The following is a 60948-nucleotide window of genomic DNA, read 5'->3' on the forward strand; positions in this document are numbered from 1 at the left end:
TTCGAACAAAACCAACGCACATGAAAACATATACAGACAGCGCTGTGTAGGCAAAATCGTTCAACGGAAACTAGCGAGCCTGGAAGAAGTTTCACAAAAATGAAGAATTGTCATCCAACCCCGAGTATATAGCTTTAAAGCGATACTGAACAAAACTTTTGCCGCCGAGATTTTTAGCCCAAATGAAAGCTTGGGTGCTGAAATCAGATGACACAACCTTGCTTTCAGGCCGAAACTAGCGGGAAATACTAAATATCGTGGATTTTTGCGAAAAATCCCGCGTCTAGGGGCCGCGCCGTTAACTACAGGAAGTGACGTTTCCATGACCTTCTCTGTACCGGATACAGGCGTGCCAGCCATCGCCCGCGTCTCTCCACGCGCATGCACGGCAGCGAACGACGTCTCAACAGCGCAGTTGCTCTCGTCCACATACCTGTTATTCGCAAGCGCAGCTGGTGCCCAAGTCTTCAAAATCGCCATTTGTGTTGTGCGCTGCATTGTAATCTGATCAATGAACTGCGAAGGCTTAGGAGTAAAGATCGACGGCGAAAATCTCAGCGACCTTGGGTTATCCGATGACATTGTTGCATTCAACAACAATGCAGACGAGTTACAACAAATTATTGAAGACCTTAACAGAGAGAGAGAGTAAGGGTGGGGTTGAATATTAATATGGAGAAGACAAAGATAATGATAAGTTGCCGGGCAAAGGAACAAGAGTTCAGGATCACCAGTCGGCCTCTAGAGTCTATGAAGGAGTACGTTTACCTACGACAATTAATCACAGGGGACCCTGGTCATGAGAAGGAAATTCACAGAAGAGTAAAGATGGGTTGGATCGCATACGGCAGGCATAGCCAGCTCCTGACTGGAAGCTTACCTTTATCATTGAAAGGAAGGTATACAGTCAGTGCATTTTACCACTGCTGACATATTGGGCAGAGACGTGGAGAATTACAAAGAAGCTGGAGAACAAGCAAAGGACCGCGCAACGAGCGATGGAACAATGATTCCTAGGCATAACGTTAAAAGACAGAAAAATAGCGGTTTGGATAAGAGAGGAAACGGGTATAGACGATATTCTCAATGACATCAAGAGGAAAAAGTGGAGCTGGGAAGTCATGCAATGCGCCGGTTAGATAACCATTGGACCATTATGGTTACAGGATGCGTACCAAGAGAAGGAAAACGCAATGTAGGACGACAAAAAATTAGTTGGAGCGATGAAATTAGGAAATTCGCGGGCGCTAGTTGGAATCGGTTGGCACAGGACAGGGGTAATTGGAGACCACAGGGAGAGGCCTTCGCCCTGCAGTGGACATAAAACATGATGATGATGATGATGATGATGATGATGATGATGATGATGATGATTAAGATTTCCAGAGAGCAGAATTCAAACATAGGAACTCTGGGGCTCAAACGCGATAGTGAAATCCTTAAATGCCAGGTACGCAAACACCTACAAACGGCATAGAGAGCACGCGTTTTTGAGGGCAAGCCGGTGCGTTCCCATCAGCTGTTGCACTAGAACACACACGTCAGAAACACCAAGAGCGCAAGGGGGCACTACGGGTCTCCACTGAAAACTTAAACAAAATAATATATATATATATATTAACGAGAAGCAAGGGGGTTAACCGAGGGGCCCGATATTTATTAGTCATATCATAAGAAACCAACAAACAATGGCACCAAGGACAACATAGGGGTAATTACTTGTGCTTAATAAATGAAATGAAGAAACGATAAATTAATGGAAATTAAAGTGGATGAAAAACAACTTGCCGCAGGTAGGAACCGAACCCACAACCTTCGCATTTCGCGTGCGATGCTCTACCAATTTCCCCTATGTTGTCCTTGGTGTCAGTGTTTGATGGCTTATTATGATATCACTATATATCACTATATATATATATATATATATATATATATATATATATATATATATATATATGCACGATCTGTCGTATAATGTAAATACGTGCATATATTCTCCACGTATATATATATTATGAGTATACAGTGTAATGTAAATATGTGCATGTAATCTGCGCGTGTATATGTCCATATAAAACGCTGTCTGAAATTTACAGCAAGCAAAATCTTTGCTTCGTATAACGTGCTGCTCCTTAACTAATATTTATGCCTCGAAAAGCACACCTCATATACACAACACACATGGTCCTTCAGCAAGCCACACCCAGAGTGCTCGTACCCGTAATTCACGCAAAGTGCTTCGGGCGCAAATTTTGCGTGTATTACAAAAAATTGCGGAATTAAAAAAAATTAATATCTTCAAGCGACGGCAAACAATATTACCTTGGTTCTGTCCAGCTACGTGGCATTTGCATATTCTTTAATCTTGTTGCATGATAAATAGTGAAGCACTGTAAATATTTCTTTTTCTGCATTTTCACTGCTTTCCTAAACAGATCCATGTACTACAGATAATTTGTGCTGTTATTTCAATAATGTTGTACTACGGCACGTGCGTGAATTTCTGCTAACGAATGTAAAAGTGTTGCGAAGTTAATTAACGCCCATGAGTCGAATGAAAGGCGAAACCAATTAGAAAGCTGCACAAGAAAACCGATCGGTGACTATAGCATGCGTAAGATTTCTATTCTGCGAGGTACACTTAAAGTGGAAATCAAAACGGCGAAGGACTGCCCCCGTAATGTCATAATGAAACATTATTTTGCCTTAGTTCGCGGCAATGTTCTCTTTCTACAGGCATTTTTCCTGAAAAAATGCAGCACGCGAGAGTAACAGTTCAAATACAAGAGCGGGGACAAAAACGATTTATCAAATTATCGACCCGTTTCTGTTCTCCCAGTCTTTTCTAAGGGCTTGGAAAAAGTAATTGGTAAAAGAATCGCCTCGTTCTGCGAAAAACAATCTCTTATATCACCGCAACACTTCGGCTTCCGCCAGCGCATGTCCACAGAACTCGCTTTGCTAACGCAGAAAGAAGTAATGTAACAGGGTTTTGAAGAAAAAAAAATTAACGCCAAGCATTTTTGTGGACTTCTCCAAGGCTTCGATAGAATAAGTCATCGAACCTTGTTTGCTAGATTAGAATACTATGGGTTTCGCGGTCTACCTCTTTCTCTTTTACAATCATACTTAAAGCATAGGAAACAAGCAGTAGCAATCACGAATCACCTTGCCTCTTTAGAAGATATTGTTGCAGGGGTACCCCATAGGAGCACATTAGGGCCGATCTTATTTAACCTATATATAAATGATATCGTAAAGTTAGTAACAATGCGCAGTTCATTATTTCTGGCCGATGACTCAAGCGTATTAGTCCAAGCATACGATGTTCAGGAGCTCTCTTCCTTAGTAAAAGTCAACACTTCAAAAAATGCACACCTGGAGTATGGAAAATTCACTTGAAATAATACCAAAAAAACAAAATAAGTTTTATTCACACCTTGTCAAAAAACATTTAACCATTCGCTTGATCTGTACCTAGGGAGTGAAAAAATAGCGGTTGTGAGTGAGGTTAAAACACTAGCAGTTATCCTCACCGAACACTTAAGCTGGAATGCTCATGTACAGCGTGTATGTGCAAGTCTGTCACGAGCGTGCGGTGTGCTTTCTAGGCTTTGTCATGTACTGACGGACAAGATTAAATTATTGCTTTATAACGCTCTCTTTGCAACTCACATTAACTACTGTACTCTTATATGGGGAACTACTTCATGTAGGAACATTCAGAAAATGTGTACTCTACAGAAAAGGGCACTGCGTCATATAGCGAATGTAGTACACGATGCGCATACAAAGGATTTGTTTCTAAACTATGGCATACTTCCATTTCAACTATTGTATGACTGTACTCTACTATTAAAATACAAGAACACTCTTAGGCAAACCGAAACGACCTTTCTTGCTTTATGCACCTTAACAAAACCATCCGACATACCCTATACGCTCAGAAATAGAAGCACTTGGCTCACTCCCTTTTCAAGAACATGTCATGGAAGAAACAGGTTAAAATCGCGCGTAGCTACCCTTTTAGGTGATCTGGAAAAAGACAATATCGACATAGATAACTTAACCCACAAAAAATGGAAAACTTCTCTACTAAATCGCTGGTGCTCTTAAATACATATAGACTGTTCGTTGGCTGTATGATTAGACTACTAGATCGAATTGAAATATTTATGTTGTACTTCTGTTCAATTTTCTTGTAGAGACGTTTCTAATTATTTTACGTCATGTGTTTAGCGTGTTTTGTAGACTGCTGTTCTGTGGGCTACTGTTCATTATATATTTTTCAGTGACATACTATAACAGAGCAGTCGCTACAGATTTTTGAGTATTTTATATGATGTGCTTTGTGTTTTTTCCCATACTTTTACATGACCATTTGAAATCTCTAAATATCTTATTTTCACTCAGATGTATTTTCTGTCTCTTGTTTCTGCCAAGTAATGGGGCAAGCACCCAGTCAAGCTGCAGCTTAGCAGCTTTTTGTGCTTGTCCTAACATTCTTCTGTTTGTACAAAAGAAATGGTGAAATAAAATAAAAATTGACTTGAACGTTCTCTCGTTGGCAACATTCTGCCCATTGTAAGAAGTGTGTTGCACAGCCACCTTGCCATCCCTTGATCGATAACACGGTCAACCGCCACTGCAAAGACCTGACAAGAGAATTCAAGGAAGCGTCTGAGATTGCACGGGCAGGTGATCTATGCGTCAGCAGGCCGCCTGAGGCATTATCAACTGCAGAGCTTCAATTCATGGCATGAAGGCACGTGGCATTTTTGTTAAGCTTATATGTCCTTCGTTCCCTTAGCAGAATCAGTTCCGTATATATGCTCCTCTTCCACAATAAACGTTGCGTTGAAAGTTAGCGCTTGTCCTGTCTAGTCTTTGTCGATCGTCCTTGCCCCGTTGTGCTTCCGGTGTAACTATGTATTACCAACCAAAAACCACTGGGGAAGATTTATGTAGACGCCAATATGATATATGAGAAATGCCTGATCGCGAAGTCATTCGACGAATTTGAATGCTCTTCCGCAGATTCCTCCCATAGGATGAAATCCAGATATCATAAGGACACATTTTTTCGCTACTTTTTACCCTCGACTAAAAGAAATAGTCATACTGCGAATGGTGTTCCAAGTTATTGAGAATTATCGTCGTCAAGTCACTGTCACTAGGCAAACTTCCACGTGATTGGAATTCGCTAGGACCGTTCCAGTACCAAAAACGAGCAACTAATTTAACGCTTCTTCACAAGGTCTCATTTCATTGCTGTGTACATGCACGCTGTAGAACAAATTACATTCTACCACTTATCACCTTTTTTTTTTTTTTACAAAACCACCTGCTACACATTCGACAACGCGAGTTATGCAAGCTGGTGTCAACTACAAAACAACTGCTATAAGCCGCTCACGGCACTGCAGCGGTTTTAGACAAGCAAGGACAAATCGACGTTATCTCTTTTGACTTCCACAAAGCGTTTCTCACTCAGTGCTTTTAGCATACTCCCTATACTGAAAATATCGACACTCTGCACAGACGGATTCCAGGTCACCTTCTTCTATCGATAAACGGAAAGTTACTGCTGATAATGCTGCTGTGCACAATCAGTGAAGTCTGGAATCCCGCAGAGATCACTGCTAGGGTCACTTCCTTCTTAATTTCCATTGACATCTTTGCATAATATATTCCAGTAGACGTAAGAATAATTGCAGACTGCATCCTTTATCATGAACTTCGTAGTCACCGTCACAACGACCACGTAAATTTGGCATTATTTAATATGCACACTTGGTGCGCAAGATCACAAATGAAAGTAAATTTTACGAAAAAAATGGTAGCTATGACCGTAAATCGTAAGCGGCTTTCGCTATCAATGGAACGAACGTATGTCCCGCACTTAAAGGAAACCCGTACAGCAGTTGGGCTTCTTAAGGAGCTCCCTGAGAAGCTCCACACCGGAAATAAAGGTACTTGCCTCCAAACATTTACTTGTTTCATCCTCGAATGTTATTCAGCACTCTAGGACCTCCACAGTCAAGTGGACATTAAAAAAACTCGAAGGCATCCAAAGAAAGGCAATTGCGTTCGTATATAATTCTCACAGCTGCCTCATGTCTACGGGCACTCCTTCAAAACTGCCAAATCTCAAGACCTCGAGGTAGCGGGCGGGATTCCGGTCGTGGCGGCTGCGCTTCCGTGGAGGTGCACGATGCCCGACGCTCGCGTGCACAGGGTGCACCTTAGACAACCCCGGCTGGTCGAAATTGATCCGTGGTCTCCAAACCACGGCGCCTCTCCCAGCCGGATCGCCGTTCTAACCCACAAAACCCCACTGTTCTTTTTTTTTTACATCTCGAGTTATTACAAGACGCGACGACGCAATGACATATACTGAAACGCATATTTTTCAAAATTGTTCATGGAGAGCTTTAGGGCATTGACGAATACAGGCACATCAAGTCAAGCGCGCAGCGCGCCACGTACGCCGGCATTCAAAGCAACTGAAGGAATAACTTATTTAAACCAATGGGACCTTAAAACCTCGTTATTTCCGCACACACTCGCCGAATAAAATCTGTTATCGGCAGAAACAGTGCAATGTACCGACGTTTAGTCATTCCCATCCGCACTGGGTAGACAATCTGAACAGCTTCCTATGTTTCTTTTTTTTTTTCAACTACTATGCATCTCGCCTCAAACAGCGGCTGGAGTTTGCCGTCGATGGCGATTTCTCTTGTAGACCACCGTTGTTCAAACAAGTGTCATATTCTCAATTTATGTTATTATCTCTATTGCTCAAGGGCTTTTCCGCAATTATTATTATGTTTCCTATTTCTTTCGCAAGCCTTGTGTTTTGAAGTCGTTTCAGGTGTATCGCATCCACGGTTCTTTTGCGCGCTTGCTACATTGTATGTTGCCTCGCTTCAGATAAAATTTATTGATTTCGCTGGACTTTTTTGTTCTCCACTGCATTATCCAATCGTGCCAATGGTCGCATCGGGGATGGCAGTACTTCTCAAATGAAACAAATAAATAAATAAATAAATCCCATTAATAACCTTGTGTACTCAACAACGAGGTAAGCCATAACCACTCTGCGACCATGGCGGTAAATGAATTAAGATTTTAAACAGAGCACAAAATTTCGAGAGTCACGCATGTATTTCGGCGAAGCAATTAGAAAGGCAAAAGCGCCTGCACTCATCGCATTAGATATTTGATACAGCAGGTTTGATTAAATCACACTGGGTATCGGAGTCATTCTTCGGCTGCAAGTGTATCTATAACATTTCTTTTTAATACCACCGTTATTAAAGAAAAGCGCCTACTCTGGCACTAATATCTGCGTACGTAAATACTGCTTCGTGTATCGATGAACCTCCACCATTAAAGATAAGAGTAAAGAAATGAGTGGGGCTAGTTGGTGGACGTTCGTTAATGTATTTCGCTTAGTATCACACTGATAGAAGAACGAAAGAACAAACATAAAAGAACGGGCGCAGACTTTTTGTTCCTTTACGTTCGCTCTTTATTTCTTGTGTGAGTAAGATTAAGCGCAATACAGAAGATATACAATCAACAATACAATCAACAGATAAAAGCTTATTGAAGGATAAAAGAGCATGTGCTATTGTTTGATTTTATCTGTTTTCCGGAACGTAGAAGGACTCCTCTTGCTTCCAAGAATAAAAAGCCATAGCACGTTCAGCACATCACACAGTTGCCTTGAAGGCAGAAACGCAAACCGTATCAAGCCTGCTGTCTTCGTCGCCCGTTAGCGTGGCACATACCGAAAGGTGAGATGAAGTTCCAGTAAACTTTTTTTTTTGTAACACCGCGACTAAGCAGCACAAAGTTCTGTTGCAAACACTTAGATTGAAAAATTGCTTCGTGAATCGGGGGAGAGGGAATGTTAGGCATTTAAATTGATGACTTTGTATCAGGTGCTTGCACTTACCGCACAATATCAATGATATTTTTCGCTGAATTTTTAATGACGCATTTATTATAGACGAGTTGTAATGACTGCCCTAAGATCGTGAACTGTATAGGCTATGTAGAGCAATGAATTTTTTAATCAGAAATATTGGTGCTGTACAGGGATAAATGCAAATTTAATATACCTAATCACAAAACAGCATGCAAAAGTGGGGCCCACGTGGCTCATGCATAAAATAAAGTCACACTGATTGAATGAGCGCTACAACTTTCAGCACAAACACTACGACAAGGGCGCTGCACTTGACAAAGTTACATTTCGCCGGGAACATTTACTTTTGCTCAGTACTCCAAGGCATTGCCGAGGAGCCCTTTGGGTTGCAGTCTGTTACTAAAACGCATCTTCACTTGAAAACGAAGTATTATCTAGAAATATCGAGAGATATCAGCATACCTCGAGTCTTGCATTCTACAGAATTCTTTTTAAAGCAGTCAATTATGTTTGATCTGCTTCCGTGGACTTACCGTACCGGCACTTCTACATTTTACAAATATCCCATTCAACTGCGTTATAGTTTGATTTTCATAAAAATAGGTGGAACCGGCGACCATGCAGGTATTTGAAAGCTTATTTAACGTAATTAACGTATACAATGGCAAAGTACACACTTCTGGGACCCAACAAATTTGTTAAAGTGTCCCTACCGATTGTTATTAGGAAAAACACATTTCTATGGCAGCTGTTTTTTTATACTGTAAAATCACATAAAACTGAAATAGCTGAGTAAGCATAACAAGAAAATACAGTAGTATGCAAAATTTTACATATAAGATACATTTTTCTAACAATACTTATTTTTGCGTCATCGAAAACATCGGCACAGGAAAAGAAAAGAAACAAAAGAAAAGTGAGGACATGTGCAAGCATGTGCAGTGTTACGCATTTTTAATAAGTGAGTGCCTTAATTGTTTAAGAAATGTATGCGATATTCTTAGAGTAGTCGGGTCACTATCAAGCTTATTCCAAACTGAGGTGCCTGTAAACTGCAGTGTAGAGCAACCGTAATTAGCATTTACCTTACATAGGCAATAAAAAACGACTGCGAGATGCGTTCCCAACTTTGCGAAATGAGGGATGGAGCGAGACTGTTCTCAAGACTAGTTGTTCATTAACTATTTGATGCATGACGGAGGCGATGTTGTATGTTGTCAAATCGCAAATGTTGAAGATGTTCAGGGTTTTAAATACATTTTCATTCTTATTATGCATATTGTTGGGTGCTATAATGCGAAGAGCTCTTTTTTGAAGTGTAAACACCGGTGACAGATGAGTTTTGTGCGTGCAACCCCAGATCTCTAAGCAGTAATTAATGTGAGAGTGAACAAATGCGTAGTATATATTGATAAGTATGTGGGAAGGGAAATAGTTTCGACGTTTCGACAGCACATGCAAGTCATATGAAGCCCTATGAACTACAGAACGCACATGAAGGCGGAATGTTAAATAGCTATCGATAATAACAACAAGAAATTTTGTCTCACTAAACTGTTTTATCGGATGGTTATTGTAAACGACATCTGAATGAAAAGTCGTTTTCCTTTTTTCAGAATAAAATAAAATAAAAACTGCCTTCGTTGGTTTAAAGTGAAGGGCATTCAGTGTACGCCAACGGTGCGAAATTTGTAATTCATGGTTAAGCTTATTAATTAGGTTGCATTCTTCACGATCAGCTATTATAAGGTTAGTATCGTCTGTATAGAGTACAGAGGTAGCACACACAAGCTGCGAAGGCAAGTCATTTATACAGAGTAAAAAAAATAAAGGTCCAAGTATGGATTCCTGGGGAATGCCAAGGTTAATAACAATGCTGTTGGACTGAAAATCACCTAGTTGAACAATTTGTTGCCAATTTTCTAAGTAACTGCGAATTAACGTCAAAGATATTCCATTAATTCCGTAAGGCAGCAATTTATCGCTGAATATAAAATGTTTGAGAGAATCGAAAGCTTTCCCAAAAATCTATTAACAATCCAGCGACTAGATAACCACTGTCTATTTATTTTCTAATTAAGTCTGTAAATTCTGAGACTGCAGTTTGTGTGGAAAGGCCGTTTCTAAAACCAAATTGGTGCCGGGAAAGAATGTTCTGCTTGTGCAGGTAGTCATTAAGGCGCCTCGCGAATATTTTTTTCGGGTATTTTGCTGAAGAACGGTAGCACTGAAATTGGATGGTAGTTTTCTATTCTACGCTTGTCCTTTGACTTATACAGTGGCAGCGCCTTGGCAATTTTCATCCGTTCTGGAAACACACCCGTGAAAGATATAGTATTGACGTTATTTAAAAATTCCGCAATCACGAAATGGTTCACGTCTTACCTTCATTGCAGAGAACAGTATGTTCAAATTGGTAACTGCCAGTCTGCACCCTCACTTATAGAGGGTGCAGAATCCATTGTAAGACAACCTATGTGAGTCAAAGCTTTTAACTCGGTTGCATTCTATAATTCTTTTTGTTGTTTTTATTCTCCACTCCTGTAATAGGTCTAATAGGGCTTACAGTATGAATGAATGAATGAACGAATGAATGAATATGCGCGAGAACTGGTGACATGATGTCAATTACAAGTTTAACGACATGCGCCGGAACGTTGTCAATTTCAGAGGCAGTGTTTCGCAAATTAGAAATAACTGAAGCCACCTCAAGCTCATCTGTAGGGTAAAGGTGAAAAGAAGAATTTGTACATGGAATGTACGTTGTATCAAAATCCTTACCAGTTTACTTAATGTGGGACAAAAAATAGGTACTCAAAGCATTACAGATAGTTTCGGGTCTAGTCTACACAACGTATTGTATATTATTTTTCTGGGGGATGTTGTTTTACGTCTCGCCCAAAAACTGGTTGAGAAGGCACCAGCTTTCTTTTTTTTTTCGCATCCCTCGCGTTCTGTGCAATGCAATTGCTAAAATAAGCCTTATTTGCTGCATGAGGTGTTCTATTAAGAGTTTGCGAATACGTAGACTATCTTTCCTTGAAGGAAGTGTTATAAGGTTCCCTTTTTAATTTCTTGTACATATTACAGTTAGGTTTAATAGAGCGCAACAGCGCGCCCGTTACGCAAGGATCTCGCGGGATTGCATGTCTACTGCGCACACAGTACGTGGTGGAGGCGGTGGCGATCGCCTCAGTAAACATGTCTACAAACACGTCGTAACTATTGTTAGAACATTTCGACGAGTGTACACGTGACGAATCAATTACGCGTACATTATTTGCAGATACGCAGAGTTAAATAATGCCCGGGTAATACACTTCTTGCTTGAGTTCAGGCACTTTTACATTACAAAAAGCACAGGGTAGTGATCAGTAATATTAACATCTAAAACTTGCGCATATTTGCAAACATGTTAGACAACAGGTGTTAGACAACCACGTGTCAGACAACTTTGACAACCACGTGTGAGACAAGAAAGTAATGCTTTCTTCCATGCCAATGACCTAGTGTGGTAATTGCGCAAGACGGCCCAGACGTATAGTTATGTCACCCAGTACGGAGGTAAGTGCATTCACACTCTGATTATATGAGCTACCTGTCTGTGCTGTAGGACCCTGATTTTCGTTTTTGTCTGTAGTGGTGTTCGCAGCAGCTGTGCTACACCTTAACTTTGCTGAGCAGCACGTCGGGCACGTCCAAGTCCTTCGAGCAGCTTCATTCTTTCCTTTAAAGAATGTTTCATTTGTACCAGAACATTTTCCTGCGCGATAAATGTAATCGCATTCGGAGCAAGTAATCCTATCGCAGTCATTGTTGATTGTCTTCTTGCAAGAAAGGCAAACTTTACGTGTCATGGTAATTTTTCTCTGCAAATGGAAAACACTAACATTGTCTGGCAGCAGCGGTGGCAGGAAGAACTTGTTTAAAATTTGCTAGCTTAAAAATTGATGCAGATACAATGATCATGTTGGAATATATGTAAATTGAAGCCCAAGTTAAGTGGCTTATTAAATATTTTACAACTCACCCGATGCGTACAACTGTGTTTGTTTTCACCCCCGGTAACATGTAATCTTATTTCTATGTTAATCATTGTCCACAACGAAGTCCAGAGCTCTATTCTCTAGAAGCAGTAATGCTTATGCACTTCACAACTCCTAACCTAAGCCGAAATGCAAAAACAAAATTAAGGTGTTAGATAGCAGCAGCCGTCTACGAAGCAATGTCAAGAGGGCGAAAGATACATATGATGCTTGTCGAGGGAATTCAATGGCGATGACAGGTGTCTGCACAGAGTAATACCACACATACCTTTCTACATATAAGCATTCTGTACCTGTTATGTGCCAGTGCCAAATACCTTAATAAACGGATATCTATTTGGGGGATATATATAAAATACACTCCCTCCCCAGAACAGAAATAGGCCTCCGTGGTGTAGTATTCGGCCACTCCCTCCCAAATGACTCATTCGATCAACCAATGGCCCTCAGTCCCCAGCAGCTGCGGAGCACCTGACCAAGGCGGCGGTCAAACCTGTAACGCAGCAGAAGGTGCAAAGAAGCTCTGGACCAGGATAGGCCGTCCGTGGAACCTGACCCTGGCAACCTTTAACATCCGAACTCTGTCGAGCGAGGCTAGCTTAGCAGGACTCTTTGAGGAACTATCAGCATTTTTTGGGATGTCATCGTCCTTAGTGAGGTTAGTAGAGCTGGTGAGGCTTATACATTGCTGAATAATGGACCTGTCCTCTGCTATAGAGGTCTCCTAGATAAGAAGTAATACGGGGTAGGATTCCTAATCCATAAGGACATAGCGGGCAACATTGACGAATTCTACAGCATTGATGAGAGGTTAGCTGTAGTCGTAATCAAACATAATAAGAAGTATAGATTAAAGGTAGTAAAAGCCTATGCTCCCACATACAGTCACGATCATGAGGAAGTAGACCAGTTCTATGAAGATGTTGAATTATGGATTAGAAAAGTGCGAACTAAGTATACTGTAGTCATGGGTGACTTTAACACAAAGTGGAGAAAAAGCAGGCAGATGAACAAGCAATTGGCAACTATGGCATTGGTTCTAGGAACACGCAAAAAGAGATGTTGGTAGAATTTGGAGAAAGGAATAAGCTCCGAATAATGAATGTCTTATTCAGGAAGCGTAGCCACAGAAAGTGGACCTGCAAAAGCTCTAATGGTGAAACAAGAAATGAAATTGATTTCATACTTTCTGCCGATCCCAGAGTAGTGCCGGATAAAGAAGTGATAGGTAGGGTAAAGTGCAGTGATCCTAGGTTAGTGGGTTCTGGGATTCACCCCAAGTTGAATACAGAAATAGTAAAATTGGTCAAGAAGAAACAGGTCCACCCAAACGCAGTAAGGCTAAAAGCAGAACAATTCCGTCTAGTACTTGCAAACAAATATGCAGCCTTAGAACGCAGAGATTAAGATGACATAGAGGTAATTAATGAAACCGTAACTTGGTTGGCTTCAGAAGCAGCAATTGAGGTAGGAGGTAAGGCCCCAAGGCAACCAGTAGGTAAGCTCTCTCAAGTAACAAAGCACCTAATACAGAAACGACAAAGAATAAAAGTGTCCAACTCAATAGATCAGATAGAAGTCGCAGAACTGCCAAAACTGATCAAGAAGGAGAAAATAAGGTATATTGAAAACTGTATCGTGAGAAAGACTGACGAAGAAGTAAAAAATGAATGCAGCATGAAAATAGTGAGAAGAAAACTTGGCATAGGACAAACAAATATGTAATTAATTATATTATATTAAGGGGTTTTACGTGCCAAAACCACAACCTGATTATGAAGCACGCCGCAAGGGAGGGGGGGGGAGGGGTGACTAAAAAATAATTTCGACCACCTGGTGTTCTTTAATGTGCACCTATATCTAAGTACACGTATGTTTCTCGCATTTAGCCGAAAGATAAGCAGGGTAAAATCATCAGCGAGATCGAAGACATAGTAAAAGCACTGGAAGTATTCTATACTGACCTGCAGACCCGCTGCTATACCTCCATATGAAGTTGTGATGAACGGGTTGCAGAGGCTTCTTCTATAACTTGCGATGAAGTTAGAAGGGCCTTGCAAGACATGAAACGGAGAAAAGCGGCAGTATAACATGTAATAGCAGTTGATTTAATCAAAGATGGAGGAGACATAATGCTTGAAATATTGGCTGCTCTCTATACGAAGTGTCTATCAACTTCAAGGGTCCCACGAACTGGAAGAATGCCAACATTATACCAATCCACAAAAACAGAGACGTAAAAGAACTGAAAAATTATAGGCCCATTAGCTTACCTCCAGTATTATATAAGATACTCACAAAGAGAATCTCCAAAAGAATAAAGAAACACTGGACTTCAGTCAACTAAGGGCTGGCTTCGGTATGGGATACTCTACAATGGATCACATCCATGCCATCAATCAGGTAATCGAGAAATCGGCAAAGCACAGTCAGCCTCTCCACGTGGCTTTCATAGATTACCAAAAGACATTTCATTCACTCGAGATACCAGCAGTCATAGAGGCCTTACGTAATCAAGGAGTACAGGCCAGTTACGTAAATATCTTCGAAAATATCTACAGAGACTCCACAGCTGCCTTAAATCTGCACAAGAAAAGTAGCAAGATACGTATAATGAAAGGGGTCAGACAAGGAGACACAACCTCTCCAATACTATTCACTGCGTGCTTGGAAGAAGTATTCAAGCTGTCAAACTGAGAAGGCTTAGGAGTGAGGATCAGCAGTGAATATCTCAGCAACCTTCGATTTGCAAGTGACATTCACCTGTTCAGCCACACCGAGGTCGAGTTTCACCAACTTATTGAAGACTTTAACACAGAGAGTGTAAGAGTGGGGTTGGAGAATATTATGCAGAAGACAAACATAATGCCCAATACCCCGGCAAGGGAACAAGAATTCAGGATCGCCAGTCAGCCTCTAGAGTCTGTGACGGAGTATGTTAACCTAGGCCAACTAATTACAGGGAATTCTGACCATGAGAAGGAAATTCACAGAAGAATAAAACTGGGTTGGATCGCATACGGCACACATCGTGACCTCCTGACTGAGAGCTTACCGTTATCATTGAAAAGGATGGTGTACAATCAGTGCATTTTACCAGTGCTTACATATCGGGCAGAAACTTGGAGATTGACAAAGAAGCTTGAGAACAAGTTAAGGACTGCGCAAAGAACGATGGAACGAAGAATGCTAGGCATAACAGAGATAGGAAAAGCGCGGTTTGGATCAGAGAGCAATCGGGTATAGACGATACTCTGTTGACATTAAGGAAGAGAAATGGAGCTGGGCAGGCCATCTAATACGTAGGTTAGATTAGCGGTGGACCACTAGGGTAACAGAACGGGTTCTAAGAGAAGTGAATCGCAGTCGAGGACGGCAGAAGGCTAGGCGTGGCGATGAAATAAGAAAATTCGCAAACGCTGGATGGAATCGGTTGGCGCAGGACGGGGGCAATTGGAGATCGCAGGGAGAGGCCTTCGCTCTACAGTAGACATAAAAGGTGGTGATGATGATGACGATTATTATTATTATTATTATTATTATTATTATTATTATTATTATTATTATTATTATTATTATTATTATTATTATTATTATTATTATTATTATTATTATTATTTGGGGAATTGGCCAAGGAGGAGCACACAACCATTGGCACGTACCAAATGGCTAAAAAAGAAAAAGTAAATCAAAGAACTATCTCAATATAAGGTGCTCTTCAATTCAGAATTCGGTGTGCTTTCGAGATATCTACGAACTGACATTATCTGGTCAAATTTCATGATGGAATTATTTTTCTATTATTACGGCAGAATTGAAGCGCACGCACGGCCAGTATTTTGTCGGCAACCCAATTCATATTACATGATATATCCAATCGAAGTTATATACGCCCGTGTGGTGGCAGCGCCATTCGGTACACATAATTTACTTCCGCACGTGTTTATCTATATATATATATATATATATATATATATATATATATATATATATATATATATATATATATATATATATATATATATATATATATATATATATATATATATATATAAACACAAAAGGATATACGCTGAGATGCCAACCGACCCAGAATCAAACAGCAGCAGCAGTCGAAGCACCATCCTCATTCACGCCAAATCCGGGACTGTAGGCACTAAAATATTCACTTCGAAATACCTACGAGTGTTCCAAAACATATTCTGACCCCTTGCAGAAAAATATGGTTATGTCGTCACAAGAAAAGGAACTGTGTCCTGATAATAGGGCGTCCACCTACCGGGAAATTTGTTTTCTAGAGAAAAAATTCTCACGAGTGCCAACGGCACGTCAGAAATTTGCGTAAAAGGTACTGATGGGCTATTTGTTTAATCATGATATTGAAACAGCGCACCTACATCTGCCACGTACACGTACACATAGAAAGGACATACACAGGCAGCGGACTGCAACTTCTGGACTGCAAGGTAGGACTGCAACTAGCAGTTGCAGTCCAGCGCCTGTGTGTGTCGTTTCTATGTGTCCGTGTACGTGGCAGATACAAGTGCGCTGCTTCAATATGAATATCACTGCGTCAGAAAACACGATTAAACCAAATTCGTCATCTGCCTTTCGACCGCGGTTAGCACATGTCTTGTGGACCTCAGAAGCTACAACGAAAACCTTCACTAAAGTAATTTCTGCAATTCCCCACAGCGATTTACGGCCTAGGGAATGTCGATCAAAACTTGCGTGTTGTTCTTTACCGCAGACCATTCGACATGAAGTCCTACGCTATCTTGGCACTCGTCATCCTGGGGAACCTGTGCCGTAAGTACCAAACTGTCCAAATCGCACACATGTGTGCTCTCTTCTTCGTTTGCCCGAATACATTCAGTGTTCGCTCTAGCTTCAGCTGAGACGTTATTTTCTCCTCCTGAAGACAGATGACATCTTGACTTGAAATCATTGCTTTGTGTTCACAAGCACTAATGATATTCCGATTTCTCAGCCGGTGAGATTCCAGAAGTGATGCTTCTCATTTTGTACAAACGTCATTGTACCTTTGGCTGTTTCTTTCTTTATAGTGTTTATCTTATTATTACTTTTACATAAACAGCAATAGACGTACATTTAGGATGATTAAATCTCTTTCCTTTATATTCATCTTAACAAAGAAAAGACAGCTCCTAGTAACAACAACCTTACTAGAAAGGCGACAATGGCTTTCTAATTAAGTAAGTTGTCATTATTCGAAGGGAACAAACATTTACATACCTCGATACATAAGTATGTACGTTCGTCCCTTCAACTCCCGAAGTTAACCTTTCGTGCGCCATTTCGGTTGATTTTACTACACGCTGCGTACGACTCCGCAGGGCGACCGTGACGAATAAGCGAAAATCATGCGTATCCGCTATTTGACTTCCCCTCGATTCCGCGCGAAGCACACTGGATGGTTGCGACGCCAAGGCAATATTTTACCATCACAGGCGATTACGTCCAATGCACTTCATCCGGCTTTCAAGTGCCGTAAAAAGGCCATTGTTTTACAGCATTATTGCTGTGGTGTTGTGCATTCCTTCTGTTTGTGTACTGTCGTTACCGTTCCATACAGCTTGAAACACGTATCTATCGCGATACAGTTTTTGCGAACTCTTCCCTCATTCATTATTCTTTTCGCCGTCCTCACTGTATGTATTTGAATGCCAGCTTACGTGGCATGCTTCATATATTTCACTCGCTCGACGTTACAGAAATTCGCGCAGCCACGCTGAGCAAGCCGGCAAGGAACGTAGACGAGGCAACAAAAGAACTCACGGAAAGGATTTCCCGTTCCCTCGTGGAGCACCATGAGGACATCATCGGTGCCTTCAAGACACTCGAAAAGTCTGTCGACAGCTTCGGCGACGAAACTGATGAGCACGCCCTTCCGGCCGTAGCTGCTGCTGTAGCAGGGGCCGTCGCAAGCGGCGCCATATCCGCGGCTGTCGGGGCTCTTATTCAGAAGTTAATCAGCGAATGCTGAATGCTTCCGCAGAGAGGTCTGACACTGTTTTCTAATACAATAAATTGCATCTTCCCTTGCATCAAGAAATACGCCTGTTTCTTTAAACAGCAAACTTCAAACAGCGGGAGAAACGCATTCTTCAAGAGCAATTCAACTGTTTCGTAATTTAAGTAATTATCATTTATATCAACATACCGGCTACGCAACATATGAAGAGCAGACGAAGAGAGCTCGTCCTTTCTTCTGCCGGCTCCCTAGGTTCCGGTCTACTAGTGGACAGCAGAGACGACCGGAGCCATTGGCAATGAGGACGGTCATCGCTGCCTCGTGGAACTACGTATTCCAACAGAGAACCAGTCTTGAAATGTAGGTTTGTTCAAATCATTCTAGAATAGCACAAATCATTTAGGAAGGAATTACTAATCTGTGTCCTGGGGCCTACGTATAACGTAAAACTATTCCAATGTGTTTTTATTCCAATCTCCTGATGTCAAACTTACGTAACCCCCGACGCAAGTATCGGTTGATAAACCGCAGCGTTGTTTGAAAAGCCCAATCAAACGCTCTCCTCGTTCATAGGAGGTAACTTTTTTTTCTTTCGAAGCGAATAGTTTTGCCTACATTGAGCAGATTTTCTTATCTAATTGGCTGCAACAAGGCGAGGGGCAGGCTCAAGTGGAGGGGGGGTTCGACAGGGCCGAGGCAGCTCAGTGGGAGTAGAGAACCGGCGTCTGCTATTCGCCCGCTTCCCCTCACTTAGCTTGCGGTGGCTGATAGAAAATCGCGGTGGCGTGCAACGGAACGTTAAAAATGCCGTTAGACTGGATCCTCAGCAAAAAGGAGTTGGCGCAGCAATGTTGCATACCTGCCGAAACTGCACGATTGCGTTATACTGCCACGGGAAAATGTTTATAAGGAAATAAGTCCATGCTCCCCGGCCGCTCCGAGTAGCCAGTGCCATATCCATCGACGGGCAGCCATCTTCTATTCATTTCGGAACGGGATAGTCTCCGCCTATTCAGAAAAAATTTGTTTTGTTCGGCATATTAATGCATTTTTAACGCTCACGCAGGCGTCACTTTGACGCGGTGAGTTCACTGTTTTGTGACGTCGCGTGACAGACAGGTGAGGTGGGCGCAGCCTGAAAACATTTGATCACTGGCACAGTATTATGGCGAAAGAGGCGTCGAATCAGAAATAATTATTTTTTTCTTTTGTTCTCTCTAATCATGCATAAGCAGTGTGCACGCATCATATCAGATGGGGCGTTTTCGCCGTTTTCGTGACGTCGCGTGGGCGATATGCGAAGTGGGAGTGGCCCGAAAATTTTTGGCCAGTCACATAAGACTGATTTCAGAATCGGAATAGAAAAGTTTTGAATCGCTTTACGTTATAGCGGCCCAGGGGCGCCATCGGAGATCGGTTGCAAGCGCGCGTTAAGATCGCGTTAAGCGATATTCAGCACTCGCTGAATTCTCACGGGCAAAGTCGGGCCGCTTCGCACCAAGCACGCGCATAGCAAGCTCTGTATGCGGCTCTCGGGCACAGCCAGACAGGCACCGCGTACTGGCTAAATGATGTTGTGGCGTTTCCAGATCCCAATGCTGGCGTTGCCGACGCCACCCGCTCGGAATACGACAGAAATGAGACGATGCTCCGAAAAGCTACCTACATGCGCCAGCTTCCCTGCTTGCTTGAACTTCATTAACAAGTTCTTGCCCGATGCGCGACCGCGTTAGAAAGCTGAATTATCGGCCCTTCGCCACAATTTCATGCATAGCATAGCATGCAGCGTTGTAATAGCATTGCAGAACGGGAGAACTCTAGTTATAGTAACACGTGTACTCCAATCAAGTATCTTTCTCGATGTGCGCCCCCCATAAGACGTCATGCCGACGTGTTGCATTGAGGGAGCTCGCCTTCTCTGTTGCCATTCCAGATACAATACACACACACACACACACACACACACACACACACACACACACACACACACACACACACACACACACACACACACACACACACACACACACACACACACACACACACACGCACGCACGCACGCACGCACACACACACACACACACACACACACACACACGCACGCACGCACGCACGCACGCACACACACACACACACACACACACACACACACACACACACACACACACACACACACACACACACACACACACACACACACACACACACACACACACACACACACACACGCGCGCGCGCACGCAGGCATGCACGCGTACATGCAACACGCAAACAGTCACACTTGTTCATCGTCATCACCTTCTTTCGTCATTTTTTTTTGGTATTGAGCCGAATCCCTCGCCCAAAATAAAGCTTGACATTCACTTTCGTTAGCTGGCATTCTCGGAAGCTCAGGCAGCGCTTCCCATTAGTTGCATTGCGGCGCACCCCTTCCTGCAGGCATTTCCTTTCTTCCAAGTTGGCCGCTGACGTTCACAGCGTTGAGGACGACCGACATCATGACGAGGTCAATTATTTTAGTTTAACCACTTCTACGTCTGGCAGCCGTGCCATAACACCGCTTATCCGCGCCATGCTCATAGCACTGCCGACAGCTTCTTACGACCAACTTCACAGTTCATTGCTGAAACTTCCGCCTAGTATCATATATGTTTCTTGAAGAGTCGTTCCTCCATTGTATTCCGCTGCGAGGAATTCTTTTTCGTCCCGTGATAGGCGCTCTTACCATGAACCTCTACCACTAGCACAAATGAACACGCTGAGAAGCTGGTTGCTAAATAGAGTTACCGCTAAAATCAAGTAATGCGCAGTATGTCATGAGGTTGAGCTGATCAAAAATTTTCAGGACGAAAGATAGACTTATACGACCAATGACAGCACGCAATGATCAAAGGGGCAACTTTCTGTACCACATCCGTCTTTAATATGACCAGAGCCATATAAGCGTTTCGATAGGCGCGTTGTTTTCCGGTCGGCCATAAAAACTGTGGCGCCTGCTATCACGACTTAGATAACGGTGCGCTCTCAAGAAAATGGAACATGCGATTGTTTCATTCCTGATACCATGGCCGCATATCCGAAGCCTGTGTTCAACCCTCGAGCCAGCATTGACGAAGCCTGTTCTCAGCCTTCCTCGCAACACATAGGCTCGGACAAATCGAAAGGTGGGATTTCGAACCCGTTCAGATTTTTATGTGAACATCCCTTCACGTCGCACGTGTAATGCTCTAATGTGAAATTTTTGCCTGAAGTACCATTTCTTTTTCCCATATTTCACAGAATTATACTAAATCACAAAGCATAAAGCACTAGATTAGGGTTCACATTTTAATAGGCCGTATTCCCCGAGAGTACTCGTAGAGAATACGGCGCCTAGAAGTTCTAGTCTTGGCATATCTCTAAACCCACTTCCACACCGATGATGTGTCTGTATGTTCACCAAAAAAGTTTGAAATAGTTGAGAAAATACATATATTAGTAAATATTCTTGGTGAAAAAATAACATAAAACTCAGTCTGAGGAACTAAGTGTTTCGCCCAGTTTTTTGCTCGGAAGAAAGAAGAAAGTGAGGCGGCGATGATTACGAGAAATGCAGAGACGCGATCCGGTTATGGCAAACGATGCCATTACCTAGAGTCAGTGTCACTCTCACACAAGAAATGCAGCAGGTCAGTGCACATGGTTGCTCTAGTGGTCTGATATCTCTACGCAGGCTTAAAGGAGACCGAATTAGCAGGTTTGCTTTATGTGACAAAGGGCTCACCTTGACCAGCTCCTCTGTTCCGGACTACAGCGCTACCACCATGGACGCCTACCCAATCTTGGTCATCCTGATCCTGGGACATCTGTGCCGTAAGCAATCTCGCTGTACAGATCGTATATAGGATGACTTCATCGTTCAACAAGCGTGAAGCCTCACATAAGAAAGCGGCAGATTCTAAAATATTGTAAAATAGTGTAATCCACGCCAGAGGAGCCATCTACTAAATTCCCTAACAAATAGGTTTATATTTAGTGGTTCGACGGCGGCCATGTGTCATGGCTCAAGCTCTCCCTCCCACACACTTTTGCAGTATACCATGCGTTCACTCCTTCCTGCTAAAGATTAGCCATTCGTAGATAGATCATTTAATTGAAAGAAGGCAGAGAGGTCGGCCTGAGCTAAGGTGCTCTAGCCTGCTACTCTGCACAGGGGGAGGGGGAACGGGGACATAAAGATGTGATGAGGGATGATGATGACATAGCAAGAAGGATGCGCAAAAGTGAAACCAAGTTCAGCACTCTGATGATAAACATTCACAAATGTCATCCATGAAGCCACAATCAGGCTTCGCATCAAGTCCGTAGTCACCAATTCGAGTCAACTTAAAAATAGAGGCACTAGGACGAAGCTAGTGCGTGGGCCTCCCCTGCGGGAACAGCACAAGCCATTCGAATGTTTAAAATAACCTAAGCTTGTTCTAATATATATATATATATATATATATATATATATATATATATATATATACATTAAGTCCAGTAAGATACTACAGTTGTTCTGACGCATTCCTTTCTCTTTGTATCTCAGAAATTCAAGCTGCAACGTTGCACAAGCCCGAGAAAATATCTCGTGGAAAAGATTTCCCAGCATCTCATGGATGAACACGAAGACCATGGCGAAGCTCTAGAAGCACCGAGGGCGTCGCTTAGCGCAGTGGTCGACGAAACGCACGAGCAGTCCGTCACTCTCGTAGCTGTTCTCATTGCTGCGGGAATCGCGGGCGGCATCATAGGTGGTGCCGCAGGTGGCGCTGCTTCATCTGCTCTGTCGAAGGCAATCGGTAAATAGCTTCGCTGTACCTCTGTTATTCGGATCACGACAAATATCCTGAACTGGTTGTTACGACATCTAAAACTTTGAAGGTCGGTTTTACATGCGACATATATGTCGAAATAATAAAACCTGTTTCCAGAACACGAAGTCGTGTTTTTATTCATGTGCGGTGCAACTTCACACACTTTCTTATGCCAATACCTTGCCTCAGTGCATATTTTATTCCTGGTGTTGTGTTCGCGTTCGCTTGAGCTGTGCTCGCAATGTGGCACTTAAGATTGACCTCACTTCATTTACCCAGGAAGATTTATATTTTGTGAACTTCCGGAGAATTTCGTTTCGTGCGTGGACTTCAGATATGACGTCACTGTGCTTCTGGGGATTATTCATTTTATTAATCATCATCGTTTGAACAGAATTATTATGTCGGAGAAGAATGGTAGCGGGTGCAACCTGCAGGCACATGCATCTCTTTGAGTACAGTTAGGAGTACTTTAATAGTAGTTACATGTTACTACATACCATCATCTTATGATCCTTCTGACTCGTGTTTTCTTTCTGTACTTAATTTCCTTGATGTGGCCACTATATCGTCATGTCTATGCTTCTGCACATGCGAAGACGTTATGTGCATGCGCAAGATGTCGAATAGCGCTGCCAAAGGTGAGGAAGAAAGGGACATTCGCCGCCGCGAGTGCCGCATACCTCTATCATCATTAATGATGATGATGATTTAATGGCATCCCCTTCGAAACCGGGCGGTGAAAAATAGTCACCTAGCGAGCTTGACTTAATCAAGTATGCTACACATGTTTTTTTTTTTCTTTCATCCAGCAGTTTGGTGTACATCTCCTTAATCTTTTCTTTTTCCCAAGTGTACCTTGTAAAGCTAGCCATGGCTGTAAGAGATCCGGTCGTATCAATCTCTTTCCTCCTTCTTTTCGACCAATACTATAAATGTCTCTTGCTTACCTCGACTGCTGACCAGTTGATGCTTTCGTCCACTCTAAACCCAAGCGCCTCTGGACGGTGTGTGTTAGCTACGGTTCTCTCAGGGTGAATCTTTTCGCATTCCATTAGGATGTGCTCAGTGGTCTCCGGATTTTTGCTGCAGCGTACACATGCCTTATATATTTCCAAATCATTGCTCCAGCATTTTTGACCTTAAGCAACCGGCTCGAGCCTCAAACAGCAAGGCACTGCCCTTTGTGTTATCGTACAGATTTTCCCTTCTAATTTCTTTCTCCTCACTCTTGTAAATCTTCGTGGTTCTTTTTTTTTCTTTCATTCTTTGCATCCACTTAACTGTCTGTATCTCTCACTTTCTGTCTGATGACTCCTGGTTGTTTATTTACAGCTTCAATTACCTTGCACTTGGTTGCCAACTTTCTTGACCACTCCTTTCATTGTGTCCACGCGTTTCAAGTACAGATACTTGTACACTTTAGCTGCCCATTTATTTTCATTCATATCCCTGAGTATTTCTTCAAAACTTATTTTGCTCTGTGCTTCTTTGACTTCAAGCGCCAATCCATGGCACCATGCACTGCCCCATTTGTGCTTTTACCGTGGGCTCCTAGAGCTAACCGGCCTACTGCTAACTACTTTTCCCCTTTCCTCTGTCTCTCTCTTCCAACCCGGACACTATATCCGATTTTGAGCAGAGAATGGCATTTGCGAACGTGAGCGCTGGCACCCTTACTCCTTTCCAGTTTCCTCGCACCACCTCGTACCATTGTGGCCCCACAATGCTCTGTGTTTCATTATTGCAGCATTCCGCTTCCCCTTTATTTTCAGATTCTTTTGGTGGTGGGGGGGGGGAGGGGGGTTTAAGTATTTTCTTCTTTTTTGTATAAGCCGAGGTATTCTACCGATCTATCTGCACACAGCGCCCCCGGGTAGCGTCCCTCCTAAGCATCGACTAGTGTTCCCGTATATGACTCCCAGTACAGGGACACTAGTAGCGACTATAGAATTGACCCAGTGCAATGCTGCAACTGGCGTGTACAGCTTTACAGCCTTATAACATATTTCAGGTGTTGATTAAATTTATTACTATGTAACAGGTTTTTCCAGAAGCATAAGTATGTAGACCAACACGCGAAATGCCGAACTGGCCATCCACCTTGTATCGAGACGGCATAGAGCCCGTGGTAAAAACCAAAGGTAGAACGAATTTGCCTAGCGCATTGTTGTATCCTGCGTATCAGCCCTTTTTAGTGCTCTATGCCGCCAAGCAGCATGATAATACACATCGGCAATGTTGGGCTCGAACGATGTCATGTGTCTTCCGACGATCGCTCGTCCGAGATGTTACAGAAAGAAAGCATGAGTACCCGATAAATGGTCCGACGATAAGCTGACAGCGCCAAGTAAATGATTGTTTAACAAACTGAGCCGTCTAGGGCTCTTATGCTCGCATATCATGTCATGCTCGCATATCACGAGAAGAACCCTTTCTGTATATTTAGATTTACGCAGAATGATGCACAACTAATGTATTGTCGAGGCCGAGCTATGAGAAATTGATACTTGTAGCTCTCATTTCCTTCTATTGTATTGAAGATTAGTATTTTGGGAACAAGACGTCAGTATGCGAAGTTAATGAAAGACCAAGTTCACAAATCTGTTCTTGGTTTCTCTGTAGCTACAGCACCCCACTTTCGTATTTGTGTGGTTTGACATGTTTTGTTGTGCGTTCTTTTTCTCTCGTTGTTATACCTCCTCTTCAAGTGGGTAACCGTGGTGTTCCTTACAGGAGACATTCGATAGCCCACGTACTTCTCTTTCAGTGGCAGTTATATGTTTTCATCGAAAGTAGTTAGTCATCGAAATATTATTTTACCATCGTATTCTTCTTTCACACAGTGGTGCCTGAACAAACCCTCATCATGATACAAAAAAAGAATCTGAGCACTCATTACGACTTAGTAGATTTATAGACACGTTAAGCTACCACTGCGTTACTATGGGTGGCATCGGGCGTTGTAAGAGGATATTTCCATCGGCAGTTCCTACACACATAGAAACTGAAATCATGTTGCTGAAAGGCAGTCATGCAGATGCGGACACGCAAGGAACGAAGAGGACAACAGACAACACAAACGATGACAATCAACTGAAAGGTCTCACTGCGCATTATCGCACTGCGCATGTTCGAGGGAAAGCAGCGCTGATTCGTCAATCACGGGCACACACGGGCACCCGCGACAGATAACTGTTTAGGCATGACAATTCCTCTGCGTGCACGACAATAGAGGGCTGCTTTGCGCACGTGCTACCGACTATTAACGATTTGCAAGCCTGGAATATAGGTCGTGCTTCATTGTTATGTCTGTACAAAGCCATACTGTCCTTAAATTTAGGAGTAATCCACAATCGCGACAGTGTAACGAAGGGTTGGACTGTCAACAAAGGTTTATGCTCGGTTAACGTATGACTAATGCAACTCCCTGTCTGCCCGACATAAAAGCGACCACAGCTAAAACTAACTTTATAAACTAAGCTCTTGCGGTAGTCTGCAAACTTTTTGGCATTATTTACATATAACACATGCATGTCTGATGCTTTTTGCAGGTCACTTGGTGTTTTTTCCTCTATATGGTGGCGCATATCTTTCCTATCTTATTGTCAGCTGTGAACACAACGTTGACCCCGTATTCATTCAAATCAAGAACAAATAGACTGCATTTATTATTTACAAAGGTGGTACATATTGGGTTGAATATACACAAGGAGGTCCCATAGCTCAAGGCCCAGAACTCTCTTCTCACTATCAATGCTTTTTGCAACCATTTCCGAACTGGAAGAGCTGAGGTACCTTTCAAGCGTTCTGAAACAGTGGCTACGGTAATGTGATAGGAACTTGCTTTTAATAAACATGTAACCCACCTACTGAATGATGCTCATCTTGTCCACACATAATTTAGTGAGCGTGGACGTAAAGCACGACATGAATATTTTGCTTCTTGCAATGTTAAAATGCTTGGAGGCAAAGTTCAGCAAATAAACCTATAAACTCGTAATCAGAACATGAATTGGCCTCCCTGGTGCAGTATTCGGCCACTCTCTCCCAAATTACTCATTAGATCAACCAATTGCCCTCAGTCCCCTGCAGATGCGGAGCACTTGATCAAGCTGGCGGTCAGACCTGTAACGCAGCAGAGGGTGCTAAGAATCTCTGGACCCGGACAGGCCGCCAATGGACACTGACCCTTGCAACGTTTAATACCCGAACTATTTCGGGTGAAGCTAGCCTAGCATGACTCTTTGAGGAACTATCAGGCATTATATGGGATATCATTGGCGTTAGAGATGTTAGAAGAACTGGTGAGGCTTACACATGTGCTGACAAATGGCCACATCCTCTGCTATATAGGACTTCCAGATAAGAATCAGTACGCAGTAGGATTCCTAATCCATAAGGATATAGCGGGCAACATTGACGAACTCAAGAGCATTAATAAGAGGATGGTACTAGTCGTAATATAATGTAATACGAAGTATAGATTAAAAGTAGTACAAGCTCTTACGCTCTAAAATCCAGTCATAATGATGATGATGACGACTACGGCGTTAATTCTAGAAACACTCGAGGAGAGCTGCGAATAATGAACACCTTCTTCAGAAAGCGTAGGAAGAAAAAGTGGACCTGGAAATGCCCTAATAGAGAAACAAGAAATGAAATTTATTTCATACTTTCCGCCGATCTCAGCGTAGTGCAGGATGTACAAGTTAAAGATAGGATAAAGTGCAGTGGTCCTAGGCTAGGGAGGGCTAGGATTTACCTTAATTTGAAGAGAGAAAGAGTAAAATTGGTCAAGAAGAAAAAGGTCAACCTATAGGCAGTAAGGGTGGTACTTCAGTAAGTGGAACTTCAGGCTGGTACTTGAAAACAAATATGCAGCTTTAGAACTTCAGGCTGGTACTTGAAAACAAATATGCAGCTTTAGAACAGAGAGATTAGATGACATACAGGTAATGAATGAAACCATAACTAGGCTGGCTTCAGAAATAGAAATTGAAGTGGGAGGCAAGGCACCAGGGCAACCAGTAGCCAAGCTTTCCCCAGTAACAAAGAACCTAATAAAGAAACGACAAAGAATGAAAGTGTCCAACACCTACTCAAGAGATTACATAGAATTTGCGGAACTGTCAAAACTGATCAACAAAGAGAACAACGGGATATTCGAAATTATAACGCGAGAAAGACTGGGTAATCACTAAAATATGGACGCAGCATGAAATCAGTGAGAAAGAAACTTGGCATAGGACAAAACCAAAGTGTATGCACTGCAAGATAAGCAGCGTAATATCATCAGCAATCTCGAAGATATATTAAAAGCAGCAAAATAATTCCATACTGACCTGTACAGTACCCAGAGCAGCTGCGATACCTCCATTTGAAGTAGTAATGAACGGTTTACAGAGGCTCCTTCTATAACTAGCGATGAAGTTAGAAGGGCCTTGCAAGACATGAAACAGAGACAATCGGTAGGATATGATGGAATAACGTTCGATTTAATCAAAGATGGAAGAGGCATATTGCTTGAAAAACTGGCAGCCCTTTGTACGAACTGTCTAACAAGTTCAAGGGTCCCAGAGAGCTGGAAGAATGCCAACATTATACTAATGCGCAAATAGGGAGACGTTTCAAGAATTGAAAAATTATAGACCCATTAGCTTACTTCCAGTATTACATTAAATATTCGCAAAGATACTATCTAATAGAATAAGGGCAACACTGGACTTAAGTCAACCAAGGGAAGAGGCAGGTTTCAGGAAGGGACACTCTAGAATGGATGACATCTATGTCATTAATCAGGTAATCGGGAAATCCACAGAGTACAACCAGCCTCTCTACATGGCTTTCCTAGATTACTAAAAGGCGTTTGATTCAGTCGAGATACCAGCAGTCATATAAGCATTACATAATCAAGAAGTACAGGACGCTTACGTAAATATCGTGGAAAGTATATACAGATATTCCACAGCTACCTCAATTCTCCACAAGAAAAGTAGGAAGATACCTACAAAGAAAGGGGTCAGACAAGGAGACACAATCTCTCCAGTGCTATTCACTGAGTGCTTGGAAAACGTATTCAAACTATTAAACTGAGAAGGCTTAGGAGTGAGAATCAGCGGCGAATATCTCGGCAGCCTTCGATTTGCGGATGACATTGTCCTGTTAAGCAACACTGGGGTCGAGTTACAACAAATGATTGAGATCCTTAACAGAAGCCCCGTTTACATGAATACGACAGAAGCGTATCGTATTAACTTTCAAGCGTATCGCATCTCATGTAAACGATGTAATTCGCTAGGAAGACGTATCGCATTCAATACGCCAAACAGGGGTAGTTTGAGATGGAGAATGCGCATTTCAGCGGCGCATGTAAACAGAAGCGTATCGCATCAGGAATTATGGGAAAGCATTCGCTGTGGGATTACAACCGGCCAACCAACCAGCGCCGCGGCCGCTGCCGCACTGCGAGACATCAAAGCAAAATGGCGGCTGAAGGAGCAGGTGCGTCGCACGGTCTTGTTGCTCGCGAGGAAGCGTCAACTCGCGTTTCCTTTACACGCGAGGAAACATCATCCTTTTTAGCTATAGTTAGTGAGATGAATATAAGTGAATTGTTGGATTCCCGGCGTCAGCGAAATCAGGCACACTTTCAAAAAATACAAGCCGAGATGGCCGCGCTCGGCTACCATTGGTCTTGGCAGCAACTGCGGACTCACTGGAAGAACCTGAAGTCCAGATACAATAAGGTATGTTTCCAATTTTAGTTGTTCCCCTTCTCGGCCTGTGCCATAGTGTTGGTTGCTTAGAACACCTTTCTCTTTCTTTTGACATGCCCTAGGAGCTGCTAGAGCAAAGCAAGAGCGGCGCGGGAAAATCCACTTGGCAGTGGTTTTCTGAAATGAATGCTCTACTCGCACATCGTCCTATGAGCCAAGCGCTGCATTACGGTATCGACAGTAACGAGCCGGATGAAAGTGAAGACTCCCGAGCCGGTAAGCGAATACAGCATAACACTCGCGTACTTTGCGGACTGCGCAAAAGCAACGACGTATATGGGTACGAAGCGAGTAAAACTTCGCGTGAACGTTGCGTACAAACGGCAGCTCGCAGCTGTGAAGAGGCGCGGCCAGAAGGTGCGAGAACACAAACCGCAGGGGGCAAGCGTTATGTAGACAAGCTTCCCGCGAATAAGATTAAGAACTGCGATTGCAACCGAAGATATCGATATCCCTATGTGTACCGCTCGATGCTGCCCGCTGCAGATCCCACTGCGGTGGGCATCTGGTGAATTCACGAACTTCTTTTCCTATCGTTGTAGGCTCGCGTTTAGGAGTATGGTCTTTACAAAAGAATATGTGGTCATTTGCATGCCTGGCGTTTGTCACTTTGTTGGAAAACCCTAGCTCTGTTTGCGCCAGTGAAATAAAATGTGCCACTGCGGACATGTTCACCATAACTGGAGACGCAAGCACATTGAATGTAATGGTGCCTTTGCAGGTAATACCTAATATGTATTTGTTCCGCCTTCTTTTTGTAATTAAACGTGAAAACTAGCAGAAGACTCTGCGCAATGTGCACTTACTTATAAGGCTGTTCGTATTTATTTTATTCGCAGACACGTGTGCAAGTGAAGCTGATGACGTCGAAACGCTCCGAAGTACACAGTCCTGTAAGTCACTGGTTCCTTTCTGTCTAATCACATACGCCCGTTAAGAAACCTTTGAAATTATGGGGTTTTACGTGCCAAAGCACTTTCTGATTATGAGGCACACCGTAGTGGCGGACACCGAAAATTTCGACGTGGGGTTCTTAACGAGGACCTAAATCTAAGTACACAGGTGTTCTTGCATTTTGCCCCCATCGAAATGCGGCCGCCATGGCCGGGATACGATCCCGCGACCTTGTGCTTAGCAGCCCAACACCATAGCCACTAAGCAACCACGGCGGGTTTTAAGAAACCTTTTTCGTGCTCACCTGGCCAAGAAATGAAGAACGCTGGAAACATTCTGTGAACGTTAACTTGGGCAATGCGACTGTGCTGTGCATAAAAAACGTTTGCTAAGAAATATATACAATTTTGGGTAAATTAGCACTACAATCCGAGGTCACAAGATCTGCGATGCTGAAATTGCAGAATATTAGGGAAAACCAAAGTGCTCCTTTTCTTCGCAAGCAAGTCTTAAAATTTGCATGACGTGACAAAGCGAAAAGAACAAAAGGTTCTGTACTGGAATAGGTTTCTTATGACAAAGTTAAACTATTCAACTGCTTGTGTTTGCGTGCAGCTCCAGAAGCCAGCTGTTCACAGCCACCAAGGAAGCGCTCCAGATACAGCAAGCACTCGGAGCTGCGTGAACTGTTCGCTGATCAGCAAAGCAGAAGTGCTGAGCTCTTAAGACAGCACACAGACATGATATTTCAACAGCAGCGGCAGCTTTTACAGGAGGAGCGGAATAACATGAATCAACTCATGGCAAACATTACAACTTCCTTCCTTCAAGGCACTCAAGCCCTTTTGTCACAAGTGTTCAGCCAACAGATGCAAATGACAGGCCACCAGCCAGCAGTGTTCAGCTTTCCTGCACAAGGACCTTTTGTCACAACGGGGGTGGCCTCCAACATCACAAGCTTCCAACCATGTCACCCGTCAAACTCGACGCAAGACATGCCAGCGCAACCGAACTTTTCTGGCTCAACCACATCGAGGTCGCCTCACTCATAAGCGACTCATATAAGTGTGTTTCATTGAGTGCTATAAACAGCTGGTGCTGTCTGATGTTCCTTTAAAGAATTGCTCACAGGCACTGTAGCACTCTAGTCACTTACGTTGTTTTTTCTGTGGGTCTGTGGTGCTGTCTCACTCACATTTTGTTTTGCTCGACCCTTACTAACTTTTTTTTTCGCGTTTTATCTTAGAGATCTGTGGTGTCTAGCCATTGGTTATTTTTTGCTCTGGGTCGGCTCATTTGTAGGTGGCTCATATTCAGTGTGCTATGCTAAGTGCTGGAAACAGCTGGTGCTGTCCGACATTCTTTGTACTCTAGTCACTCTTGCTATTTTTCGCTGTAGGTCATTTTATTGCATTGCCTACATTTCTTACTATTTCATCAGATATGAAAAGGTGGGTTGTCTAGCCCGTCTGGTTATTTTTTGCTGCCTGCCAGTCAGTTTATGTGGTACCTACATTTTTTGTATTTTATCTATTTTATCGCAGGTAAGAGAGCTGTGTTGTCTACTCACTCCTTTGTTTTGCTGGACCAAATACATTGCCTGCATTTTTTTTGGTACTATCTCAGATAACAAAAGCTATGTTGTCTAGCCTCTGGTGACATTTTGCCTACATGCAGTGCCTATATTTTTTTGTATTTTGTGATAGAGCTGTGGTGGCTAGCCACAGGTTTTTTTCTGTGTGACACTGTCAAGTGCCTACATCATTTATGACTTTTATGACTCCTATTATAGTCAAGAGAACCTGTGATGTCTAGCCAGTCTGGCAATTTTTTGTTGTGAAGGACACTTTATACAGTGCCTGTATATTTTCTGTACATTTTATCACGGATAAAAGGTGCTGTGGTGCCTAGTCACTCTAGGTATTTTTGCAGCGGGTCGCACTCAATTGTGGCCACATTTTATTGTGGATGTCCTCTCACAGTTAAGCAAAATTTATTTTTGTCACGTGTAACAAACATGTTTACCAATTGTAGTACACAAAGACAGTGTTTCCACTACTCCTGCATTTACTGTTTAAATTTTTTATATATATTACATGAAAGTATTGGCCACTTCCATTGCTTAATGAGAAGCAATGCTGCCTTGTTACTGTTGTGTACAAATTGTAAGCTGAATTTAGCAGACAGGATGGTGCTTCCAGTTCTTAATAAACATTTTATTTTCACACTTTGTTGCATTTTATCTGGGATATGTTGAAGGTGGAATGAACACCTTGAGCTTAGGAACTTCTGTTCCTCACAACCACCTTATAATTTGAACACATAACATGTGATCTCCAAACAGGTTGCAAGTTTATGAATGAGTAACTGCTTCTCACTTTTATAGGCGTATTGCAGTTCGTCATCTAAGACAGGGCCAGTGTACTTCTGCTTCGGTACATGTTAAAAATGTGTTAACAATTACCATGTTAACTTCGTGACCTTTATTAACGTTCTACCATGAAGCAGAGCGCAAAGGAAATTCTTCTGCCATGTACTGCTTCAAAAAGTCTCTCATAGCATAGACGGCATTCCGGTCCTGAGGACTGTTAGACGGCTGCACATAGATGTTTTGCTCCGTATCTTGAACAGCTGACAGCCACGCATCTGCGATGCTTTCCCGCCTTTGTTCACAGAAATTGTGCAGTATACACGTTGCTGCTATTACCGTTGGCATAAACTTATAGCTGGTATCTGCGCGTTTTAAAAGTATGCGCCATCGTCCCTTTAGCCGCCCAAATGCGTGCTCCACTACATTGCGCCCTGAACTATGGTAAACGTTAAATGACTCCTGTTCCTTAGAGAGTGCCCCTGTATAGCCTTTTAAAATCCATGGCAAACATGGGTACGCAGGGTCGCCAAGCAGCATAAATGGTATCTGGAAGCCGCGCAAGGTTCTTTCTCCCTGTGGCAGCAAGTCGTTGCTCCTCCGGTACAAGTTGGACAGCTTGAGCACTGTGGCATCATGTGCTGATCCAGGCACGTTGCAAGTGATGCTGCGAAACCTGAAAAATTAGGCATCATTTAGATCATGCTTTTTTTTGCAGAGGAGGTTTTAAGATATGCCAGGCTTTGTGCTGTTATCTAATCTCACTAACATGGGGAAGTGTTCAGCTATGCATGAGAAAAAGTAAGGCAAGAATGCACCATATGAAAGACGCAACAGTTGCACAACTTTGTACAGAAATCACTGAGTAAATAACGCACTTAGTGTAGCAGGAGTCCTTAGCTGTAAATTAACTGAAGATGCAAGTCCTGGTCATCCACAGCAGCCTTCATGGTATAAAAGCATATTTATAGTAAACAATGTAGTCAAGCCCTTTCTTCAGAACATGGGTGCAGTGACTTGCACACAAATGTGAGCTAAATGGCATCTTGCTGCAATACTCTTAGCATTTTATGTTGGCTTTGAGCTGAACTATGAATAACTACAGCACTGGAAACCTATATTTTGTTGTCTAGGTGTCTTAGGTTTAGAAAGCATAGCTAAAACACACTTACAGGCCTCTGTCATCCACTACGGCTTGTACATTGTACGATGTCCAGCCCTTCCTGTTTACGAAGTCTCTGTAGCCTTTCTTCGGGGCAGTTATTGGAATGTGAGTCCCATCAATCGCCCCGAAAACTTGAGGCAAGTGGCACCTGAGCTCAAAGTTTCTGGCTATTGCTGTGGCTTCTTGTGCTGATGGTAGCATTATGAATGTCTTCAAGTAATACTTGGTAAGTGCACGACAGAACATGTAAAAGCACTTTTTTACAGTACTTTTGTGCACGCCAAATTGGTTTGCAACATTCCTGTACTCGCAGCAACTAGCTAGCTTGTACAATGCAATGGCCACTCTCTTTTCCAGGGGCAAGGGAGCTCTCACCCAGCCAGATTTGGGTGACATATAATCTCCCATGAGAGAGACAAGCTCATAAAATGAAGCCCGGCTCATGCGGAAATTTTCCCTCCAGTCGCTGTCCGTGAATTCTTCTAAGACGATGCGACACCACCATACATCACATCTTGTTTTTGCCCAGAAAGACCGCTTGCGCCGCTCTTTTGATAAACGATCTGTAAAATAATGCACGAATAAATTAGCGGGAACACTGCAAGCATTTCTACATATTTCTACCTAAAACATGCAGTATTCTCCACAGGGAACTACAGTGGATTGTTACTTCATATTCAATTTTTTGTTAACCACAGCCACAGCTTGTGGGACATATAAAAGCGCGCACAGAAAGCTAACGTTTCCTTACAATTTCTTAGTAGTGAAACGTGTTAACGAAACATCATGTCCTACAAAATGCGGCTAGTACTTGGCAAAGAAAATAATGCCATGTTGCAATAAATGCGGTTCACATAGATGGAGGAGCAATGCCAGTAGATTATTAACAAAACTGCGGTTTTCACAGCACCGTAGACGTGTGACAAAGTTTTTTTTTTTAACAATATAACGCTCGCTTTCTTTTCAGTGCATCAAATCGATCATGGTACGTGCAGATTACAAAAGAATCATATTTCCAACTCATGATGTTATAAGTCGTTTCTTTTCTTTTTTTAAAGAACACGCAATTCGCGTAAACAAGGGTGGGCCACATAATTAGGACGTTTTTCTTACCTTGCATCAGCGCCAATCCGCTGAGAGTCGACGCCGTTGTGGCACTGGCGCCAAGTTGCAAAGCTTGAGTGTGCAGCAGCCGTATTTGTCGGCAACGCTCTTGGTAGCGGATAAGTGCTAATGCAAACCAAACTACATGCAAATTCATCCACGCAGACAAGAGAAGCAGGACGTGCAGATGCAGAGACGCACTGAAGCACATAGCTCACTCGGTGCGTATGGTATCGCTTTCGGATTGTTCGCGCGGGACAGCGGAAGCATGCTTACCGGAAGTAGTGGGGCTCATTTTCAAATGTGACACTAGACGGCGCTAGCTTGCCAGCCAGAGAGATGCGCATACATGTAAACGGAGGTGCATCAGCGGAATGCGATACGGCAAGATAATACGATACGCTTCTACCGTATTCATGTAAACGGGGCTAGAGAGAGTATAAGAGTAGGGCATGTATTAATTGCAGATCGCTCTCAAGATGGGCCTCGTGGCCGCGCTCAGTCGAGCCATACGCAGCCGCTGCCGGAATATAACGCGCCTCCCCCACTCCCTCGGTGCCTTGCGCGCGGCGGAAGACGGCGCGCTTCCACCCCGCCTTCGTTCCTTGTCACAGAAATAACAGCGCTTCAAGACGGGACTCAAAGGAGGAACCACACACACACACTGCAATGAGTAGTTCCTATTAAGTGTCCCATCTTAAAGCGCTGTTCTTTCTGCGATAATGAACCAACTAGCCCGTCAGTCATTCCTCCCTTGCGCTATAGCGAGATCGAACTACCATCGGCGGCTCACTCACGCGCCTACAGCATACGGCGCGCAGCCACGCTGTTATTTCCCTTGTATTTTGTACGGAACAACACGGTGATGCCCGTGTCGATGGCGATGAGGAAAATTCCCCTGGAGTGCCCATAGAATGACAGTCTACTGAACCGTATTGAACTTTCCTCGCTTCAATTTATGCAACAAGATTATAGATTTTTGAATTCATTACCTGAACACATAAGTAAAGTCTGCCCGACTCTTGGCCAATCCCCGTGAGTGGGTACGCGCCAAACTCATCAATGTCATCATCATCATCATCATCATCATCATCATTGATTGCTAATGCAATAGTAAGCTCCTTGCGTATGCCGAAACAATCGGCGGAAAGCGAGGGGCCTCCACAGGAAAGGTCGTTTAACCCTCGTGGTTTCTTGCGTTATCGGAGGAAGTGGACGGGGCTCAGCAGGGGCTGTTGGTGCGCTCATGGGGGTGCCAGCACCCGAGTGTTCAGCGCAGTCCTTTGTCCTCTTGTCGACTTGTGAGGTCAATAGCCTCCTCCCTTCGTGGCTTGCTTATTGCCCGGATAAGCTCAGGAAGTGGCAGATACCGAAGTGGTGACGTTTTGTCGTAGAGTAGGGCAATTAGTTCCGACAACGGCAGGCGAGCTGGCACTTTGCCCGGACTTGCGACGCTTAATTTCAGGGCGATCATAACAACACTATTTTAGTTATTACTCATTTCTTTCACACCTTCGATAATGTTTTTGTGCCTTTATGATATTACCAGTCGGCTCGTGGCCTATTCCCCTCAGTGGGTATGTGTCATTATACAAAGAATCGTCATCATTATCATCGTTCCGTCCTTGTTCCATTCCCTCCCCTTCAGCATGCGGCGTCGTTCTGAGTTGGCCGCAGCAGCAGCAGCGTCACGTAAGCGCCAGATGAGTGTGCGCCATAAATTAGGCTTTGTGATTAAGCAAACACAGTGATACGGCCTCCGCCCACCCGTAAGCTTCACTGACTGCACCTCGTTTTTTCTCTCTTCCTCGCTGAGATATGCCCGTTAAAGGGAGTGCACTGAGCACTATCCAAATCATGCCCCCTAGCTGGCCTATACAGTGCTGCATTATGCAGCCCGCATGGAAATGCCCAGCTCTTCGTGATCCACAAGACGCACCAAAAAACGCACTTGATACCTAATGCCTGCCTCGCCTGTCTTTCTTTACGTCCTCTTTTGACCCGTTGACTTGATTCCTTGCCGTGGAGGCCGCCCCTCGGTTTATTTTGTCATATCAGGAAAGTGGTTGTTTCGAATTTATTTTAGCCTTCTGTGGCGCACTAGACAGGCGAGGATAGTTCAGTTTTATACGAGCGCAAAAATAATTTTAAACAAGCAAAGAACATCGCAACTGGATCGGTATGTCTGCTTACGATGACGACAGTGGTACGTCACGACAGACATGCACTGCGAGAAGAGCGTTGGTAGCGACATCTCGAGACAGTGTGCTCAATAGTAACTTGCTCCGAAGGTGAACGAAAATATGTCGGTCACGTTGCGACCGGTACTCAGAGCACAACCTTTGGCTAGAAACTTCGGGTCTTAAAGTTTTAAGTACTCAATATCTGCACTGAAATGCATTGCTCTTCCAGATAATATATTTCTGCACTGCAGAAGAACAGTGTGGCGAGCTGGGCTGGTTTAATAGACATATTCCTGTGCAATAATGAAGTGCAGTAAACTTAACTACAACAGCAATACACTTAAAGGCACATCTTGAATCCATATTTCTCGAGACCGGTGCTAGGCACAGAGTGGCCTGCAAAAGGTAATGGTTTATGTGCTGCGGATGACTTAAATTTAGCACTTGCAACGTATGCCCCGTTAAACCAGCAATTAAAGTATTAATTAGTACATATTATTTATAAATGGTATTAGTGATTATCACACAAAGTCTCATGTCCGCCAATGCTATGAAGCTGAGCAAGCAAGAATTATACTTCTACCTCAAATTTCCTATTTTCAATAACCTTATGCAGACGTCGCAGAATAGCTAGCATTTAAACTACCAAGTCTCACATTGATGGATATTACTTATTTGTTGTTTTTTGCATTCCCTGTGGGGCTGAAAAATTCTACATACAACGCGTTGTCGTTCTGCGCTGTGTCATTGCCTCCTTTTGCAGGTTTCTGAGCGTCAACCTTACGAGTTCATTTCCGGTCCACCTAACCAGGCCGAGAAGTTTGCAACGACAACGGCACGCCCACTTTCTAGAACAAGGTTCATGGCGAGGCGATCACACATTGTTTTTTTATGTGTTGTGTTAGTGCCTCTCGCATCCATCGTGTCCATCATGAGCTTCAATAGCGCCATCGGTACGTATGTGTGTCGAGAGAGAGAAAAAACGAGCCTTTTACGAAACACATGCATGCTACACCACGTTGTCGAGATGCGACTCCAGGCCATGTCATTGTGAAGCTGCTATTGCTTGTAACCCCAACTACTTCGGAAGTTGGGGTCACAAGCAATAACTCACACTGTCCAGTGTTTCGGCGCCCGAGTTCAACCACACCGCGCACCGTTCACACAGTTCAACGCACCGAGCCGTAGCCTAAGAGTTATAATCGTGTGTCCGACAATTCGTGTGTTACAGCGATAGTAAAGACAAACAGTAAATCAGTCTACGCTGCTTGGTTGCCATTTTACAACTATTTGGTTGGAAAAAGGCTAACTATAAGCGAAAGAAAATGTCAAGTTTCACTTTACGATCTTCGTGCTGGAACTGCTCCGCGACGTTATAGTAACGTCACTGATGTCATAGTATTTATCATATTTGTGTCCTTGTTGTGCAGGAAGCCTTGAAAAGTGACTAGGTTGAGCCTAGGGAAAACAAGGGGAAGGCGGGAGATGGAAATTCAAGACGATGAGCAAACCAAGAACAAGGTGAAAGCGGGAGCCAATGTTTCCACAAGTGCACTTGTCGAAACGTTGTCTCCCGCTTTCACCTTGTTCTCGTTTTGCTCATCAGGTTGAGTCTGGTTAAACTTTCGAAATAAATGAAATTCCTCGTCGCCAACAAACATGTAAACATTCTGAAGTATTTACGCCGAAAGAACGAGCAGCTGACGTGTCAGTTTCAAAGTGGCATCTCCTTCCATTTTTCGTTTTAATTTTTTCATCTCTTCTACCTTAACATAACTCCGTTGAAGCCAAGACCGACCTCTTTTCACTTCCAAAACACTAATCTACCAGCCTAACTTTGCGTACTCCTTTTTTGTATGTCTTTAATGTTAGAGGCACTGCGTGTAAAAGAAAAATAATGAATAAAGTTAAAGGTAATAAACAGGCCGGAAAATCAAGCTTAACAAGTGCGTTTTTCCTCCTGCATCCCAGGAACCAATATGCGTACGGTGTCACTTCATAGCCACGGTCACTTCGACTCGTGCCTGCGCCCGTTCTACTCGCAATCGTATTCATGCATAGCAATATTCACTTGAACTCACTTGAGCTCAGAGTTGCACTCACACTCATTCAAAACCACTGGGACTTACACAAACGCATCACTAACTAACGTCTGAGTCAGTGAGTTCGACTACGCTTGCACAAAGCCGAGCTCCGAATGTCAACGGATTCCTTTTGCATAGCGCCATCACCTCAGTGTCGCCAAAAAGGCGCCGCTATACGCAGATGCAATCGCAGCTGTTAGGGCGATAATGTTTACGGCCGAGCAGTGAATTCGAGTGGGAGTAACGATTTGCTAAAGCGCTCTAATAACGTCGTGACGTGTGATCTTTTTGTTCTGGCCGCGTTGCCTCATCATCTGCGCAGCTCTGTGGCGAGTTCTGCGCGCAGTTCAGTTCAGCACGATTATCCCGGTTTCGTTGCTCACTCGTACAGTTCTTCACAAAAGAAATGCTACAACCAGGTGCGTGAGTGCTGCTGAGCTTTAGCAGTATTATGTCGCGCCCTCAGAACGCTTGAACCAGTGAGGAATGTTTGCGGGTTTGTTGGTTGAGGTTCGTGATTAAAACCTGCAGCGCGGCTATAATGGCGCTGTATTCGTCACGACAGAGAAAGAAGACGACACAGACACTGTGATATGTGCGCATTGTCTTCTTTCTCTGACTTCGTCTAGTCGATCTGCACAATTTAATCATGAATCATCCCTTAAGGCTGTTGTACAGGGTAAGCACCGAGATCTCGCCTATACGTCTCCTCCATTGCTTCAGACAGGAATACGGTTGCAGCACGGCGGCCACCAGATCGCCGCGTGTAAGATCACGTGTGTGGATCGATTTCGTTTCTTTTGGCACACGCCTTACTCTGTTTTCGCAGAATTCCCAATACTACCGACACGTCCTTGGAAGCAAGGAATGAGGCCGTCAACACGTGACAGGCTTGTGTCGGTAAGCGAAGAAGCTCGTGACGGCAACGCGACAGGTAGGTCTTTCTCCGTACGCGCGCACTGTAAGAACGGAGAGAGCGTGGACAACTTCTTCTGCGGAAGGAACTGATTGTCCCATAATTAGCTGCACTTTCAAGATTTTTTTACACTCATACGGAATACGTTGCGCTCTTCCTAGGGAATATGTTTACTCTACTTGCGCCCTTGTAGAGTCAAGGTACTTTTCGCGCAGTACGAGAGGTGTCGAAAAGAGAATTCAATGCAAGACAGACAATTACTCTTCAAAACATAGTAGTCAGCGTTATCTTCGTTCTTGGAACGTGTATTGCGTCTCGATGACATGCCTTTTAATCGTGGATATGTGTCACCTCAGGCCTGCAATCTAAAAGAAAACTTGCACCTTTAAGGTTTACCTTGTCCCCGAACAGTAATGGTTCTTTATATTCCGTGCACATCTTTTCTCTAACGCAGCTTCCACGTATCATCGTGACGTAGCATCCCTGACAAGAATGTAGAGAGCGCAAGGTCTTAAGGAAAGCAATGTACGCAAGATTGATGACAGTTGCTCTTGAGGGACAAGATAAGCTTCAAAGGTTTATTTTTCCTGTTCTTTTTTTCTGTACATGTGAGCTAGAATTTGTTTCCCGTGGAGCTGGGAGGCAAGCAATTACTCCTTAATTCGGCGCAGCTTCCGTTGTTCCTTGCGACCTTAGAGCGCTCGCTGCGTCAGAGACACGCCGCGGTGTTCCGTCGATAGGCGCTCCGAGGGCAACCGCCGACGCGGTGCACGCACCGTCATGCCTCAGTGACCCGAGGCATGATGGGCAAGGCTAACTTGAACACGCTTTCTAAATCAATGGGAAACGGGAATGTGATATCAAATAAGTATAATACGCGCGCGCCAAGGCAAACATTCGACTAAAGAAAGTATGGTTTGTGTTCACGTTTCAATAACTGAGCCCTAACTTCAGGTCCAAATTTTCTTCGCTCACATAGGCAGCGACGAGCGCGTAGCTAGCGAACTGGACGGCTCGTAAGTAATTTGATTTGACTGCTTTCTTTTACGCCAGGCTATTTCTGGCACGTGACTGACCTCCACCTAGACAGAGACTACTCAATCCGGGGCTCTCGTAAACTCTCATGCCACCGTATTGATAAAGGCCCGAGTGGCTTGCGGGCTGTTGGGCCGTACGGAGACTACCTTTGTAACACTCCCAAACTACTGGCAGTGTCCACCTTTGCTGCCATGGAACGGATCAAGCCCGACGTAGACTTCATACTATGGACAGGGTAAGCATGTATCGAGTGACCACCTCGAACACACTTGATGAAGGCGCCGGTTGTTATCCTCCCCGCTAAGACACACTAGGTGAGCTAAAGAATTTTATTTATTTATTTATTTATTTATTTATTTATTTATTTATTTATTTATTTACCCATTCATTCATTCATTCATTTAATCCCAGGCTACATCCTTCACTAAGCAACCGAGGAACAGTCCGCATATACTCGAAAAATAGCGCCAAGCTTCCTTTTTCACCCTTAATTATCATATTTTGATGTATCTTTGATTACAATATATTTTTTCCTGGCGTTTCAAAGCTGAATATTCTTTCACCTGGACTAATAGAACTACCAGTTAATAGACGGCGCCTGTGTCCTGCCGTTTGTGCCGCTTGACAAGTTGAAGACAGCAGTGAGCCGCACGGCGATACACTGGCCCGTGCCACTGGGCGCGTTGCAGGGACAACATGCCCCACACAAAGGGGATCACGTGGCCGGCCCTGTACAGCCAGACGGACTGGATCAGAGCTGCGCTGTCGCGCCACGCGCAGCGGCACCGGGCCCTTCTCCTGCCCACTTTGGGAAACCACGACTGGGTTCCGGCAAACGCCTTGGAATCCGAGGACGCCGCGCACTACCGAGCATTTCTCAGCGAAGCCGGCTTCAACCAGCTACTCCTTGAGGACGGGTGGAGCACTTTCGAGCGAGGTGAGGCAAGTAGGCGGCCCGGGGTACTTACTGTAGTAACGAGCAGACGACTGATTATCCCTATGCTGTAGTAGACGTAGAGGGGCCGGAGCTGTCAAGTAAAAGCCAAAAATTAGAATAAATTTACGAAAACCCTTTTACAGAATTTTCCTTGTCACTCTGGTGGTCCTGATATTACGACGGGGTATTACAGAAAAAAAATTTCAGCGTACCTGAGCAAGCTTTTAGTAAACTACACGTCTCAGGCATCGAGCATAGTCGCGGCACTCATTTCTACCTTCTTGGGCCGCTGAGCACGAGGTCGTGGGCTTGAATCCCGGCCACGGCGGCCGCATTTCGATGGGGGCGTAATGCGAAAACACCCGTGTACTTAGATTTAGGTCACGTTAAAGAACCCCAGGTGGTCGAAATTTCCAGAGTCTTCCACTACGGCGTGCCTCATAATCAGAAAGTGCTTTTGGCACGTAAAACCCCCATAATGTTTTTTCCTACCTTCGCGCCTGCCGGTTACAATATTACACCTGTTTAACAGACGTAGCAAATGTCCTTGAACAATGTTACGCCAGTGCCACACGGAGGAGCCTACGTACAATATTTTATGTTAACAGTCCGTTGCTGATATAACTGACGCGTCTCGTTTCTGCTGTCGAAAACATCTCTTTACTCCACGCATCCATACCGTGTGCTTCGTATGATTGCACAAACGCACGCTCTCCTTTAACGCCTTCAGGCCATGGCGGTAACACAAATAAATAAATAAATAAATAAATAAATAAATATAACCGCATCACAAGCGGTAACATAGTATGTAGATTTCGCGCATAACGCCATCATATTACTAAATTTAGAAAGCCATTGTTGGTATCATGCTACTCTATTAATTATAGTTCTGAGCATGTACATGCCAAATATGATCGCCCGAACACTGGCATTGTTCTTCGTCTTCCTCGCCTTCCATTCACTGTCCATCTGTACACCGTTACTTAAGTGACCTGGTTACGTGTAATGAACGAGAAGAAAGGGAACCGAGGTTCTCGATTTTTATTAATCATATCAAAGAAGCCAACAAACAATGACACCAAGGATAACATACGCGGAATTACCTGTACTTACTAAATGAATTAAAGAAATGATAAATCAATGGAAATGAAAGTGGATGAAAAAAACAACTGGTCGCACGTGGGTTACGAACCCAAGTCTTCGAATTACGAGTGTGATGCTCTTACCGATTGAACTACCGCGGCACCGTTCTCCCATTCACCTTCTGGGATATTTATGTTTTGCTACTAGAACTAACCCTAGGAGTGTTAGCCAGCGCCACCAATCACAAACCTACGCGGCGGATGTGGAACATCCTTTCAGCCACAGGAGTCACGGGTACGTGACCTAGCTGGTTGACGGCAACGGTTATTTGTAGGAACCTTTAGCTGATTGCAGCTGGAATTGGGCAAGTTGGTCCGTAGTTGAAGTCGTCGATCACCTTTCGAAGGTGATCGACGACATTCTACTCTCTTGCTCGACGCAACACGAGCTGACCACGGCGTACCATTCACAGACAAATGGCTTGACAGAACTAAACCGAACAATTACCGACATGCTGGCCATGCAGGTGTTCACCGACCACCAGGATTAGGACACTGCATTGCCTTTTGTGACATTTGCGTATAACACGTCAAAACATGAAACCACTGATTATTCGCCTTTCTTTCTCTTATACGGCTGAAATCCTACGTTGCCCACGGACACGTTGCTATTGAAGCAGCGGACTTACATCTGACACGTACACGCACACATAGAAAGGACATGCACAGGTGCTGGACAGCGCATGTGCATGTCCGGCAACTGCATTACCCTGCAGTACTGCATGACGCATGTACTGCAGCTGTTCTCCCCTTTCATGCTTGCCTCTTTCCCTACCATAAGGAAAATAGGTGTTTTTTGTAGGTTACGCCAGATTCCTTTTCTGAATGGACTACTGCACTCAACATTTTATGTAATACGAAAAAGCAGCAAAAAGAAGAATTGATGCACTTTTCACGCATAAACGTTTTATTAACGAGATGTATGTAATAAAAAAGATATAAATTGCCATAATCAAGATTGTGGGATAAAACTGAACAAAATTTGTAAAAACACGCTTGTATATACTAAGGAAAAAATTTACAAAAATTATAATATATACAAAATGTATTGCCGCCTAACGGGCACTATCTCCGAAGAAATCAAAGCTATTCATTGGACAGGTAATAGGTCAAACCTATTCATTGGACAGGACAGGACAGTAAAAATTTAAGTGCAAGCACCACAGCTTCGCGTACTGGGCAGCGGCTGCCGGTGTTCCGGGCTGGCTTGCGTCGTCGTCGCCCTCAGAATCAAAGTCCGACGAGAAAGCAGCATCCTCAGACTCGCTACTGCTTGATCCATTGATAAAATAAGCCACAAACGCAGCGGAATCGCCAGATCTGCGATCTTTCGAAACACGCGCGCCGCTCCCGAAGGCGGCCATTTTTGCTTTCTACTTTGACGATCACCAAACTGCGGAGCGCGTTCAAAAATCACCGCCTGGGGATAAAAATTTAACTGCTTGGAAAACAAATGAATAGTTCTCCTCCTTCACATCCGATAGCGCAGGGTGTCCGTCAGCGGCGCGGGAAGTCTCGAAACCGGCGTTTCAGGCCATCGTTAGTGGGCTAACGAAGCCCAAGGGGCACGACACGGAAAGAGCTAAGAACTCTCGAACTCATCTAGCGCCGCCGCTGCGAAGCTTGGGGTGGCATCCGAAGGTAATGGATCACTGGTGCGCGCGAACGCTGAGGAACGTGTCAGGTGGCTTCCAGGCTCCTCTCGCGTGCTTCTTTCTGGACACGCTGCGCCACCTAGTGACGCTGCCGAGAAGTCCGCGCGTGGCCTCCGAGACGAGAAGCATGGCGCGCCAGTGCCTGCGAACACCCGGAATCGTTCCCTCGCTTTCCCCACACTCAGTGGCACATACCCAGTGACCCAAGCTGACGTGACGTTAATTCAAGATTGGTCCATACGTAGTGCATTCCTGGCGCAACTTGCTCAAGCTTGGGGTGAAAGGCGTTCATTGAAAAGCGGTCACCTACCCAATGCATTTGTGGCACAACCCGCTAATGCGTCAGGTTGCTGTCCACCCAGGGAACCTTTGCGAGTTTGGTTCAATTCTCTTCAGCATCGGATCAAATTAGGGGATCTTTCTCGACATTGTCAAGCGGCACATTCCCAATCGCGCATACAGACTTGCCCAAGTTGGCGTCAAATAATTACCCTGAAGACTGGCACACACGTACTTGCACACAGTCACTTACCCAAGTTGGTATCAAAGAGGTTCACTGAAGACCAGGACAAACTGAAGGGCACATAACCAGTGCTCCAAGCCAGCGTCAAATGGTTTTTTCAAACAGCGGTGCCTATCCAGTCCCACATCTACATTATTTATTTATTTATTTATTTATTTATTTATTTATTTATTTATTTATTTAGCATACCCCCAGGGTCATTACGGCACTATAAAGAGGACCCATGTCAGCTCGAATGAGCTTCGGTGAAGAGAGGCACGTATGTACACACTATCACATACACACCCAGTGACCCAAGTTGACCCGATGGTTTGTTTAAAAACCTGTTACCTCAGCTAGCAGCTCGATACGTTAACCATTCGGCCGCAAACTACACAGGGACCCCGATAGGCAGGGAAATGGTTAGAGACAGACAGACAGACAGACAGACAGACAGACAGACAGACAGACAGACAGACAGACAGACAGACAGACAGACAGACAGACAGACAGACAGACAGACAGACAGACAGACAGACAGACAGACAGACAGACAGACAGACAGACAGACAGACAGACAGACAGACAGACAGACAGACAGACAGACAGACAGACAGACAGACAGACAGACAGACAGACAGACAGACAGACAGACAGACAGACAGACAGACAGACAGACAGACAGACAGACAGACAGACAGACAGACAGACAGACAGACAGACAGACAGACAGACAGACAGACAGACAGACAGACAGACAGACAGACAGACAGACAGACAGACAGACAGACAGACAGACAGACAGACAGACAGACAGACAGACAGACAGACAGACAGACAGACAGACAGACAGACAGACAGACAGACAGACAGACAGACAGACAGACAGACAGACAGACAGACAGACAGACAGACAGACAGACAGACAGACAGACAGACAGACAGACAGACAGACAGACAGACAGACAGACAGACAGACAGACAGACAGACAGACAGACAGACAGACAGACAGACAGACAGACAGACAGACAGACAGACAGACAGACAGACAGACAGACAGACAGACAGACAGACAGACAGACAGACAGACAGACAGACAGACAGACAGACAGACAGACAGACAGACAGACAGACAGACAGACAGACAGACAGACAGACAGACAGACAGACAGACAGACAGACAGACAGACAGACAGACAGACAGACAGACAGACAGACAGACAGACAGACAGACAGACAGACAGACAGACAGACAGACAGACAGACAGACAGACAGACAGACAGACAGACAGACAGACAGACAGACAGACAGACAGACAGACAGACAGACAGACAGACAGACAGACAGACAGACAGACAGACAGACAGACAGACAGACAGACAGACAGACAGACAGACAGACAGACAGACAGACAGACAGACAGACAGACAGACAGACAGACAGACAGACAGACAGACAGACAGACAGACAGACAGACAGACAGACAGACAGACAGACAGACAGACAGACAGACAGACAGACAGACAGACAGACAGACAGACAGACAGACAGACAGACAGACAGACAGACAGACAGACAGACAGACAGACAGACAGACAGACAGACAGACGGACGGACGGACGGACGGACGGACGGACACAAAAAGTGCGTGATGTACCCAAGGAATGCAAGCGCTTTATTAATAAAAGGCCGAAATTGCCATGTCAGTATTCCTTTATTGTAAATTCCTGAAGGTGGATGTGACCTCCGTGAAGATTCAAGCGTGAACCAAATGTTGCAGTTGGAAATGCTTGAGAGCGTTCAGAGGTTTACCCTCAGCTGACACTGTTGTTTATGGACGCCTACCAAGAAATTCGCATACATGGGCAAAAGCTTTCTCTTTTTATTGCTATAGCAATTATATGGACACTCCAGGCGCATTTCTGCTGTTGCCGTCGGCGTCGCCGTGAGGTTCCCTATGATTGAAAGCATGTGAGGGTGAGCCGGCGAACGCGGCTCAATCTCGCGTGCGCGAGCGAGAAACGCGGCCCGGATGCGTGCCCTCTCCTGTGGCGCGCCAGGCAGGGGGGTGAGACGAGGGAGGAGAGGCGTTCTTTTCCGGCGGCTGCTACGGTGCCTCGATGTCGTCCTCGTCCGCCGCTCTATAGAGTGGAGACAACCACGGCGTCTACTATGGCGTTGCCGCGCGAATCGCGTACGCCGTAGTAGACGCCTTTGGCGGACGCCGTAGGGACACGTTGCCGGCTCTCGTGTCTTGAAAGCAATCTGCGACGTGGCTAAAGTGCGCGCCCCCGCGGGCCTCATCTTCAAAGCGATCTGCGATGTTTGCAGAGTGCGCGTAGTGCCGGTGGCTTCGTATGCTCTGTGTTTTCGACGTTTCGTTCGGGTTCAAGCGACAGATGCACGGAGGTCAATTGATTCGCGGCTCCTGCCGCGATTCCCAACTCCAGCGTTTTCACAGACAGTTTCTGCTGTCATTGATCTAGATGCGTTCAGGTTTACCTGTGCGCACGTGACACCGTGCTGGTTAACTTAGTTAAAACACGTTGACGGGCTAGTTGGTTTGAATCTATGATAGAATGTGTAAACGCGACTGAACAAAGACGTAGAACGAAGCAGACACACAAAGACAGCGCTGTCTCCATGTGTCTGTTTCTTTCGACGTCTTCATTGAATCAAGCTTACACATTCTACCATATTTAATTTAGTTAATAAGCGAATGTTTACAAGTTTATACGGCCGATAAAACTACTATCCTTACTTCGTACAGCTATCTACTAATTTTCTATCGAAATTGGTGCTTCTCCTTTCCGGCGGAACTGCGAATTTTACTTTCGTGTAGTTCGGCAAGGTGTTCTGTGACGCAAGACTAACTCCACCAGTTAACGTGCGCGTTTTTCACGCAGGTGGCTACTATAGCCGGTCGCTTTCAAAGAATATTCGGCTGGTGTGCCTCAACTCGGCTCTCTGGTACAGCGTTAACAAAGGCCCGCGTCCTGGTCCCAATGACCACCAGATGACTTGGCTTCGAGACCAGTTGCACGACGCAAGGCGTCTAGAACAGAAGGTGGTGTTACAAGCCAATGGCGATTTTGTTTAGTTTAGCGATGCTACGTTGTAGTTCGATGTAGTTCAGTGACAAGGCGGTAACGTTGTACAGGTGTCGGAGAATCCACCTGTGGATTTATGATTTATCCGAGAACACCACTTCCCTTGCTAATGCGTTCAGCATGCTTTGAAAACTTCATCCAGTCTACGGTGCATCTGTCTCCAACCTCTTTCACGGCAACTTGGGTCACTGGGTATGTGTCACTGGGTATGCACCGCTTCAAAAATGCGTAGAAGTAATGCTGGGCGGGATCGAATGCACGTCATATATACCTAGACAGTCTTGTCTGAATATATGTTCAAACACGCGCCATGCACGCACTTCGCGGCGGCGCAGCTAGATGGCGCAGATTGCCCAGAGGGAAACTAATACACTAATATATATTAGTCACGGCTCGGTGGCGCGTGCAGCCTCCCAATTTAACGGGTTCAGCCTTATCCATCTATCCATCCAAGCTCGAGAGAAGAGTCGGGCTCCATACACGCCTCATAAATGACGCGTTTCGGCGGTGGCAATGCTGCATGTCGCTATACGCTGCTTCAATGTTAGCTACATTAACGACAACATTCATCGTGAGATGGGTTCTGCCGGGTTTTTCGATGACACCTGTTCATTCCTGATTGACCCACTCTCGCAGGCAGAACGTAGTGCCAACCCGAGGGCTGTGAGTTGTTACAGATTCACGCCGACATCATGATCATGTCTTGTGACCTTCGCGTGAACAGATTTAACTCCAATAATGCTTATCTTCATTATGGTCCTCTGCATTACTCTTGCAGGTGTTCATATCAGGACACATTGGACCTGGCTTCCTTGTCCGCTCCATTGCGGGCGAAACCGCACGCATGGTGTTATTCGATGATATTAACGACAAGTACCAGGATCTGATCGCAGAGTACAAGGACGTCGTGGCCGGACAGTTTTTCGGCCACCAGCACAGCAACGCCTTCGTCCTCTTGTCGGACAGGAATGGTGAGCGCCGCTGGACACTCATTGCGTGTTCGCACCGCTTACGCCAACGTGTCCGTGTACTGATATTCTCACGTTGTAGTGACTGTGAAGAACCAAACACTGCTAACAGTACGTGTTAATAATCTATTAAACGAACGTGTGCCTAGATAAACGAGCAACACTCAAATCGCAATGACAGCGGCGAGCACCGTCGTCGGTCGTCGAATCTAAGTGACGTGCCAAGTATGTCCAAGATTTATACGTGTATCACCAAACATTCGAGAGTGATCGCTGATACTCGCGTACTTTCGAGAAAGTTCAGCACAGTTCTCGTCGCCATATGATGAGAGCTTTAGAGCTGGAGACATTTCAGAAATCTTGTATATCGTAGGCGCGTTTTGCACCGAAGCACAACTGAATAACAGTGATACACTCCAATGAAAACTGACATACTACAAAAAGCAAAGCAATGCATACGTGACAATATATTTGGGAGAAAAATTTAAGATCGGGCCAACTCCATGGAGCGAAGAAGCGAAATAGGAGCGGCCCTGACGTCACGTTTTTCAAGCCGGAAGTGCAGCCATGTTGTTGCACCATCTCCCTTTGCGCCTCCAATCAGCTCGCAGGAGCAGATAGAGGCGAGCTTTGAACTTGCGTTGCTACGAGCCACCGGAAGTATGTGCTGCTGACGCGCGTCAGAACAAAGCCTACGAAACTGCTGCAACATTTTTTTGTGAAGCAGACGCAATCCTGTGTTTTTCCGTGGCACGTTGAAGACGACGACGAAGACTCGCGCCGTGATTCCTTGTAGTGTTGATGTTCCTGGCAGACACACCCACACGCTCAAAACACAACTTCCAAGCTTACGCCCCACACTCCAAGGTTGGCTTGTCTCGCGAACAGAACGTGCTGCGAGAAAGACACGGGCCGAAAAATCGTACCTCACTTTCAGAGGCCGAGAGCAGCAGCGCGAGCTTCAGGGGCGCGGTTGGTATGACAACGTTAATTTTTAGCATACTAGTCCCAGTGCTCCTTGTGACTTCTGCCTGTGTGACTTCTGCCCCTGTGACTTCTGACCATGTGACTTCTGCCACACACTCTTCAACTGATCCAAGTTAGCCGGGTACTCTCCTACGCTTTCCTTCCTTCATGGCCAACTCGAATATTGCCATTAAAATGCAGAAGCGCGCTAACTGGGCAATTGCTCCAGTAATCTGTATAAAATATGCCGTCTTTTTAAAAAAAAAGTTAAGTCCTACTTACTGTTGGTAGCACACATATAAAATTTTAAGTTCTTTGCAAAACTTGTCGAAAACCAGCAAATATTGAAAAAATATAATCACCATATTTTAGTGCTCCCGCTCCACACTGAAAACTTATCTCACTTCTGTAAACTGCATCAGCCGCACGGAACAAAGCATCTTAGTGGACAAGCACTAAGTATTATATTTACAGTTTGTAAGGAATTGTTGTTCCGTTTGCTTGGAGTGTTGCGCGAATTCAGTTCGCGCTGGTGAAGTTCTGAACGATGTATCCATAATGCATCGATGCAGAACATTGGCTTCGTGCATTTTAAGTTCCGCAATTAAACGCGGCGAGTTTCGGTAACTGCTGCAAGTTTGAAAAGTACTTTCAAACATATGACTCTTCCATATTTTTTTTTTTACATTTTTAATGTGCATGAGCGAAAATGTAAGCCATGTGTAATAATGTTTTCGTCTGGATTCTTGTTTCATTTCTTTTTTGTCTTTGTACGAAGCTACGATTCTGTCAGTGCACAGTGTCGCTCCATGTCGTAGCCGTACGCAGGCACTCCGGTGAGCTCAGTCCAACTGGCCGGGTCTGTGACGCCGTGGGGCAGCGGCCATCCGGTCTACCGTGCCGAGTCGGTGCCTACTAATCCCTGCGTACGTCTCTACACCTACCACCGCGCCACTGGCGAGCTCCTTGATTACACTGTCTATTACCTGGACTTGGAAAAAGCCAACTTGGATGCCTTTTACCAGGTAACCCCTTGTTTTACGCAATGCCATATATAATCTAGGGAAGACCGTAAAGGGCCTCTCGCCAACTTTGGTCATTCCAGGCAGGCAGACCCGGCACGTAGGTCAAGCGGTGAAGACTGTGCCTGCAAAGTATATTGCAGCTGAATCTTCAAACAAAAGCCCGTATGCCCTTATTATTCAAGCATCCTGTCTCCTCGCCAGCAAAGGCGACGTCACAGCTCTCCCTTACCACGTCACAGGTGCCGCCCGCAGCCCACAAAAAAGGAGGGCTGTGCATTATGTAAGACACATGTATCTCAGATACTGTCTTAAGATACTCGTTGAGTATCTTGTATCTGTGGCATGATGCATTCGGCAAGACGTTCATCAGTATTTGTATTTTCGATACATCATACGAAGTGTCATGTATCTTAAGATGCAAGATACACTCACGGCAAAAACCACGAAGAGGCCCAGAGCCACTGACGGCACTCATTCATGCTTATTCTAAGATTATTTGCAATAACTAATATTTATAATAACCAATAATTACTAAGAAAATTGAATGTTGTCTGGAACTAGCATTAATAATGAACAAAATCCTACTAATTATGTTTTTATTTATAGTCATTAGGTGGAATCTTCAACTCCATAATGGAAGTCAAGCCGGTGCTCAGAGCATGCCATTTTGCTAGAAATCTTGTGCTTAAAACCAGTTTGAGAAATGCATCTGAACACGTGTCGCGGAATGACTGCATGGATTGCTATTCCAGCTAGCAAATTTACAAAAAAGCCTTTTACACAGTGCAGAAATATATCTGGATCAATGCACATCACTGCAAATTTTGAGTAATATTATGGCACCTTTACGAGCACTGGTCTAGTGGCCGCTAAATACCTGCACAGAAGCTTCGTAATAGAAATTTAAGGCGCAATGAGCAGACGCTAAAGAGAGAGAGCTGGGTCTGATCATCGGCCTATTCCGTTCGCCGCGGTCGCCCGGTCTCCATTTCTCCCCCCGCCGGCATGCTGTTTGAAGTCACGTGACCTAAAAGAGACTATTTGGCAGATTAAATCACGGCAGGTACGCATAATTTGGTCAGCAGTTCACCATTAGGAATCACCTTGATGACATGGGTCAATATGGCTGCCGCCACAATTAGAGAGCACCGTGAGAGGGTGTTCAGTGGAAGGTGGAGCTTGCTTTCGCTCCAATGGCTGTGTGGCAACTCTACCATTCTAACCGTCTTTTACGATTTTCCACAACAGGTTCACTTACTTTTCTCCTATCACCTTTTAAACACAAGATATTCGAAAGAGTAACTACATCTTTATTTGCTTATATATGGTTCCACTGACACTATAACAGAACATGCTCGTTAGTTTCTGCGCTATTTCAAGACGCTACAGACCGTCAACGCTACAGTAGTCGTCAACGGTAAATTGTCTTCTATAGAACCACGTTCAGAGCGACGCAGACCCTTATAGGTATTTATTTCTAGCTCCTCAAGGCCCCCTGTTTAACGGTTTTACAATTGATTTATGCGTTCGAACAATAGTTTTCAGCGCTTTGAAATACCATAAATCGCTTCTGGTTTCATTCTTTGGTGTTCAATATATATAGCTGACTTCCTCTCCATCGTGGTATTCAGTATACTGCTCCTTCGTCTGAAATGTTAAGTTTAACACCATTTCCTCTGACAATGTCAACGTGTCCGCTAACGTAATATTTACTTCCTAGTTTCGTTGCACGTTTGCACATTTTCTACAGTGTGAGTCAATGCTTTTCGAAAATTGCGAACAGCTTTTGCATATTTTGACGCCCTTCCATGAGAATCTGAAAAATGAGCCTGTCGAGAATTGTGGCGATGGTCGAGATGCATATTTTTTTTAAGCTTCTACCAAAAAGTTGAGTGCTGCTAATGATAGTCCGGATGCTATCCTATATGAAACATCTACCGTTTGTTTTCCTGAAAGGTACAAAGCGAAATTAAGATGCGCATTTTGCAAGACAATCATCAGCGACGTGTACTAGCTGCTTCATTTTGAACTTTAACGTTCACGTAAAGTTACACGCACTGTGAAGATTGCTACAAACCCGCTATGTCGTTATCATGATGGTGGTGATGACCATGGGCGCATCTCCTTGAAGACTGGGTGGTGACGTGTGTCACCAAGCTAGTTCGTTTCATTTCCTGGTTTGTCGAAGTTATAAATTTATAACCAAATCTACATTTACTGCCGCTTACTCACGCCTAGAAACAACAATGGAACATGGAGCGGCCCGCATCAGTCCCAGACTGATCCCTCAGGACGTAAATAAAGTTATTCATACCATACCATAGAGCGATGCATTGTTTATGAAAATATCATGTCCATAGAACAGCTGCAACCTATTACGTACGCAATATACAAACTACGCACTGAAGCCTAATGTTGGAGAATTACGAAACTATGCAAATGAACGCACAAAAATATGACACTAAACTCGCGGACAACTTTCTGTGGTTATGAAGGCAAAGCTACGGGTGCGGAGCTACTGCACATATGTTACCGCGCCAAGTAGTCCGCCAGTGTTTGACAGTGCTTTTGGTTGCTCGGTACAGACGCTAAAAAAGCTTCTACGTGCGACAGTTTCGCGTTTGCCTCGACGCGGAAGGGAAAAGCAGCAAAATCAGTAAGCTTTTACATTCAGTGGTGTGTTTTGTCTTACTTAACTGTTGCTAATAAGGTATCTACGTTTTCTCTTCCCCAGCTTAAATTAACGTGGGTGAAAACGTGGGACTCTTTTAAGAAGCGCTCTCACTTGTGCGCACCCTGCCTCCGTAGCTTTCGCTTCATAGCCACAGCAAGTTGTCCGCGAGTATCGCCCACTTTATGAATGGACCGCAAAGCAGTGCATTGCACCAATGATAAAAGCGGCATGAAAAAAACTGTATCCGCAAATAATTTGTGCTGATCTGGCGCACGTCCAGCCGGCCCCATCGACTCTTGTGAAATTGCGATATAGTAATTTGTTATGAACACCGAACAACCTCTGCACATGTTAAAGGGGTCCTGAACCACCCTTGGCGAATAAACACAGTCCGCGGATAGCATACGCTGCTGTGAACACATCAGTCAAATTTTGTAGCTGTGCTCAGCGCGTGAAGCTCGAAAGCGGAGCGCGAAGTCATTTTTTACAGCGCGCCTGTTACGGGCTATTATAGTTCGCCCAGGATCGTGTCCATCTGTAGACACAAAACTGTCATCATTAGGATTGGCTCCAGCGTCGTCTTCTTGCACAGCTGGCTCGTTGGCGCCCCTCGGCACTACGGCGCAAATGCGCTCGTGCTACTTTTCTCGCGTTCGACATCGTTAATTAAACAACACAACGGCGTAACCAATTTTACAGCGAAGCTGTTAAGGGCTAGTTCCCCACATGACACGTCCGTTTGCAGACACAAAACTATCACCATTAGGATTGGCTCCAGCGTCGTCGTCTTCTTGCACAGCTGGCTCGTTGGCGCCCCTCGGCACTACGGCGCAAATGCGCTCGTGCTACTTTTCTCGCGTTCGACATCGTTAATTAAACAACACAACGGCGTAACCAATTTTACAGCGAAGCTGTTAAGGGCTAGTTCCCCACATGACACGTCCGTTTGCAGACACAAAACTATCACCATTAGGATTGGCTCCAGCGTCGTCGTCTTCTTGCACAGCTGGCTCGTTGGCGCCCCTCGGCACTACGGCGCAAATGCGCTCGTGCTACTTTTCTCGCGTTCGACATCGTTAATTAAACAACACAACGGCGTAACCAATTTTACAGCGAAGCTGTTAAGGGCTAGTTCCCCACATGACACGTCCGTTTGCAGACACAAAACTATCACCATTAGGATTGGCTCCAGCGTCGTCGTCTTCTTGCACAGCTGGCTCGTTGGCGCCCCTCGGCACTACGGCGCAAATGCGCTCGTGCTACTTTTCTCGCGTTCGACATCGTTAATTAAACAACACAACGGCGTAACCAATTTTACAGCGAAGCTGTTAAGGGCTAGTTCCCCACATGACACGTCCGTTTGCAGACACAAAACTATCACCATTAGGATTGGCTCCAGCGTCGTCGTCTTCTTGCACAGCTGGCTCGTTGGCGCCCCTCGGCGCTACGATGCGAACGCGCTCGTGCCACTGCTCCTGCGTTCATCATTAACTAATTAACGAATTAATTAATTATTTCATTGTAATACGTAACCAATTTACAGCTAAGCTGTTAAGGGCTAGTTCCCCCATGATCGCGTCCGTGTGTAGACACAAAACTATTATCATTAGGGATTCGCTCCAGCGTCGTCTTCCACGGCTGGTTCTCTGGCACCCTTCGGCGCTACGGCGCGAACGCGCTCGTGCCACTGATCCCGCGTTCGCCATCGTCATTAATTGATTGATTAAGGAACACAAGGACGTAACCAATTTTACAGCGAAGCTGTTATGGGCTAGTTCCCCCATGATCGTATCCGTGTGTAGACACAAAACTCCCCATATACGTGGGCCGATCCCGAAGAAGTGCATTGCTAGGCCGACCTGCGGCGAAGGTGAAGCCGGCGTTAAGCACTCCCCATACGTGAGCCGATCCCGAAGATAGTGCAATGCCAGGCCGACCCACGGCGGAGGTGCAGTTCGCCAATAGGGGGCCCACATACAGAGCTTCGGTGGTCATCCTTCTTCATAGAGTAGAAGAGTACTGAGTTCTTTCTGAAACGCTGTCTTTTCAACAGAAGCCTGCTCCTCACTCTTTTCTCGACGTTTTGTTTCATAATATAGCAGATTCCCAAACGCGGTTGCTATTGGCTATGAGCTGACATCAATCAAGAAGGGTATTTGGGTCAGTGCGCTTCTTCTGTCTGCTACTGTGTACATTTATTGACGTAGTTTAGTAAACAGTCTGGAGTAAGCCAAAATCCGCTCCAGAATTTCGACAATAATTACGTCCTTCCGTTAGAAGCAGACTGTCGTCTGCTCACGCGCGGTCGCCCGCGTAGGAGTCCGCTGGATGACCGCCATGTGACCGCACCGCGGCTCCCGGAGGACAATCGTGTTTGGCGCGTCGTAAGAGCTAAAATCGGAAATAGTGGTGTCAGCGTGAAGATAAACTCCGTACGACGGTGGCGCCCAGTATGCGAAGCATTGTAGGTAAGTCATTGCAGTGCAAGTCATTGAAGAAGGAGCGGAAGTACCGCGAAAAGGGTGTTTGAATGCCAATAACTCCACTTCTGCTGAACGCACTGAAGCCCTTTTTGTGGCAAAGTATTTCTGAAATAGTATAATTTAACTTCGAATGCATTTCTCGACTTCGATAGAAAGTGGTTAAGGGCCCCTTTAATTGATAAAATTCGAAAGGAAGGATGTCTGCCAGCCGGAGATAATTCACAATACCTGTAAACTTGCAAAGGCCTTTAAAATGGAGCTATAATGAAGAATTGCCTTAGGTATCATAAGTGTCTTGACGTACATATGCCGAATATGTTAGCGGATGCAATTGCTCCGCTTGTATTTGCATCTCAAATACTTAGCGCCTCAATATCTTGCACCTGTATCGTGATACATTTGCAAAGTATGTTTGCCGATCCCTGAAAAAAAGCCAGCAGCAACGCCGAATGCGCAGATCCTCGTATAACGCAGAGAGCGCATACAGTTATTGCTTATTATCTGCACATTCACTGGGAGTTAATGCTGCAGGCAATAACTTAGCCACGCAAGTACAAGTCGCTCTCTCTGCCGTGCATCCAGGAGGAGCCTCAGTGGGAGCTCCTGTACTCGGCGAGAAACGACCTCGGCGTAGCCGACCTGAGCACGGCCTCGATGGTCGATCTCGCCAAAGGGATCGCCCGTTCGCCCGAGCTGCTGTCGCGGTACATCGGTTTCAGTTCGTCCCTCAAGGACGCTGGGCCGTGCGACAAGGCCTGCAGGCGAACGATGCTGTGCGCCGCCCTCGCGTCGAGACGCGATTCCCACGCAGCCTGTCTCGCGCAAAACGACAGGCACCGCCGTGCTCGACTTTGGAGGTCGAACCGCGACCGCGGAGTAGACGCCATCCCGACATGTTTGGACGTGGCCGTCCTGCTGTCGGTGACGCTCACCGGTGTCGCTTTCATCTTGCTCGTCAAAAGGAACAGCACGATGCGGTTATACGCGCGATATACGCGAATCTGGTGATCGCGCAGCGCCTGTTGTATACCTTTGAACTATGGGAGAACTTAGTTGGGCTTTCAAGAACCACATATTTTTTCTTTCCTTCTGAGCTTCGGAAAGCTTGTCACTTTCAAAGTCGTTTTCTTAGTATCGCAATAAAGGTAGCTTGCTTAATCAGGTCTTAAAGCAGTTTTCTAAAGGTACACTGTCAAAATAAAGCTGTTAATTTAAAGAAAATTTACAGAAATTTTTTGTACCGCGAAATAAATTTTCTGTGAATGTTTATGATAGAAACCTGTTAAAAGAAAAAATTTTCTGTTCTTGATCTCCAGCCTATAAATTGAGTCAAAACTAAAATATAACCATTCTAAATTATTGTAATTGCATATAAAAGCTATAAAATAAGTTTTTAAAGTATTCTCTTCTTTTTTTCATGCGCGCCGTTTTTTGCATTTGCCACGCACGGCGCGCTGTTTGCGGTACTGCGAACTAGGAAGCTTACCAGCAAGTATGCGGCCTGTGGGGTGGGCAACACAGCAACAAAGAAGGTCAAGCGGAAAGTCAGAGAGGCTGAAATAATCTCATGGGTGGCGGCAATTGAAAAGAAACCTGCCGTGAGTAACTCCTTCAGAGGAAAAAACGAAATCGATCAGGAAAGAAACCATTTATGATAACTCAAAGGGAAGCTCATTACTTTTCGAAGCGAGATCAGGATGCCTTAGAACACACACCTATAAAGCGAGATATAAGAAGGAAGAAGAAGCATGGGCTTGCTGCGGTAAAACTAGGGAAACGACGGAGCATGTTTTATTAGAATGTGAAGACGTCTACCCAGCCGTCGATTTAGGCACCATAGGCCTCCTTGAAGCCCTTGGGTTCAGCGGGAGCAGCGGTAAAGCAAACATGTCCCCAATAGGCATTAGTAAGAGGCGCTTGGAGGATTGGTGGAAGAAAAGTAGGGAAACGACAAAAGACCGAGACGTACAGAAGCCCAGTTCCCAATAGGGGATCAGAAAATTTGGGCGTGGTAGTTTTTTTTTTTTTTTCGTTGTTTGACCTAGGTAGGACATTAGGCAGTATAATAGCAATAGCTTGGTGGCGCAACCCACCACCCCGTTCCAAAACGGACGCTCCTAACATCCATCCATCCATCCATGCTTTCATGCCCCATGCCATAATCAAGACGGATGCCCTTAGAGTCGACGCAAGTCAACACTGCCCGTTTCTACTTTCGAAAACGGTAAGAGGTGAGTAGTTTCCTCTTCAAGTACATTACAAACAGTGCACAACGTATTCTTTTACCCAATATTTTCCGCGTGTTCATCCCAGAGAACACGACTAAAACGAAGCCCGCAAAAGAAAATGCAGGCGGACCGTGACTATACATGTTCCGACATTTCAGCGTATGTTGCGCTTTGTGAGGCAAAGAGGAATTTGGGCATTAAATTTAGCTTTAGTGTTTTGCTATAGCACACCTAAGAGCTACCTAGTGGGCTTGACAAATGTATTATTGTCCATTCTTGCCTTTTCGGAATGTACTTATTTTTACTGTGGCTAAGCCAAAGAAAATAAAGCATGCGTGAGTTCTCAACAAAACTCACTCAGCGATGTTAGCTCTTAGCTATAAGAGCTAACAGTGTTTAGTTTATTGAAGTGACCGCAAAGTGAGACCTATTTTTTTCTTTTGGGTACTATTTTATTTGTTTTGACGCTGGCATATGAACCCGCTGCATAAGAGTGCACATGGCATTCAGCATTGATTCCGTTGCTTCGTTAACCGCGGTTCGTGTGTTTTAGTGCATTACCGTTGGGAAATGGTTTTGCCTTGCCGCTGACTAAGTCCTTTCATCTTGAAAAGAGTTAAAGGGAATACTGGACTACGTGGTTTGGTGTACCACCTGCGCATTTTAAAAGCACTGCGCAGAAGGTGCTAGTATCTGAGCAGCGAAGATATGTTGTCGTCATGCTCGTGGCGACAAAGAATTGCTCGCATTTAGCCTGCTATAGCCTCACTTCCTAGCTATGACAAAGATTAACTAAATGTATGAATGGTGGACGGGAAAAATAAGAAACAATTGTCAAATTTTGGATAAATTGAACTCCAACAAAATATTTAGTAAGAAAAGTAACAAGTCAGCATGTGTCATTGTTTCACGAAACTACAGCTAGAACTCGGCATAACGAAACCCGATTTTACGAAGTTCCCAATTTAACGAAGAAATTTCCATTCCCCCGCAGGTAACCGTAGAGTTCGATGCTGTCATCACCCCGAATCAACGAAACTCGATTAACGAAAACCCAATTTAACGAAGTTTTCTTGGAATAAATGAGTAGAAAAGGCCATGATTTCTTTCGAATTTTGACACATACGGGTTTTTCATCGAGCGTGCGCTCTAACACAATCACATTAAAACGTCGCGGCGCCCTATAATCACGGCCCTATAGCTTTCTTCTCCTTCTTTTTTTTTTTTCTTTGCGGAGTCACACGCCGTGCCAATGCACGGAACAACGGACCCTGCAGTTCCTTCGTACCAAATTGCGCTAGGGGCAGCGGTGGTTGCTTTCGTTATTTCACGGTTTATGGGGGACAGAGTGCACTGATCACCTCCTCGCAACTTTCTGCCTTAATAAAGCTGTTTCCTCCTCCTCCTTGCTCGGCCTGCTCGCAAGATCACTGCATTCGTACTCCGCGTTGTTGCATATCGGCAGCCTGTCACAACTTCATGTGACCGTCTACCCGGCCTGCATCACCCGCACATGGAGCCTCCCAAGGATAAAAGTACTCATCCTCGAAGGCGGACATAAGGCGGAAGCGTTGTCACAAGTGGACGCAAGAAGTGCGACGGTTAGCGGCAAATACAACGCCGCGGTAGCTTTAATTGTGCGTCACTGCGTTACAATTTTAGGTTTTGAAGAACCGAAATATCCCTTTCTTAGTTTTACGAGCTTCCCGATGTAATGAAATTTGATTTTCTTGCTTAATGCGAGCGAGACTACTTCGTGAAATTGAGTTTCAACTGTGATACTATACAGTTAACGTAATGTGTCCACCGCTTTTAAATATCAAGACTAAACTCGCTGCTGCTGCTGCTGCGCTTGCTGACAACAGCATTCTGACAGCCACTGTCCGCGCTCATCGAGTGCGATGTGTTCG

At 44.6% G+C, this 60948-nt stretch overlaps 2 protein-coding genes and 1 long non-coding RNA gene across 4 annotated transcripts; all 3 read left to right on the top strand.

Moving 5' to 3' along the window:
* The first annotated feature begins 7667 nt into the window (after window positions 1-7667).
* LOC142557721 (uncharacterized) lies at window positions 7668-22980 on the top strand. Of its 2 annotated transcripts, XM_075669767.1 has the most exons (6): window positions 7668-7802; window positions 16733-16791; window positions 17718-18141; window positions 18230-18337; window positions 21690-21829; window positions 22548-22980. In XM_075669767.1, exons 4-6 carry the CDS (start codon window positions 18276-18278, stop codon window positions 22619-22621), a joined length of 276 nt encoding a protein of 91 aa, XP_075525882.1. In that variant the 5' UTR covers window positions 7668-7802; window positions 16733-16791; window positions 17718-18141; window positions 18230-18275; the 3' UTR covers window positions 22622-22980. The 2 variants fall into 2 exon arrangements, with proteins under 2 accessions (XP_075525882.1, XP_075525881.1); XM_075669766.1 differs by lacking the exons at window positions 18230-18337; window positions 21690-21829; window positions 22548-22980 and having other exon boundaries at window positions 7684-7802; window positions 17718-18050.
* A 6309-nt stretch (window positions 22981-29289) lies between these two features.
* LOC142558228 (uncharacterized) lies at window positions 29290-31026 on the top strand. The gene is made up of 3 exons (XR_012822984.1): window positions 29290-29564; window positions 29657-29810; window positions 30434-31026. It is a non-coding gene; the product is annotated as an uncharacterized LOC142558228 (long non-coding RNA).
* A 6817-nt stretch (window positions 31027-37843) lies between these two features.
* Window positions 37844-58139, top strand: LOC142558580 (acid sphingomyelinase-like phosphodiesterase 3b). Its single transcript, XM_075670713.1, has 7 exons — window positions 37844-37868; window positions 41362-41581; window positions 41994-42283; window positions 48491-48651; window positions 49473-49721; window positions 51447-51653; window positions 57393-58139. The coding sequence occupies exons 1-7, from the start codon at window positions 37844-37846 to the stop codon at window positions 57816-57818; spliced, it is 1578 nt and encodes a 525-aa protein (XP_075526828.1). The 3' UTR covers window positions 57819-58139.
* Window positions 58140-60948: the final 2809 nt, after the last annotated feature.

Source organism: Dermacentor variabilis, chromosome 9, assembly GCF_050947875.1.
Source record: "Dermacentor variabilis isolate Ectoservices chromosome 9, ASM5094787v1, whole genome shotgun sequence".
Taxonomy (NCBI): Eukaryota; Metazoa; Arthropoda; class Arachnida; order Ixodida; family Ixodidae; genus Dermacentor; species Dermacentor variabilis.

Bases quoted from the DNA above. Each gene is read 5' to 3' on its own strand.
- LOC142558580 (XM_075670713.1), top strand. From the start codon at position 37,844: ATGTCCGCCAATGCTATGAAGCTGA. The intron at 37,869-41,361 runs GCAAGCAAGAAT...CTTTTACGCCAG, and splicing joins CGCCAATGCTATGAAGCTGA to GCTATTTCTGGCACGTGACT. The intron at 51,654-57,392 runs GTAACCCCTTGT...CCGTGCATCCAG, and splicing joins ACTTGGATGCCTTTTACCAG to GAGGAGCCTCAGTGGGAGCT.
- LOC142557721 (XM_075669766.1), top strand. From the start codon at position 16,743: ATGAAGTCCTACGCTATCTTGGCACTCGTCATCCTGGGGAACCTGTGC. The intron at 16,792-17,717 runs GTAAGTACCAAA...TCGACGTTACAG, and splicing joins CATCCTGGGGAACCTGTGCC to AAATTCGCGCAGCCACGCTG.